The following is a 72,089-nucleotide window of genomic DNA, read 5'->3' on the forward strand; positions in this document are numbered from 1 at the left end:
AAGAAATGGAATAAGCCCTAATACCCTAAGGAGAGTAAGTCTAACCTACTACCTATAAAAGGAGAGCTGGGTTCTTTAAACCTAATCTGCCAAAGCCGTGTCCATGAGAGGAGCCCCCAATCCTCGTTACCTTGGAATGAGGTCTCTATCTCAGACTCCGCAGGGACACGAAGACTGGGTCAGCGTCAAGATGACTTTAGCATCGATATCAGCGATGGTGGCGATGCCCTCTGGTCGGAATCCCTCTGATTATCTGTCTAAAAGTGTGTTGTATTTATACAGATTTACAAGGTCCCCTGACATAAGTGTTATTCATAACAATAGATAACAGGCATGCTTGGGACGGCAATTAATATCAACAATCCCTCGAAAGTATAGAGAGGGAAAATCCCTAAGTGTGAATGCCTACTGTATGTTTGTCTTTCGTGCTTGATCTTGACGCCTTGGCGCAGTGACACTGATAATAGAACCCATAACAAGTGGCCTAACTATAAACAAGCCCGCCATTTTAAAGGAAATAAATAATTAAATGGTCTAAGACAGAGCAAGCTAAGTAGGTTAAAAGTCACTGGGTGACGGGGGCACGAGTTTACAAGCCTACGGCTAAGCTAACTCCTGTTATCCCGCTAAAACAAACTAGGATTCACCACACCCTCCCCATTGCCGTAACAGGTATGATGAAGGGAAAGAAATCCAAAAAATGCTAAAAAAGCTGCTACTGAACTAAAAAACCAATTAACAAACAGAAACTTCAATATCAACCATGACAAGTAAATCAAACGTATAATATAATTGCAAATTTTGGAACCGGGAACTGGTAAGCAAATATGATCAAATTATGTGCTATACGCAGGATCTTGAAGAATGTCATCGAAGTCACCATTCAACGATCTTAAAAAAGAGTCAACATCGTCTGATGTGAAATTGAGAGCTGGACGGACAAACGGATCCACAGAGCAAAAGTGAGCCATATTCATCGGTGTATCGACACTTGCTGCAGCGTCTTCATCCATGTTAGATTGTATAACAGATGGCTCATAGGTGGCCTCGCGGAGCAACCGTAGACTCAAGGGGCATGACCGTGTATGAACCCTCCTCGGGGACATCAGCAGTTCTTGGTCCACAGGAGATGTAGGTGCAACAGCAAGACAGACCATAGGCAGACGTTCAAAGAGACACCATATGCAGCGGAACACCGGTTGTACACACCACAGTAGAGGCCGGAATGACAATGACCAGTCAAATTCTAGTTCCACCAGCAAAGGTGTACCGAAGATCCGAACCATGCGTTCACGGCACAGCGGTGTTGACGGGAGTGGCTCCATTGCTCTGTGTCGCTGGAAAAAACAACCACTGCGAATCAGAAAAAATAGCAGTAGTAGTCCGCCAATTAAAGCCAAAATAATTGGAAAGCCACCAAACACACTGGAAAAGAGAGAATGGATGGCTGATGGGATGACTCCGAAGACAGTCTGGAAGATGGACACAAAACCAGACCCGACAGCCTTAAAGAAATGAACAATCCCAGTAGTGCTCGAAGCATTGAATATTCTGGATACCAACTCTCCAAAGTGTTTGGGGAAATCGGTATTTAAAAGGGATTGTATCTCGGCTGATGATCTCGCAATCTGGAGAGCATACGTCTCTTTTGCGGATGTCAAGGCGACCTGTTTTTGAAACAATAGCGCCTTCAGTCTCCTCAACTTGTCATAGTTCACATTAATAGTATCAATGTGGGGCCACATTTCAGATACTTGTATCTCTCGTGTGGGGGGAAACAAAACATGGCCACAACACGTAACGACCTTCGTGACTGAGATTGCGTAGGCAATTCCAGGTCGTAAGCCGCAACAGCTGTCATCGCTCAGTAGAACATAACTTCCATTGGAAAGTACATGAAACACTGAACGAATCAAGGGGACAGGAGTACCCTTCAGAAAACAGGCCAAATTCGCAACCCCCGCATTGCAAAGACCGTGAAGAGACACCTGTTTGCATATCATGGAATGACGAACAGTAGTCTCACATTCACTTCCGCTAAGAAAGACCTCTTGTTCACCGTTCAGGCATCGATACTCAAAGGGCAACTCCCACTCTTCCTTAATAAAGCTATCTCCTAGCCGTTCATATCGTCCCACTGCAAGATGTTTTAGGCAGCTTGTGAAACGAAAGGTCGAAAACTGTAAATTTATTATGCCGTGTAAGAGCCAAATAGTTTAAGGACTTTCTGCAACCGTGAAGGGCAACTTATCTAATTTCTCTACTTGAAGCAAGGTGAAACGAGCCTCCCTTTTAGCCATTGTCTCTTGTACCCTGGAAAAATTAAAAGCAGCGAACAGTTCACTTCCATTAATATATTTCCATGGAATGTGGCCACTTCTCAGTGTCTGTAATGCCCAACCCAGCTGCATGATGGAACGTAGCTGTGTTTGCCCATGATATAACCGAGCTAAATCAGTCTGAGTGATATCAATAGCAGATGACACTATGTTCGACAGAGAATAAATCCGATTCGATAGCGTGTTCATGCCATTGTCGACAACAGCCAATGTTTTTTCCAAATTTTCCTTATCAAGTTGCCTTAAACGTGCAGCAGCCTCAATTTGAGAAAGCTTCCAAATTTCATTATACATAGCATATAAAAAACGTTTTGAACGTTGTTTCTTAGGACCTAATAGGAAATCTTGTTGTCTGTGCTGTCAGAAAGAGTGTTCAAGTGTTGTTTCACCGCTGTTAAAGTGTTTGTCTGCACCCATTGCTGGCACAGCTTACCCACACTGTATGTTGTTATTATACCACTATGTTGACCCGATAGAAAGCAAGGGTCTGGCCTATGAATGGAAAAAACCCCTGACGAGTTCAAAAAACGCTTCTGACATTCATCAGTGTCGGTGGGCCATACCAACCATCCCCCAGGACAGGAAAGTGAAGAATTATAAGTACCAGCCTTAACCAATGCATCTAGCCTATCCTCCGAAATATTAAGAAAGTGTTGCCAATCTCTAAATTTTGTTGGAGTAGGGATATTGGGCGCGTTTAGATCTTTAATTTTGGCTAACCCCAGACATGATGTCTGCTCTACAGTATCATTTAAAAAAATAATTTGCACAGGAATTAAGCAAGCGCGAAACAAAGCCTCCCTACCCTGTATTTGCCAATCTTGTGTTCCCCATACACTCTTCAAATCGACAGTGTTCTTCCAATATTCGTAACCCTCAATCGATAGTCGGGAAACAAAGGGATCTGAATAAATCAGTTTCGTATCTGTTAGCAAAAGTTTCCTAAATTGCGCTGGAGGTAATTTAAAATAATACGATTCAGCATTCTTTGTATCATGCCCAGAAAAGTATGTGAATTTGTCACTGTAAAACTTTGGACTCCCCACCTGCGGTGTAGAACAGTGTTCCCATTGGGTGTAGTTAAAGAGAGTCCTATATCTAGTTGCACGGTGTAGGTAGTGATGTCCCCAATTGTTATAGCAGAACATTTCCCCATAATTCATTGAGTAATCATATACATCATCACTTCCAAAAGCGGAGTAGTCCTTCATTTCAGTCAGCATCGAATCAACTGTTTGGACATCCCATCATCAGAAACAACATTAGGTGTAATAACATCAGACATAGAAATCTTGAACACGTATGGTATTTGAATTATCTCTGTAGGCCCGTATATATCGAATGGAACCTTGTCCCATACAATTCCATCAGGAATCGGTATAGCTGTAATATTGACAGGGGACAAATCACGTCGGACCTTATGAGATGAATGGTGTGGTGTCAAAATTACATCAACAGGCTCCACAGAGGAGCGGTCAGCGATATAGTGACCATTAATAAGTAAAAAGAAAACAGTCACAAAACCAATCCAAAAAATTAACGCAATAAATGTCAAACAGAACCAGAGATGGTTCCAAGGATATTTCAAATAGTTCTCTTGAAGTCATCAATAGAATCTGCTACCTCTCGAAAGTGTGGCAGTCACAGGTGAGGATGAATCTGAAGAAAAATCATCAATGTCTACAAAATAGCCAGAGGAAGTCTCCGCAAAAACAGGACCCATCGAATTCCCATCCACTGTTGTTGGAAGTTCTTGATAGACAACGTTATTAGTGGTGGAAGTGTTCATGTAAAAAAACAGCCAAATCCTGAATCGGGGAGTTCTCTGAAGTTGTTACTGGAACCAATAAAAGTTCATTTTCTGCCCTCCCCATGGTCGAGGAAGTGTCCGGAACAGCAGCTGACATAGTTGCATAGTCAGTAGTAGCGATAGTCATCCTACTATGTAGAGGGATGTCCTGTTGGGTAGTGAGAGGGGATCGGGAACTACCCAAGGGACCTCCTGGTCTACTGTGAAGAATTGGCCACATGGTGTAATTTGATGTCATCAATGGAGACGAACCTGATTGATTTAGAACCAGATAATGGTGGAAGGATGACAGTCCTGGTGCCTTTTATTCCCAAGACCGGTACAGGCGCTCTGTATGACGGACCAAACTCTTTTTTCACAGAGATATTCTCACGAACCAGATCCCCAACGTTAGGAATCCAGCCAGTCGAAGTTTTCGCCAAGTCCCTTTTTCCCAAGGTGGCAGCACTTGTAGATGATTTATCATCACGGAATTGTTGAAGCTCCTGTAAAACAGCGAGACGTTCTTTTATGTCAAATGGTGTTTCTGCTGCCACCATACCAGGGGCATCAAGATCGGGGACATACATAGGTGTCCCAAAGAGAACCTCATATGGAGACTTACCCCCCAAGGACCGTCTTGGCAGATTATTCAGTGCTCTCTGGACCCCATATAGGTGATGTAACCAACTGCGGCCTGAACCTAAAACTCGAGCTGTTAAGGACTGCTTTAGATCGCGATTCCGCCTCTCCACGACCGAATTTCCCTCGGGATGGTATGGTGAGGAGTAATGGAGTTCAACACCCATCGTCCTCATTGTATGGTGTCCCTGAAAGCCTTAGAGGCAAATGCAGGGCCCTGGTCCGAATGGAATGCTGCAACCGCATATGTACCGATAAAGATCAGAAAATCTTTTATAACAGTCCGGGCATCAGCCGACCGCTGTGGCCATACCCACAGGAATCTAGAACAGGAATCAACAGCCACTAAAATGTATTTGTATGCACCATCAGGTTGTAAGGGACCACAATGATCCAGGTACACACAATGAAGTGGCTTGTCTGACACTAAGAGGGATGTCTGCGGAGGGCGTTTGATATTAGAACCCTTAATTTGCTGACAAATGTCACAGCAAAGGACATACTGTTTAGTCCGTCTGCAGAGACCAGGCCACCAGTATCGTTGTTGTAAAATGGTGATAGTGGCCTGTATACCAGCATGTGCAGAAGCGACACCCTCATGTGCAGCTGTAATCAGCTCCAATCTTTGGTCTTCATTTGGGATCACTCGATCACCAACATCAGGAATTGTTGCAAAAGCAACATTCTGTGCACTGATATGATAGGTATAGTTTGTAGGGTATCCTTTCGGAAGGGTCTTGCCTGCAGCCGATGCTTTAACGGCAAGCAATATTTCATTATCCAACCTCGTCCGAGAACGAGTCACTGCAGCTACAGAAGCCGTAGCTACTGTTGCTTTGGCCGCCTCATCAGCCAATGTATTACCGGCAACATGTATTCCTACACGCTGGTGCCCCAATGTATGGACTACATGGACACATGGCAGCTTATCCTTAAGATCAGCCACCCTTACCCACAACATTTTGTGTTTAATGGTGTTCCCTTTAGAATCTCTAAACTCGTTCAGTTTCCAATGATTGAGGTATTCATTGTACGACTGGACCCAGTAATATGAATCACAGACAATTAATGTCAGTGTTCCTTGCTCTGAATGTTCGAGCGCTAGAAGTAGAGCCTTAAGCTCGGCCAACTGGGCTGTGCAGTCCCCTAAGGTCTGAGTGTAGGTATTATGAGGATGGAAAACGCCGTCTTCCATTGTCCCGCACACAGCTGCGCAAGCTGCTGAGTATTGATGTTTAGTACCCACAGCCGGTTGTGCCGAACCGTCAGTATAAATGATCGTATCATAACTTTCAATTGGCAATATGTGTATGGGAGCGGGGTACTCCTGTTCATACTGGAGAAAGTCTTGTGTCTGAAGTCTTGGATCAAACACATAATCAACATCAGTGGCGGTCAGAGACGTTGCCCATTGAATCCAGCGTGGATGTAATGCTTTAGCGTTTGGAACGCTTGCTTTAGTGACAGCCTCTAAGGCCGGCACAGGGGAGACAACAATCATGCGTTTCCCCTGGGCAAGCGGTCTCTCCTTTATGACGGCCATCTGAACTGCTGTCAGAATTTTTTCAGTAGGAGCAAAACGTTTCTCTGCATTGGAGTATAAATGTGATTTGTATGCAATAGGCACTGTGTCACCCTCATTAAAGGTGACATATGTAAATCCAAGGGCACCAGCTATTACTGTGATGACCAGGTTTATTTTGTTATCACGTGTGTATAAGTGTCTAGCTTCCAGCATGTCACGTTGAATATCCCTAAGGATGTGTGTGTGTTCAATTGTCCATCGCCTGCTAGAAAAATTTGGTTGTATCAGGTCATATAGTGGTTTGATGCGTTCAGCATAATCTGGAATGTAGGTTCTGCCAAAATTAAAGAAACCCAGTAATGACTGTAATTTCTTAAGCGTGTTTGGAGGCTGTAGCTGAGCACATTTTTCTAGAAAGTGCGGGCCAGGCTCTTTCCCTCATTTGATAGTTCATATCCCAGGAACAATACACTAAGATAAGCTATCTTGCTTTTCCTAAAATTAAATTTATATCCGAAGGCAGCAAATCCCACAATTATCCGATCGACCCTCGCAATCGATCGGACGGGAATAACATGACAAGGAGAGTCCTTGTCCCAACCTACATGATTACGGTATAATGCAGGTGCCTGCGCTAAAGCCCATTCAGCAGCATAAACTTTTTTGTCAGCCTCGGGAACAAGATTGGAGAAAGAAGGCAAAATGACATCTTCCCCATGCGGGAGCTTGCGGACATGTTCAGGTGGCCAATCTCTCTCGGCCAACAGGATATCACTTGTTAGTTCATCCCAGAATATTACACTAATAATTCGTTCCACGTCTCCCTCTATCTGAATTGTTAAATCATAAACCCGATCGGGCGGGAGAACGCGGCCATCCGCCGTTTCAACTGCGATGTAATCGCTAGTTGCTGTTGCATCCAGATGATCTTTCAGACTCTGACGACATATCGTGACCTCTGCCGCGCTGTCCAACAGAGTCACTGCCCACCTCTTGTTCCTCAACAGCGTTCTCAATATTACTGGCATTTTTAATAGTCAGTGCTGCCACCTTCTTCTTTTTAAATTGTGGCTTTTGTTGAGCAGTCTTTTCTTCTTTTTTAATGGTAGACTGCGGTTAGTCTTTCTTTTCTTTCACGTATTCCGGACGTCGATCGTGACGGCCCCCTCTCTCGTTACGTCTATCCGGTGCGTCCTGAAAGGAACGAGAAGGACGTGAATCAGTATATCTGTCTGGAGTTCTAATGTTATCCCTATTTCTGAGATTATACCTCCTTTCGGAGTACTCTGGATGTGGAGAATCAGCTCTTTTATTTCTTCTGTCTTTGAAATCTTTTTGTTTGTCCCAGCGCTTCTTAGAGCCCTCTTGTGCTTGCTTTGTACCTTCCTTATGGGTAGTACTTGGTATGTCCAATTTTTTAGGCTTGGCCCCCAATCCATCCCGTCCTATACTAGTATAGGTATCTGATATTATTTTCGGTAGCTGCCTCTCCTGTTCCACATGTGGAGTTTCTCGGAGACGTTGGCGTATTGCCAGCGCTACCGCTTCCCCTTTAATATTACTTAATATTATCGAGGAGACAGCGTCAAAGTTACGCATTAATTTCATCCCTAGATCCAGGGCTGGTGCAGCCCCATGCTCATTTTGTATTTGTTTTAACACTTCCGGTAAATTGGCAAGTGTAGGGGTCCCATGTGTGGTAGTATAAACGGCAGCAAAGACTGTACCCCAAGTGGCACAATCATCCACCGAGGGAACCATCCCAAATGGAAAGCACATAGTGAGCAATCTATGTTTTTCCTGTGGCCCCGTATGGGGGAACACAGCTTCTAGCTGATTAATTTCTGAGCAATCCAGAACGGTATTTTTTCCCGTTCCGAGGGCACTTTACCCATGATGGTATGTACTGTTTGAGGATTAATCCCAGTAGCCAATTGATATCCCCCAGCGACTGGCGGTGCTGGACGCGCTGGTGTAGTGTTCAATGTTCGCATTACGAACTGAACTAGTCGTCTATATAATGCCACTAATTCATTATATAATATTCTTAAATCTACAACCGGCATATTCTGTATGCCCAGGTGAGGTGTATATGTGGCAAACATGGGCCATGTAGGCCCTTCATTACTTAAAGGACCTAGCCTCACTCGTCGTAGTACATGCGGTAGGGCGCCTTCAAACCAGTTCTGATGCTCCTGATATGTGAGCGATATTTCATGATACTGGTATGCTTCATATCGCACTGGAACGTCCCCAATGTCATATGTGTGAAATGTGTGCGTTCGTTGGTCAGCCCCAGGAAAGGCAACCCAACAGTAAAATGTTTCAGTTTGGTATGCTTCAGTTGCTTCTATAATTAAAGTAACCTCCCCGCCCTCTTCTGTAAGGCCATGCGCTAATAAATGTTGTGTAAGTGCATGTCTAGCATTTGCAGGAATGGCTATGGTATTAGCCATAGTTGTTTAGAGAAACGGAACACCAAAATAGGGGAAGTTTTTCCTTTTGTGAGTTCGAGCTCGAACAACCTACAGCCTAATTAGGGGTTACCCGTTCGGCTGAAGAGGATTCTCCCAAAGACCACGGACGTCTCTGTATAATGGTACTGAGGGTACCCGTTGTCTGTGAGACAGTGATAGTCAGGGTATCCGTAAATTAGTGCCTAAACACCATTGTTGGTGGTGCCATGTCGTAGTTTGGACTCTTGCTCTGAGCAAGACTGCTGGTCTCAGGATGACAGTACTTTCGTTTGTAGGTGACTAAGTTCCTCCTACAACTAGTTGTAACTGTTGTCCAAACCTTACCGGCTTACTAGCAGTACCTCACCAGAAACACAATAGTAAAAGGTGATTTGTAGCAGTCGCTTACGCATGGACTCAAAGTAAGATCTCTCAGGGTTGTGGTGGTTAAACGGAAATTAACCTTTTCTCACAGATTTATTATGTCTCATACAAACAAAGGCAATAACACAGATGCAGTGAAGTTATAATAGTTTTTATTCAACATAACTGCAATTTGCGATAAGTTGCATGAACTGCAATGATTAGGATAATGAATATACCAAGCAACAGTATTGTGAAGAGGAGAGTCATTGTTATAAAGACCCCCACCATTATGCAATATATGAAAGAAATATATGTATATGTAAAAGAAATGGAATAAGCCCTAATACCCTAAGGAGAGTAAGTCTAACCTCCTACCTATAAAAGGAGAGCTGGGTTCTTTAAACCTAATCTGCCAAAGCCGTGTCCATGAGAGGAGTCCCCAATCCTCGTTACCTTGGAATGAGGTCTCTATCTCAGACTCCGCAGGGACACGAAGACTGGGTCAGCGTCAAGATGACTTTAGCATCGGTATCAGCGATGGTGGCGATGCCCTCTGGTCGGAATCCCTCTGATTATCTGTCTAAAAGTGTGTTGTATTTATACAGATTTACAAGGTCCCCTGACATAAGTGTTATTCATAACAATAGATAACAGGCATGCTTGGGACGGCAATTAATATCAACAATCCCTTGAAAGTATAGAGAGGGAAAATCCCTAAGTGTGAATGCCTACTGTATGTTTGTCTTTCGTGCTTGATCTTGACGCCTTGGCGCAGTGACACTGATAATAGAACCCATAACAAGTGGCCTAACTATAAACAAGCCCGCCATTTTAAAGGAAATAAATAATTAAATGGTCTAAGACAGAGCAAGCTAAGTAGGTTAAAAGTCACTGGGTGACGGGGGCACGAGTTTACAAGCCTACGGCTAAGCTAACTCCTGTTATCCCGCTAAAACAAACTAGGATTCACCACAAAAGGCCCCGGTCAACCCGGAACCTCTCCGATGTATCCTGCTCAACGCCCAGTCCCTCTGCAAACATGCCACAGAAAACTGGAACACTGTCACCTCGCTCTCACCAGACGTAGCAGTCATCACAGAAACCTGGCAAAACCCCTCCTTGAATCCAGACATCACCACCACAACACCGACAGCTACAAGATAATACACAAAGACGACACCAACAAACACGGCGGGGACATCACCATCATATTCAAGAATACCATTTGATGCAGCACTGCCAATGACACTACCTCACCCCTCATGGATCACCTCAATATCCACCTAAAAACCAAAGCCACAACTACCTTAAGAGGCACCCTCATATACAGATGCCCAGGACCCCGACCCACTTTCTGCGACGCCATCCTCAACATCATTGCACCACTAGCCATCGACTCCAACCACTCTATTCTTCTCTGCAACTTCAGTTTCCACATCGACGATCCCAACTACGCCAACTACACCACCCTCATCGAAAACTTGAGCAACATAGGCCTCACCCAACTAGTCAACGTATCCACACACAAGGCCGGACACACTCTCTACCCCGTCTTCAGCTCCAGTGACAAGAGTCAGATTCAGCCATGTCACAGAACTCTCCTGGTCCAACCACAGCATCTTTCACTTCACCATCACCGATGCCCAACACACCACCACCAAGAACCATAGAGTCGACTACTGCAACTGGAGCAGAGTTACTGAATCACTGTGGACGCCGGCCCTCAGCTCATCAAAACCAAAGTCCTCACTGTAGGAGGCTGGCCTGGCTTGTAGTGGGCACCAATGGTACTTACACCTTGTGCCAGGTCCAGTTATCCCTTATTACTAGAGTAGTAGTGTTGTAGCAGCTTAGGCTGATAGAGTGTAGCTATAGCAGAGCAGCCAAGGCTGAACTAGGAGACATGCAAAGGTCATGCAAAACCACTTATCTCATATAGGTACTCTATCACAAGAAAGACAATACTCAGAGTTACTAAAAATAAAGGTACTTTATTTTAGTGACAATGTGCCAAAAATATCTTAGAGGATATACCCCCTTAGGAGGTAAGTAAAATACACAAAATATACACAACAAACCAAATCAGGTAAGTAAAACAGTCAGAAAGTAGTGCAAACACTGTAGAATACAATAGGATGCAATAGGCCTAGGGGCAACACAAACCATATACTATGAAAGTGGAATGCGAACTACGAATGGACCCCTAGGCAAGTGTAGTGTGTAGAGGGTCGCTGGGAGTGTAAGAAAACAACCCAAGACCCGGGAAAGTAGGAGTAAAGTACTATTATTTCCCCAGAAACACACTAAAGGCGTGATAAGGGATTGTGCAAGGACCATAACAGACTGCAAAGAACACTGAAGATGGATTCCTGGATGTGAAGACCTGCAAAGGAAGGGGACCAAGTCCAAGAGTCGCTAAAGTGTCCAGGGGAGCAGGAGCCCACTAAACCCCAGATGCAAAATGGCTGCCTCCGGATGGAAGAAGCTGAAGATTCTGCAACAACGAAAAGTGGTAGGAAGTTTTCCTTTGTGCAGAAGATGTCCCACGGCGTACTGGAGGATGCAGAGTTGTTACCTTGGCAAAATACTGCAAACACGCCTTGCTAGCTGCAAGAGTCGCAGTTGGAGAAAAAAGGTGCTGCCCAGGCCCAGGTAGGACCAGGATGTCGCCACTTGGGAGAGCAGACAGAGGGGGCCCTCAGCAATGTACGGAGCCCACGCACAAGCAGGAAGCACCAGCAGAAGTCCTTGGACACAGGTTCAAGAAGTCTGAACAAGGCAGTCATCTCAACACTGCAAAAGGAGGTCTCACGACACCGGAGATCAACTCAGGGAGCTGAGCATCGCAGGACGGAGTGCTGGGGACCTAGGCTCATCTGTGCATGCAGGATTTCTTGGAAATGTGCACAGAAGCCCTTGTAGATGCAGATCACACGGTGCATTGTCTGGGGATGGGGAGGCAAGGACTTACCTCCTCCAAAATTGGACAGTTGGACCACTCGACAGTCTGGGTCACTTGGGTCCACCACCTGTGTTCCAGGGGCCACACTCGTCAGGATGCGAGGGGTCCCAGAGTATGCTGTAGTGAAGCTGAAGTTTGGTGCCTGCTGGAGCGGGGGAAGATTCCGTCGACCCATGGGATATTTCTTCGTGGCTTCCAGTGCAGAGTGTAGGCAGGCAGCCCCCAGAGCATACACCACCAGGAAACAGTTGAGAAAGCCAGCAGGATTAGGCACTACAATGTCGCTGGTAGTCTTCTTGCTACTTTGTTGCCATTTTGCAGGCGTCCTGAAGCAGTCAGCAGTCGATCCTTCGCAGAAGTCGAAGAGAGAAGTGCAGAGGAACCCTGATTAATTCTTGCAAGTCGTTCTCTGAGGAAAAGCCCACCGGAGAGACCCTAAATAGCCCTCAGAGGAGGATTGGCCACCTAGTCAGGTATTCACCTATCAGGAGGGGTCTCTGATGTCACCTGTGGGCACTTGCCACTCAGAGACCTCCAGAGTGCCCTCACACCTCTGGAAACAAGATGGCAGAGGTCCGGGACACACTAGAGGAGCTCTGGGCACCACCCCTGGGGTGGTGATGGACAGGGGAGTGGTCACTCCACTTTTCTTTGTCCAGTTTCGCACCAGAGCAGGGACTGGGGGTTCTCTAAACCGGTGTAGACTGGCTTATGCAAGGAGGGCACCATCTGTGCCCTTCAAAGCATTTCCAGAGGCTGGGAGAGGCTACCCCTCCTCAGCCTTTAACACCTATTTCCAAAGGGAGAGGATGTAACACCTTCTCTCAGAGGGAATTCTTTGTTCTGCCTTCCTGGGACTGGGCTGCCGAGACCCCAAGAGGCAGAACCCTGTCTGTGGGTTGGCAGAAGCGGTAGCTACAGAGAAAACCCCAGAGAGCTGGTTTGGCAGTATTGGTGGTCCATAGTGGAGCCCCCAGGATGCATGGAACTGACTCCCCAAAATGTTATTTAGAATGGGGGACAATTCCATGATCTTAGACATGTTACATGGCCATATTCGGAGTTACCATTGTGAAGCTACATATAGGTATTGACCTATATGTAGTGCACCCGTGTAATGGTGTCCCAGCATTCACAAAGTTCAGGGAAATGGCCCTGAACGATGTGGGGGCACCTTTGCTAATGCAAGGGTGCCCTCACACTTAGTAACTTTGCACCTAACCTTCAGCAAGTGAAGGTTAGACATATGGGTGACTTATAAGTTACTTCAGTGCAGTGAAAATGGCTGTGAAATAACGTGTGTGTTTTTTCACTCAGGCCACAATGGCAGTCCTGTGTAAAGGTTTGTCTGAGCTCCCTATGGGTGGCAAAAGAAATGCTGCAACCCATAGGGATCTCCTGGAACCTCAATACCCTGGGTACCTAGGTATCATATACTAGGGAACTATAAGGGTGTTCCAGTATGCCAACTGAAATTAGTAAAAGTGGTCACTAGCCTATAGTGACAAATTTAAAGGCAGAGAGAGCATAATCACTGAGGTTCTGGTCAGCAGAGCCTCAGTAACACAGTTAGTCACTACACAGGTATACACATTCAGGCCACAAACTATGAGCACTGGGGTCCTGGCTAGCAGGATCCCAGTGAGACAGGCAAAAACAAACTGACATACATGTAAAAATGGGGGTAACATGCCAGACAAGATGGCTCTTTCCTACACTCATCAACCTCAACCAGGCCATTCTCCTCCTGGATCACTGAATGCACTGACTCAGTTGCCCACCAGAACCAACAAAACCTTTACAAATGCCAGCTGGTACACTCCGGTGCACAGAGCCACCAAGAACATCAGCTACAAACTTGAGAAACAAAGGCGATCTACCAGGAATCACTCCGATCGAACAGCCCACAAAGCAGCCCTCAGCAACTACCACCGACAACTCAAGGAGGCCAAGAGAGTGGCCATCACGGCCCGCATCAACTCAGTATCCAAACACACAAAAGAACATTTCTAAATAGTCAAAGAATACTCCAACCCAGCAACCACAGAGAGTACCATCCACCCCCCCCCAAGAACTGTGCAACACACTGTCAGACTACTTCCACAGCAAGATCACCACCATCTACAACAACTCCAATCTCTCAACCCACAATCTCTGACCTCAGCTCTCTCAACCCCCCAGGGCACACAACAGCACTATCTCCACGTGGGCACCTGTCACTACTCAATCCACCTCAGCCATCATGTCATCCATTCACTCCAGGGTAGCCACAACCCATTCCCTCACCACCTGTCCAACCTCGGGAATCAACCTCATCAGTACGGAACTCACCAGCATCCTCATCACCTCCATCACATCTGCAGTTTTTCCAGACAAATGGAAACATGCAGAAATCAAACTCCTCCTGAAAAAACCCTCTGCCGACCCCATCAAACTCAAGAATGACTGACCCATCTCTCTACTCTCCTACCCAGCCAAAGTACTTGAGAAGGCCATCAATCAGCAGCTCACCAGCTACCTGGAAGAACACAACCTACTGGACACCTCCCAATCAGGTGTTTGTTCCAACCACAGCACCGAGACCTCAGTCATCGCTGCCACTGACAACATCAGAGCACTATTCGACCACGGGGAAACTGCTGCCCTGGTCCTCCTCGACCATTACCCACCATACCCTCATCAACAGGCTCCACAGCATTGGAATATAAAATGACACCCTTGAATGGATCGCCTCCTTTCTGACAGGATGCACTCAGAGTGTCCGACTACCGCCTTTCACCTCCACAACAAAAAGCATCATTTGCGCATACTCCAAGGTTCATCCCTCAGACCCACTTGGTTCAATGCCTACATGACCTCCCTGACCGTCATCGTTAGATCCCACGGAATCAACATCATCTCTTACACAGACGATACTCAGCTGATCCTCTCGCTTACTGAAGACCCCTCCACCACCAGTATGAACTTTGGCTACGCCATGACCACCGTAGCCGACTGGATGAAAACTAACTGCCTGAAGCTCAACTCCAATAAGATAGATGTCCTAATCTTTAGGAAAAAACTCCTCCCTAGCTAGTGTCCAGCTGAACTCAGAATGACTTCCACACCTACAGACCACGCTCACAACCTTGCAATCATCCTTGACAGTGAGCTGACCATGAAGTGGCAGATCAGTGCAGTCGCTTCCTTCTGTTTCCACACCCTCCACATGCTCTACACACTTTTCAGATGGATCCCAGCCAACACCGGGAAAATTGTCACCCAGACCCTTGTCAACATCCGCCTTGACTACAGTAACGCTCTCTACTCCGGCCTGTCCTCCCAGCTCCTAAAGTGACTCCAGACCATACAGACGCCAGACTCATCCTAGACCTTCCCAGGCAGACCCACATCACCCCCCACTTAAGAAACCTCCACAGGCTTCCCGTCCAGAAGAGATGTCATTTCAAGCTCCTCATGCACGCCTACTAAGCCCTACATGATCAAGGACTGGACTACATCAACCACATCATCATTTCCACCAACCCACCAGACACTTGCGCTCTTCCTTTCTGGCTCTCGCACACACAAAATCTGCCACAGCCGCAGCCAAGGCCTGGAACAACCTACCTCTCCCCCTCCAAACTGTACCCTCATTAGCAGACTTCAGGAAGAGACTCAAGACCTGGCTCTTCGACAGGGATATCACACCCCAGTGCCAAGATTCCCTCAGGGATGACAGCGATGCACTCTACAAATGACTGATTGATTGATTGATTGAAAATTGCGGTGAACAAATGTTGGGGTTTAGGTGATTATTGAGCTTCGGCACCCACAGCCCTGTAGTCACCAAGGGAGCCACTAACCTTTCCACAGCAAAAAAACACAATCTGGTGTTTTACAGTTAGGACATGTAAAAACACATTGTCAGACTCCACCTAGTCTACCATCCTCTTCTCTGGACAGTTGTGTACTAGTCAACTATGACTATTGCAAACTTGTCTTTCATATTAGCATGGTTGAATGGGCCTCACATGCCCAATGCAACCCTTGGACACTGCTTGTCAGGGAATTTTAATGGAACCAAAGGGAGGGGGTGGTCTTGCATAAAAAAAGTGATATATCACTTTTCATGCAGTCCAAACAGTCCCTCACACATCTTCCCAAATCGCGATCCATAGCTGGCCACCAAAAATCCATTTGTGCCTTCCTGTTCATAACTTACATGCCAGCATGGCCCTCATGAAGCAGTGTCATCATTCTTTGTCGCCAAGAAACAGGCAAGGCCAACTAATACCTTCTCATCCAGAAGGAAGAGAAGGTTGTAGTGGGAGCCAATACCGCACTTCCCATTTGTAACCAATTAATACAGGTAAGTATACTTCATCTGCTCAATAGGTAGGAGACACCATGCTACCCAAGTAGTGTCAGAAGCATTGCGAGAGAAACACACCCACAGATATACATAACATCCTAGAGCAGAAACATGTAATTTAAATAGTAGAAGCGAGACAACATAATTCGCCCAATTCGTAAACAAAGAAGTCGTAGTCCATTAAGGAAATTAAGGGGCATATTTATACTCTGCTTGCGCCGAATGTGCGTCAAAAATGTTGATGCACATTCGGCGCAAACCCTGCCCCATATTTATACTTTGACGCCCGACCCCGCGGACGTCAAAATCCCACCATGTGCGTCATTTTTTGGAAGGGGGAACCTGCCTTGCGTTAATTATATGCAAGGTAGTCGTTCCCTTCCAAAAAATGACTTTAAGGCCTGTGTGCCTTATTTATACTCTGGCGTCATTTTGACGCACAGGAGGGGGCGGGCCTTAAAAAACAGCACCCAGTCTGATGGGCGCCGTTTTTTAACGCCTGGGTCAGGGCAGGCGTCAAGGGACCTGTGGGCTCGGAAGGAGCCCAGAGGTGCCCTCCCATGCCCCCAGGGACACCCCCTGCCACCCTTGCCCACCCCAGGAGGCCACCCAAGGATGGAGGGACCCATCCCAGTGAAGGAAAGGTGAGTTCTGGTAAGTATATATATATATATATTTTTTTAAGTGGCATAGGGGGGCCTGATTTGGCCCCCCCTACATGCCACTATGCCCAATGGCCATGCCCAGGGGACATATGTCCCCTGGGCATGGCCATTGGGCAAGGGGGCATGACTCCTGTCTTTGCTATGACAGTAGTCATGTCAATGGGGATTGTGCGTAACAAAAAAATGGCGCAAGTCAGGTGTGAGGCCTGATTTTTGCCTCAGACCTGACTTGCACCATTTTTTGACACACAACCCCCATTTTCCCATACGCCGGCGCTGCCTGGTGCGAGTAATTTTTTTTAACGCGTACCAATCCGCAGCGCCGGCTAACGTCATTCCATAAATAAGGCGTCTGCATGGCACGTTGGAATGGTGTTAGCCGGCGGTAAAAAGTATAAATATGGCCCTAAGTTGTTTAATTCACACCGAACTGGCAGTGGATACGTGTTTTATTTTTTGACATCTTTTTCAAGGCTCAGAAAAAAAACATTTAAGTCTGCATAAGCCCGACGTCAAGAAAGCGAAATGGGCAAAGTATATTATACACTGTATCATCAGAAAAACACCTCCTAGTGATCAAAGAAAGTATATTAAAGCTCGGAAATTAGAAAGTCTGTAGCCCAGTATATTAAAAGCAGCTCTCAAGTTAGAGGAGCCCTGATAAGTCCCCCGTATGTTCAGCAGCCAGTGAAAGGCAGTAATGTTACTGCGGAGCCTTTCACTGGCTGCCTTGAGAGCTACCTTTAATACATCTAAGCGTTTACATATCCATCATTTTTATCCTGTTTCACATAATCATCACCGACCTTAAACGGCCCTAGCAGATTTTTCAGGTCTTTCCTACCAGCCCCTTGCAAATGATGTTTTAAAAGAGCGAATTTCCTTTTGGCAACACTTATACCTTTGCCAGTGGCCTCTAGATATGTTTCAATGGCCTCCTTCCAATCTTCTCATAACACTGGTTTACCAGGAGTTTGGAGGAACACTGGAGGAGCGATTACATAGTCCACTGAGATGCACAAAACAATTATTACAGAATAGGATAATGAACAATGAAAAAAAATCAAATGTAATAAAGTGGTCACCCTCGTCCTTTATCAACTCTTGAATGGCAACAAGGGAGATCCACTCCAACTAGTTTATTTCCACTCACCACAACTTCGTAATGAGATTTATATCTATATCCACGACGAGTTTATATCTATACCCGGCTGTTGGAAATCTAAAGTGGTGAGACTGGGGAGGGTTAGGGAAATAATATTTAATAAAAAAAACATACTTGTCGCTGCCGCAGATGCTGACATTGCAGGCCGCATCAGTGCTCCTTTCCTCCTGGCAGTTACCAGGGCACAAAGCACAGGCTACCCACCCAATCCAGACGCTGCTCTCATGCTATACAAAGCATGAGAGAAGCACTGGTTTTGGCCTGAACAGGCTGGTCTGATGCCATTTCTCCCCCTGGCTGTGCAACACAGCTGGGTTGGAGAAATGTAAGTGCGCATGATGGTTTGGCCGCCCTAAGACAGCTGGCGAAACTGACATGCAAACTCACAGTGCCCATCACTCCTCCTCCGTGCCATGGCCCAGCCCTGCCCCACCCTAGATTCCAGAGCTGAGTTAGTCAGTGGAAAATAGAATGATAATATTGTTTTATTATCATTTTATTTTTCGCTGACTGGCTGAGCAATGGTGCGACACTCCTCCACCATAACGAAGGAGCCACTCTTGTCCCCATGACCATTAACAAGTTGAGCCTAAAGGCTACCTGGCTCCTAGTCTTGTGGATGTAATGATGATGTCTCTCTGTCTGTGACGGAGCTCCTTTTGTTCTAGCCCATTTGTTATCTCTACAATTCTACCGGTGATGGAGAAGGTAAGAGAAGACAATCTGCGTTCCTTTATCCTGTCCGATACACTGGACATGTTCTGAGTTTGCGGTCAAATGTGCGCCAAGTCCTCCTATTACTTGTCATCTCTTCTCCTCAGCGATGCAAAAATGGCTCTTCACAAATTAACGCGGCCGTAGTCGTGCTCCAGCGGCCCAGCAGACAGTTCTGCTACTCGTGCCTTCTTCAGGTATGTCCTCGGTGAGCTCAGTGATTATAACTCGTGCTTGCATACATCATGCCAAAGAGTAGCAGCAGCCAAGACATGCCAGCAAGTTATGAAGGCTTGCGCTCACCGTTGTTGACTATAGCCTTAGAGCCCACTGTAACGGGCTATACTGGCCATTAAAGGACCACTGCAGAGTTGAAGGCCCGAGCCAAAGGCGAGGGCATTTAACAAGGGAGCGGGACTTTAATGGCCGGTATAGCTCAGTTCTGAAGGCTATAAGGTTATTTGAACATTCCGCCACTAGAGGGCAGAATGTTCTAATAAGCCAAACAAAGGCCTCACGGAGACCGAGGGGATTGCCCTCGGGCTCCGTGAGACCTTTGTTCACAGCTGTTGCTGTGAACAAAGAATATTGGAATGTTGAGGCTCTGGGCTTTTACCAGCCATTAGAAGCCCAGAGCACTCCATTGTCTCCGGTGGAGCTCCCAACATTCCAATCTTCTAATAAAATTTACATTTGTTTGACTACACAACATAAGCAGATTGGTTTCTATATAAATTCAGTTCAGAGCAATAAACTTTCCTCGAAAAGGAAGGTGTAGGAAAGTATAATTCAAGTGACTGTTGAAAGGGTCATTGAAAATAAGGTGGGTTCGTAGACACTCGTTGACAGTGATGAAGATACCATTAGAGAGGTGAAAAGGGAATTTATTGAAGAGGTCATAACATCCGGCAAGAGATACTCAACCGTGCACCTTCTAGGAAGTGAATAATAAATCTCTGTCAGAGAACAACATTCAAAGATGATTTAAATTCCATTCTTTTAAGCAATATGGAACAAAGAATAGTTTCCACTAGATGAAGCATCCGTCAGCATGGAATATAGTAGTTTGTTCTTATGTTCCATGCAAATTGTAACTCTTCCATGGAAATCAGCCACAAAGTTTAGGACTTTTCTCACAGCCAACAACCTGGGGTTGATGGCCTTTGTGGACAACTAACTTAGTTCCAAACAAATAAGACTTTAAGTACAATAAGCCCCAAAAATATATCATAGCACGTCTTTTTATTCACACCTCAGTTCTAGTGTCTGAGCTGCAACCTGAGGCTAATAGCGGCTACCAGGCTCTCTCTCTCTCTCTCTCTCTCTCTCTCTCTCTCTCTCTCTCTAAAACAAAATCCAATACGTAGATCCTGAGATATGCAATTTTAAAGATTTAGTGAGAATAGTGCATAGAAACGCAAAGCGCCAGCTGTGCTTATCTTCTCACGCTGGACTTAGACAAAGTCACAAGTTCAGGCTGACCGCAATGGAGTGTGGGCTGGCTACAGGGACCTCCTTGAACCTACTGAACAGAGAACCTTAAATCCTGGTGCGTGGTCTGTGTGGTGTTGCTTTGCAAGGCTTTGCGTCATCGAGCATTGGTTCTGAGAAGCTGCGCAGTGAGGCTTTTTAGTGCTTGGCGCCGCTTTGCATTGATCCTGGGGAGCTGTGCGGTGAGGCTTAGTGAGGCTTGGCATTGCTTTGCATCGATCCTGGGGAGCTGAGTGGCAAGGCTTTTTCAGGGCTTGGTGTTGCTGTGCATCGGTTCAGATGGGCTGGCAGCTGCATGGCGAGGCTTTGCGGGGCTTTGAGCAGCCCGGCGTTGAGTCCGATGAGGCTGGCAGCAGCGCAGTGAGGCTTTTTAGTGCTTGGCGCCGCTTTGCATTGATCCTGGGGAGCTGTGCGGTGAGGCTTAGTGAGGCTTGGCATTGCTTTGCATCGATCCTGGGGAGCTGAGTGGCAAGGCTTTTTCAGGGCTTGGTGTTGCTGTGCATCGGTTCAGATGGGCTGGCAGCTGCATGGCGAGGCTTTGCGGGGCTTTGAGCAGCCCGGCGTTGAGTCCGATGAGGCTGGCAGCAGTGCAGTGAGGCTTTGCGGGGCTTCTCATCAGGTCTGATGATCACCACACAAGGTACAGCACCTTACGCCCATTTCCAAGGCAGGGCAGACTCACAGCTTGTAGAGTCCAGATGCAGATGGCTCAAGGCTTCGATATCCCAGAGACTTGGGGATAGGCGTCAACCTAACAAGCACTTGGAGATCACTTATGGTGGGAAGGCAGAGTCCTTCGAGCAGAGTCAGGGAGCAGCAAGCAGCCGGGAAACAAGCAGAAAAGCAGTCCTTCCAGAAAAGTTGTCCAGTTGAGTCCTTTAAGCAGCACAGCAGTCCTTCTGACAGAGGTTCAATTCCATATTCAGAATTGTCTGATTTGATGGGGTCAGAGACCCAATACCTATACCCAAATGTGCCTTTGAAGTGGGGGAGACTTCAAATAGTGGTTTTGAAGTGCACCAGTTCCATTTCAGCCCAGTCCTGTCTGCCAGGTTATCTGTGGGGGGTTATCAGTCCTTTGTGTGCGGTCAGGCAACTACCCTTTGAAGTGTAAGTATGAGCTCCTCCACCTTTCCTGCCCAGGGAAGACCAGTCAGTATGCAGATGCAGTTCAGTGTCCTTGATTTGTGCCTGTGTGGATGGAATGCACAAAGGAAGCTGTCACCCAGCACAGACCAGCTGTGTATTGGAGACAGGCTGTAAAGCACACAGAGCAGTAAAAAGAACGTCCCTAATTTCTAAAAGTGGCATTTCTAAAACAGTAAGGTTAAATTCGGCTCTACCAGTAAAGAGGATTTATCATCACCATTCTAAAAATATGAAACATGACAAAGCTACTCCTATCTGATCAGGAATTACAGCTTAAACGTATATTAAGGAATTCCCAACGCTAGTCTATGAGAGGTGCAGGCCACACAGTAGTGAAAAACAAAATAGGCTGTTTGTCACTACCAGGACATGCAAAACGTAAAAGTACATGTCCTACCTTTTACTTACATAGCACTATGCCCTATGGGGTACCTAGGGACCACCCTAGGGGTTACTTATATGTAATATAAGGGGAGTTTCAGGCTTGGCATGTAGTTTTAAATTTCAAGTCAACGTGGCAGTGAAACTGCACACACAGGCTCTGCAATGGTAGGCCTGATACGAGGGTTAAGGGGCTATTTATGTGAGTGCCACAATCAGTGCTGCAGACCCAATAGTAGCGTTTAATTTGCTGGCCCTGAGCACATGCAGTGCACTTTACTAGGGACTTACAAGTAAATAAACATGCCAATTGGGTATGAGCCACTGTTACCATGTTTTAGGAAGTGAGTACATGCACTTTAGCACTGGTTAGCAGTGGTAAAGTGCCCAGAGTCCTAAAGCCAACAAAATCAAGGTCAGAAAAAGAAGAGGGGGAAGGCATAAAGTTTGGGGTGACCCTTCAAAGACGGCCATTTGACAACACTGGTGGACCAGATTGTGTTAAAAATAGTGGTGATGCTATTATTGCTGTAGAGCTGCATGTTGTATTCTGCCATGAATTCGGTTCTATTTTGTTTGGTTTCTTGGAGTCTGCAGAATGACATACATCTCATAAGTTCAATTCATGTTTATTTTTGAAGATTTTGTTAAATATTGAAGAGGTGTGAAACTATTTGGGTGTGCATTTGCATATAAAGCGTATTTGACATGGTGAGCACGGCCTGTGGTTTTGGGTTGTGCTGCAGAGTCGAAAGCCCTAGTCGTTGTTTGCAAGGTAAGCGCTGCTTTTATGGTGTTCCACCATGAGTGTAGGTATTTTTAAAATGTGCGTTATGATTTACATAAACGTATCCAGAAAGTAGCAGCACAGTTTGTTGTGGTGAGGACTTGAAATATTCTTTGCTGATGGTGGGTGTGAACTCTAAGTGGTTGGTGGTAAGGTTTCTTCATGAGATCACCACCAGAAACGTGTTGGAGGAAATTTTCAAGGATGAACGTTATCCATGGAACTTTATCACTGATAATAGTACTCAGCTTATTTCACAGGAATTAAAAAAAAATTGGAATTTTGTGGCATTCTGCACTCACACATGGCGCTCTACAACACACCATCCAACAGTATTGCAGGAAGGGCCAATCGCATTGTGAAAGGAGTAAATCAGATGCCGTTGGCCAATACTGGTAAAGTTAGTTTTATGGTCAATTATTTGGTTTCGGCGTATTGCACAACTAAAAATGGTGTTACTGTAAAGGTTCCATTCGTGGTGATGAGAGGAAGGACACCTAGTACCAAGATGGTTCCAGCTTGTATGAAACAAGTAACTAGAGACGAGAATAACAATTTATCTTTAAAGGATGCAGAGGTGTTAAGTAAGGTTAAGGTGGGAAATTGGGTCAGTGTGAAATCAGGATGAGTTGAGAGAGAGTGCAGAAAATGTTGTTGGCCATGTAATATGAAGGACATGCACAGTCTTTTCGTGGCGTTGGAGAATGGTGAAAGTGGAATCACAGGAGAGGTGCCTGGTATGAAAGAGATGGAGGTAAAGATGAGCGTGGGGAAGAGTATTGTAGCAGTCACATAATGATGGAGGCCGGTGACCTTTTGGGGAGACCCAGAAAAGGAAAAGGTCAAAATATGTGTCTTCAAAGTGGAAACTGCAGGGTAACCATTAGATTAGCCCAATGTGATAGTAGAGTGATGGAAGGGCAGGACCATGTGATAGTTCATAGGCTGTGAAGGTATATAGGTTTGTTATATAGGTTTCCTACTTTTTTGTGCTCATTTTCTTGATTTATCCATGAGTTGTGTCATTTTCATATGTTCCCATTGTAAGGAGAAATTATGTGTTGTGACTTCAAATTCTAGAATATTTACTTCGTAATTCTGTTGTCATAGATTATCTGTGGTGTAGGGATTCCTTGCTTGCTGGAGAGGGAGCACCACATGTAGGACGTTCCTTTAAAAAAACAAGTTAAATTTCATGTTGGTGTGCTTCTTTACAACAGATCACTTTCAAGACATTATTGCAGATGGTCAAAATGCATCCCGCTATATTGGAAAGGACCATGACACAGCGGATTTGGTGGCACGTGCCATGGGCACTAAAGTTACGATCTGGAGGCACAATTGACTTGGAACTTCCAACTTCTCCTCTGATGTCCAAGCCAACTTAATAAACTTTCGTTTTGAAGGAGTGTGTCTGTTTGGTGACAAAGTGGACTCACCCTTAGAGTGACTAAAAACCTGCCAGGCCAATGCACGCTCCCTAGGCCTACAGCTTACACCTCCAGTCAAGGACTACTTCCTATTTCAATGCTTTCACCACTTTGGAAGAGGGCTTCCTTTTGTTTGAGACAGTATCAGCTGGCTCTTAAGCAACAGCCAAACCCCTTCATCAGGTAATACAGAAGACAGCGCTGTGGAAAAGGCAGTGGATCCACCCTCTTCCCCCTCCCCTGCATCCCTAGGAAAGCAGGTCTAGTTTTCTTCCCCAACACCACACAGGGCCTATAGAAGGGCAAGTGTCTCACTTTCTTCCGGCCTGGAAGGCCAATATTTTGGACAAGTGGGTCCTTCAAATTAGCCTTTGCTTGGGCCCCGCCCACTTCCTTCTCCTTCCCACCTCTCCACCTTCAGATCGTTTGGCCATTCTTCAGAAGAAGGTGGCAGCTCTCCTCCTCAAGGAAGCGGCGGAGTTATCACCAGAGCGATAAAAGGGCCAAGGTTGTTATGCAGGTTACTTCCTGATTCCTAAGGATGGCAGCCTACATCCAGTCCTGGACCTCAAGAACCTGAACGTCTTCCTCAAAAAGAAGAAGTTCAAGATGCTAACTCTAGCTCAAGTACTACTAGCGTTGGAGCTTGGAGACTGGATGGTGTCACTCGACCTGCAGAAAGCATACTTCTACTTCCCTATTCTGCTGTTGCACCAGAGTACTTTCAATTTTCAGTGGGTTCTACCCACTACCAGGTTGCAGTACTACATTTTGGCTTTACACTGGCACCCTCACAAAGGTAATGACTGTGGTTGCGGCCTATCTCAGACAGTTGGGCTTTCCTTTTATTCTGTACCCGGATGACTGGCTCATCAGAGCTGGAGGTAGTGTTGCACCATCTGCATTTGGCAGCATTGCTACTGTTTGGTGTGGACTTTTTAATCAGCCAGCCAAAATCTCACCTGTGGCCCTCCCAGTAACTCCAGTTCATGGGGTCTGCACTGGACATCACTTTTCTCCACACATTTTCTCCATCTCAAAGAATCAGAGACATTCAGGAAATGGTTCAATCGTTCTAGCAAAGGGCGAGAGTCCCAATCCTGAGAGACCTAAGATTCATAGGTCTGCTGGCTTCCTGAATTTTCCTAGTCATGCACATATATAGGCACATGAGGGCCCTGAAGTGGTAGCTCCACAGACAGTGGCTCAGTATGGGAGAGACCTGTCGGGCTACATCTTAATCCTCTCCCCCCTCCCCAGCACTGCAGCAGAAGTGGCATGATAGGGGAACGAGGCAAACCTGACTTGTGGGATGACCTTCACTCCAGCTCTGGCCATGTCTACAGTAGTGATGGATGCCTCAACCCTACGGTTGGGGTGCTCATCTGGTGGATCTGGAGATCAGGGGCCTCTGGTCTCCAGAAGAGTGGATTCTTCATATCAACCTGCTGAAAATGTAAGCTTAAGGTCTTTCTCCTTCCATTGTAGCTAGGTCTGTCCAGATCTGGTACATGAACAAGCAAGAGGCAGTAAGGTATCACCTCCTTTGCCTGGAAGTATTGAGCATACTGCCAAGGGGTCTGGCTCACGGGCAGTCACCTAGCGGGGTCTCTGAATTTCAAAGCCAAAAGAAATGAAAGCCTGAGCTAATGTCATCTCACCGATCACGAGTGGCGTCTTCTGCCAGAGGAAGTCCTGGACATGTTCACCCAGTGGGGGTCTCAGGTGGACTTATTTACCTCCTCAGAAAATGCTCAGTGCCAGCAGTTCCCCACCCAAAAATATAAATCGAGTGGTGCTTGGGGGATGCATTTCAGTTGTGGCAGAACTTTCAGCTATGTTAGGCATTTCCCCCATACTTGTGATTCCTCGAGTTCTCAAGAAGCTTTGGCAAGACTGGGTCCAAGTTATTCTCATTGTCCTGGATTGGCACAGAAGGATGTGTTATGTGGATCTTCAGTGCTTTTCCACGTGTCCTTTTGCTTCGCCTTCCGCTCAGGCCGGACCTACTCTCCCAGTCGGGGGGCATGGTTGTGCACCCTAATCTCTGAGACCTCAGCCTGCATGCTTGGAGATTGAGCAGGGCCAGCTGAGCTCCTTCCAGCGGCCACTGGAGGTGGCCAATGTGATCTTTTCTGCATGTCACCCCCTCCGGTGTCCGTCTACTCCAGCAGATGGACAACTTTCTTGTGTGGTGTGCAAACAATGGCATGGATTCTTTGAAGGCTAAGCAGTCACAACTGCTGCAATGTACACTCTCCATTGCTCAGATGGGTTGCACTGTTGGCACTGTAAAGGGATATTTATCTATCTTGTCTGCTTCCGTCTGTCTTCTTCTGTCTACTAGAACAGCTGTGGCTCTTTAAATATCCTTTGATGTATTTCCTCAAGGATTTAACCACTCTCTTTCTTCCAACTCCCTTTGCGGTTCCCTAATGGGATTTGAATCTGGTTCTCACCTTTTTGATGGGACTCTGTTTGAGCCCATTCACGGTTGTATCCTCCATTATTAACCTTCAAAACTATTGTTTGGGTTGCAATCACTTCTGCTGGAAGGGTCAGTGAACTGCAAGCCCTTAGCTGTCATCCTCCCTTCAGTACACAGAAAAGTTGGCATTGCGAACAAGGGTTGCTTTCCCTTCTAAGGTGGTGACCCCTTTCTATCTTGGTCAATCGTTCACCTTTCCAACCTTCTACCCTCCACATCGTCCTATGAAAGGGGAGGAATGGCCGCATCAATTGGATCCTCAGTGCGTGGTTATCTACTAGCTGGACCACACCAAGGATTTCTGATCGGACAACCAGCTTTTTGCTGGATACTGTGGTGCCAAAAAGGAAAGAAGGTACAAAAGAGGACTCTAGTTCAGTGTTTCATCCTCTGCATCAACACTTGCTATCTCTTAGCCAAGAAAGAGCCTCCTGCAGGGTTTAGAACCCATTCCACCAGGGCTAAATCAACCACTTTTGCACTTGCTCAAGAAGTCTCAATTCTGGAAGGCAGCAATGTGGGCTTGTTGAAGCCTCCTTCAGATCAGGAACAAAGCCAAAAACCAGCCAGCCCTTAGAAAATAAAGAAAGACAATTTATTTACTTGCACGGAGGCTGATGTTTTGAGAGCCCAAGTCCAAACCTTCTGAATTGTGGAACTCCAATACAATCTTTTATGCATGAAAACCACAATAGTGTTAAAATACATCATCCAAGCAGAACAACAGAAAGGTAATTTCTTCATCAAGTACATGGTGTGATGTTGATCAGGAGATGCATGGTGTTACACATATATTAGGCATCTAACCAATCACAGTAGAACAACAATTCTTGATGGCAGCATGATAAAAGATGACCACAAGTGTGACCTTCACATTTCTCAAATGGTTGGGACTTTCCAAGGCATCACCAAACCAGTTTCTTCATAATCTCTCCTCAGACCTATGTGAACATCCAAATGTCTGTCTGTTGCTGGGCGAATGAAGCAGTGCATGTCGCGTAAGGTGTGTGTTTTAAGCAAGCCCCGCATTATCAAGCTGTCTGTCAGGGTTAATTTAGTAAAGGCCATCCAGCCTTTTGCATATGTTTTTCAGGCCTGTTCATCATTGAGTATCACAGGATGAGGTCACGCCTGGAGAAATAATAAAATGGATTCTTTAGCCAGTTTCCACATTCCCTCCTCCGATAATCAATGATGAAATGGTGCTCCCAATCCTCTTGGAACTGTCTCGAACCCATCAGTGTTTGGGTCTAGAAAAATTGTGTCTGGTATGCATGCTGTTGCTATCTTGGGAATCATTACTATTGCTGTCTTGTGTCATCCTTTGTACCTCTTATTCAAACTTCAGCGGATACTTGATATATCTCTATACATGTGTTTTGTTTAGGAAATGTGGCACATGGGACATTAACATTATTATTATCTCTTCTGTGTGTGTGTAATTAGGAGCAAATATTTTCTTCCTCTACCTGCAATCTGGAAAGCAAAGTTGGGCCACTACTTAATAATCTACTTATAACGTAACCACAACCCATTCCTGCTATTATGATCCCTACACTTGTACTTGATATTATGCATTATTATCAATGACAACTCTTATTTGACATGAAATGGAACCTTGATGCTGTTCTATGTCTTTCACAGCTATAGTTGGTAAAGGTGATGTACAGTACTACTCTTCATTTTGCTAATGACTAAGCACTGTTGGATCAGGTGTGCGCAAACATTACATGACATAATATATTTTATCTTTGCATCATACTTCACTTTCTATTTAACATTTTTCTTTGTCCCTCAAAGCATATTTGCTCATCTCTGTGGTCCTTACTTTTATTGATGATTTGGGAAGGAAGTTCAAAGTCTCAATGTTCAAGGTCTCAGTGTCATTTAATGCGCCTATTATGAAGTAAGAGTGATCTGTGGAAAATCAGCAGACACCATGAGAAGTAGCACAAACAAAACCACTGGTATCCATAGCCGTTTCTTAGTGGGCATTGAAGAAAAGTCGGACATCATCTCCTTATTGAATTTCAAAAGAGAACGTCAAAATGATCAATTTCCTATACCTTATATTTTGCCAAATAGGTCACCAGTACTTGAGATGAAAAGGTATTGTACAATGGAGTCCAGGTACTGTAGAGCTGAAGGATTAGTGAAGGCTTTCAGCCAGAACTGCAGGAGATGAAAGTTGTAAAGTTGAAGTTGACAGTTGGTGAAGTTGACGATGACCCAAGTCCTTGCAGTTATACCCTTTGAAGGAGATCCTTAAATGTTGCAGTTGTAGAAGGCACCTCTCCATGGATCAGAGCCAACAGCCTGCAGGCACAGTACCAAGGAACTGCAATCAGTTGTGCCACAGTCGGTGGTACCCCTTCAGTGTGGCATCACAGGATAACTAGCACTTAATGCTCTCTTGGGTACTTTGTATAAGAACCAAACAGGGCCCGCTTACATCCTCTGTCTCTTGGAGGCATGCAACACAAGAAGCCCTTGTCGAGTGGAGACTCTACCGTGATGGTGATGGTGGGGCCGCCAGTTCCACTCATTTCTGCTGCTGCAGATGTCCATGTTTTGCTACCTTCTTGGTTTAAGAGCTGTGGATCCAGGAGGTCAGTCCCTCCCACTTCACAGGTAACCCCGGCCCAATCTCCCTGTTGGAGATCATGTCCAGGTGGTGTTGTCTAGCCAGAAAGGGCCTGCAGCACCTGGCAATGCAACATTGCTGTCAAAATGACTTATCAGATACTAACAGCTCAACACTAGACATGTGCATAGGCCAGTCAAATGGTATTTCAGTCGGTGCTCAGTTTGGCCACTTTGTCAAGGATGTCTCTCCTGACTAATGAAGCAAGTCGTAGTGCATCAATCCAGAGTAGCTCAGCAGATACACAAAACCTTATAACGGACATATCTCACTGTTTTAAGAGCGGTAACTGAATTAAATCAATCAATTCACCCCCTCCTCTTTGTGCACACCTAACCCCACAGTCTATTGTACCACCTGTCACCTGTCACTCATATCAAAAGCTCGATCATCATAATACATGTAACATACATCACTGTTAGTAGCACCATTTCTTTCAACTAATGTAGGCAGGACACTAAAATTCACGTATCATCTATCAAAGGCACAATCGTTATTATTGCAAACCATACATGTACTACATTGGAAACCTGTAATCATCGGTGTGGCTAACGTGGTGCTAACGGTAATATGCATCTAAAACATTTTTTGTCCTTGTTTTTTTTTCTAGTTTTAAATTTTTAAATCAGGAAAGGAAAACCCAGTCGAGGTATGTGGGAGGGAAGGCTCTCCACTGTGTGCACAACCACATCCTTTTGAAAGAAGAAAGATATGTGGAAACATGACATAAATCTGTACACAGAATTAAAATTTCTCTCCCTCTCGTCACTACCGCACACTTGCAACATAAACTTCTCTAATTATACTTGACAAATAATAAAAGCAATACATTTGGGAAACAAATGTTAATGGTAATAGCCAACCATCAATGTATAGTCAAGTGTATGACCAATGTATCAAGTCCTTCTCTTATATTGTAAGTGTAACACAGGACATACATTCGGAAATTACATTGTAGATCTACTGATAATATTATATTAATGTTTTGTTACTGTCCTTGTATCTAAAGTCCCATCACTGAGGCATTTAATTAGTATGAACAAATAGTTGCTATTGGATAACCCTTCTAATCACACATACTATTACCATCTTAAACGGAAATCAGCACTTCACAAAACAAATAACAATGACACTCAGTAACAGTGGAATATGCACACAAACTAGTTCACCAAACAAATGGTAACCCAAAGGTCAGGAAAAAACAAACGTTACACCTGTATACAGCCAGTATTTTTGGAACACATCATTGTATCCTATTATTCTCCTTAATAGAAGTATGACGAGAGGACGAAAGATGTTGCAGCCTCCTTCAACCCACACAATATTTGCATTGAGGCCGGAGGGGTTGGGACCTTGCAGGCATCACCGCTGTCAAAAGCCACTTCCCCTTTCTCGTACAAGCGTGATGATGTGAAATGCAGATGTTCCTTTAAGATTAAATACTGGCAGGGCGGGACACACACACCGTCTGTAGTTGTCGTGTGGCTATACTCTTTCATAGTGCAAAAACACAAAACAGGATGCTATTGATATTTGCCTCCTTTATTATCAGAAGTATATTACTAATAGCTGTACTGCAGTACTACATTGCACATCTTAAGGTAGGAAAAACTCTATTCTAATATAGGTATGTTCAATACCCAAAACCGGTATGAAACATATATAGTTGCAATCTAACAACGCATGAAGGCAATCCATGTCACTGTACATTATATATTAAGATGTACCCCCCAAAACTCACATAAATTATGAAAACATAAAATGGAACATAGACAGAAAGATTCAGAAAACACATCCTCTAGTCCATGTTCTGAAACCTAGGAAAAATGGATAGAAAAATACTCCTCCTGCAACCTATTATATTAGTCATCGATATACACACATATACATACACACTCATATATACACACATTTATATGCATATACATACATCCCTGTGCCCAGGGTGTATAAGAAAATCATACAAACCTTAAAATTAACAGTATCCAAATACTTATTAGGCATATGCTTTTCTTACAGGACAAGGAGATTGATGACACAACCTGTCCCATAGAAAAGTAGATATTTTATAAAATGCCACCCCTGACAACATATTGTTAACTGCTGCAAATGAATCCTCCGGTCCCTCAAGAACACTTAAACTTTAATTTTCTACAGTGTGTAAGCATGTTACACCCATCTCTTGTCTACTTTCAAACCTTCCCCATACTTAATCTAATGCCAAATGTTAGTGTAGTAATTGCAGTAGTGGTCACATATTTCGAACCAGTGTACCACTTTCTTATAATCCTCCCACAAAGCTCTTGGTTCAATAATGCTAAACAATGTATCCTGATCCTTCCAAAGCAGCCCTCCCATGGCTATTTTTCTGTTTAACTCTGCACATTTTAATGTATGCTGAGATCTCCAGCTCTGTGTTTGCATTGCTGAGCACCTCCTCCCACATCTTGATGTTATGGATTGTGTGATGTCAATATGTAGACATAACCCATATTAAATTGTGAACTCCCTCACACCCCTTGCCTCAACAGCTGAGTCCTCATCGGAGCTCTGCTGCCACTTAGATCAGCCTTGGCACCAATACACCCTTTTGTTTGTTCATCTTTTCTGATGCCATGAGCTACTTCCTCTTTTACTTCAGGTAAGGAATAACTGTCTAATTCTTTCATAATGTCTATTACTTCTTTTTTTCCCAATTCCTCATCCATCAAACGCCACGCTAGGGTGCAGCTTCCGCATTTCTTTTCTGCCTGCTGCTGTGCAGCCAGCTTAGAGTGTTTGGTCCCTGTTGTGGTGCCCTCAGGCTGCAGTGTATTTCCCATCCTGCCTATCAAAAAATCCTTAAACAAAATCTATGTGTTTGTTCCTGTGACAGTGCACTCGTCACAGAAAGAGAGCTTGGAAAGCCCCCATTATCTCTAATTGTTTCCTCCTCCAGTCTTCACTTCCCTTGTCTTCCCCCCACACTCTGGAGGAAAACGCTCTTCAGTTCATGGAGTTCTTTGTGTATCTTATCCTCCACATACAGAACAACGCCTCATTCAAGTGACATCTCATATACTACTAGAATGTAAGCGGCATTGTAAAGTACAACACATGTCCGCAAAGTCACAGTAACAATACTGTCAGTTTCCTTGCAATGTCAAAATATACCCCCCTTTGAAGAGGCCCTTACCACAATCGAACAGACATTCAAAACTGAACAGTATGGGAAATAATAGAAATGCTACAATGTGATAAAAGGCAACACGCAATACACAGGATTTATAAAAGAATCTAAGTACCCCTCCGGCCCCCCACCTCTTGCACCCAGGGAAATCAGCAGCACACTACCAGCGTGCTTTACCAGGTGGACCACCACCACCCCACTGGCTACAGAGCTGAAAAACAAAGTGCACAACCTGCATGAGAAGCCCCACCAGTTGGTTAAAAACAAATTTCCACCTGAAGCCCCACCCCTTGTTCCTAGGGCCCAAGCAGGTCCTTGGGAACAAGCCAGAGGCCCCCTGGGACGCAGACGTCTGGAAGACAGGAGCAGAAAAGGACCGGTCTGAGGTGGCAGCAGGGAAACCAGCAGAGCACCACCTGTCTGTAGAATCGGGCAGACGACTACCACTCCTTCTGGCAAGATCTCCCCACACCCCTAGGCCCCACCGGCTGGGCAGATGACCGTCACAGCCCCTCCGGCTGTGACCAAGGATAACCCCTCTGGTTGACCGGAAAAACATGCGCCCCAGCCCCACCGGGTGGGGACACGACTGTCACAGCCCCTCTGGCTATGACCAGGGACAACCCCTCCAGTTGCCCACAAAAACAGTTGCTCCCGCCCCTCCGGCTGGGTACAAGACTGGCACAGCCCCTCTGGCTGTGACCCGGGACAACCCCTCCGATAACCCACACAAAACACAGCCACACTGGCTGCCGATATCCCCAGAGAGTGCCACCCGCTCACCATACAAAAACAATGAAACACAACTGTGAACCCAAAAAGAAAGGTGAAAGAAATGCTATATGAAGAGGGACAGCATCATATTAACACATAATACTAAAATCCGATGAGTGGTGGAGTGCCACCAACGCAAAACCAGTAGTAGCCACCTGAACAGGGGTTGCATGACAGGCATGCCAGTGAAGACAGAGGTGAAAAAGAGTCAGAAAAAAGGGCACTGCTGAGCGGGAGGGAGAAAGCAAAAATCTGAACAAAAACAGAATCCATAAAACCAGCAGTCCCAACTCCCCCTTTTCATTTAGAGGCAGACACCAAAATAATACAGAAACAAAAGTGAGATGCGACTAAGAAGTGGCGGATGCTCACCAAAGCACTGGCTCCCCTTCCAGAGAGGGCCACAGAGCACGGGGGGAAGGACCACAGATGCAGGGGCCCCCCAAACAGCCAGGAGCCAGGCATGGGAGTACCGCCAATCAGGCACCCCATTCACCCCACCAAAGATGTTGAAGCCTCCTTCAGATCAGGGACAAAACCAAAGACCAGCCAGCCTTTACAGTATAAAGAAAGAATATTCATGTGCACGGAGGCTGATGGCTTGAGAGGCCAAGTCCAAGCAGTCTGAATTGCGGAACTCTAATACCGTCACAGGATGAGGTCAGGCCTGGAGAAATAATCAAATGGATTCTTTAGCCAGTTTCCATAGGCTTCATTGCACACCTTTGTAAAACACTACTGCCTGGATTTGGAGGAGCACAGGGAAGGACGCTTTGCCAGGTCCGTCTTGCAGAATTTCCTTGTCTAACCATCCATCAACCCTCTTCCTGGGCAGGGTATTGTTATCAAATCAGTTCTACAGGTGAAGAATCTACAGGTAAAAGAGTCCATCAGAAGAATATGCTACTCTATTTACCAGCAGATTCCTTACCGACCCGCCCACCTTCCAGTCTGATGGATGAGATATACGTAAAGTTGATAAAATCTCAAGTTCTATGTTTTGGCATTGCAATCCTTTATCGATGTCAGACTGCCTTCTTGTCTCAAAGGTTTGGAAAAAATGGAGAGAAACTGACGTCAGTGTGTCAGGGTGTTTGCTTTATGGCCTCAGTGATGCAGCAATATGTTACTTCCGACGTTGACCGGAGCCAGCGCCCCCTATCCCAACGTAACAGTCTCGAAGTTTTCTGGATCACGACTGGCATCTGGAGTTTGTTACCGCATGTCAGTACCTTTTTCCTCTAGTCCTGGTGATAAAGGAGACTTGTGGAAAATGCCATCAAGCTGCCTTTCCAAGGGCTGCCTGAAGACAGCAACAAGAAGGGGTACAAGACCATCTTTCTCTTATTATAATGACTGTGTGACCTCTGTATATAAAAAAAAATTAGAACATATTAATGCCTGCTTGTTAATGAATGGTTTGAACTATTTCATTGTCATGTTCCTCATTGAGCAACTCTACTATATTGCATTAATGAAGGAACATTCAGGCTGGTGCTGAAAATTGGTTTAATTTTTTTTCGTGTTGTCAGAAGGATACAATTTATTAATGTTTCTGTGTGGAGCAAGGGAGATAAAGCAGGGGGGATTATGATGGTGAAATAGACAAGTTGGAGTCCATTCCTGATGGACCAATACATGATATGTTGTCAAATGTGGCTAAAACACTATACCTGTGGGCAGCTTGGTAGCAAGGCTTCAGTTAGAAGGGAACGTGACTCTTCTCGCAGACTGCATTGGTTGGCATAAAGCTGAGGGAAAGAAACTGGAGCAGAAAGCCATAGAAATGGTGTAATGGCTTTTTCTGACTGTGCTCTGAAAGATGCGTTCTGAGGTTTTAGAGAGAGAGGAGATGAGCTGAGGGAGACTCTGGTGAAGCTCTCTGCATTGCAAGAGGGACAGCTAATTATGAGGGAAACAATGGAAAGTGCAATAGCAAGAGGTGATCAGATGTAAGCTAAATGTACTGCTTCAGCAGTGGGCATAACCAAGAAAAAGAGGACATACACCCCTAAGACATCATCAGTAGTGCAAGTAAGAGCTTTGGTGTGTCAAGATAAGTGGATTCCAGCTACATGGATGTGTCTGTCACCAACCGAGATGAGGCCTGGAACAGGGATGAATAAGTTGGGGTGAGGGTGGCAGAAGGAAAAGGCGTAGAGCACCAAGTGTGGGGGCAGTGGAGATGCAGTCCTAGTTCAGAATAAGATTAATGGAGAGGCAGAGGTGGTGCAAAATACATGCACTATGCAAGATTAGATCCATAGTGAATTGATAGAGATTGCTAAATTGTTCAGATTAAAGCCAGGAGAGCCCGTTTTTCCAGTAGTGTAATGCAAATAGCCGAAGGACAATGGGGATTGAAATGGCACCCCTGCCCCCTTTTCTGGGCGCAGAGGTGAAGGGAAAAGGCAAGGGTGCCAAAACCAACAGAATAGCATGAAAAAACATCCAATGGGATGCAGTGCATTTTTTTAAATGTGACCTCACGGCAACATGCCAGTATAAGTGGGGGACAAATGCAGGCCCCAGCCACTGCTTCGTGCTGGGACACCACTGGACTAAAATACCCACCTACACCCAGCAAACAAAGGATTGTCACAGCGACAAGAGGTATAAGAGGCAGCTAAATGAGCTTAAGAACTTTGGAAAGGCCACCATTGGGTTGCAGACCGGGTACTTACCTTGGTATGCCTCATGATCTGAGAGGGGAGGGGTGCACAACATGGAACTCGCAGCCCGGCCCGCCAGTTGGTGGCGCACAATGGATAATTCAAGGTAGCGAATTAGGTTCTAAAATAAAGAGATGGTGAAATACCCCTGCAAAAATTGTGAAGCTATGAGTGGGAGTGGCCGCGTGCAAAGTTAAATGGTGAGGCCACCATGAGGGGGCTTTGGCTCTGCCATATGTCAAAGATATTAATTGGACTTGGGCTGAATGGGGCGACCTGAAAGTTTATGGGCCTCCTGAGGCAGGGGATTCCCCCTGCACTGCAGGGGCCTACTTTACCCTTCGCTTATTTCATTGGTTGGTGCAACCTTGGCATAATGGGGCTGAAGGTTCATACATAATAACATCACAAAATAAAATGATAGATGGAGTGTTGAAGCTTTCCAAACACTCACCCCTGGTCACAGATCTGGGTTTAATCCATTACTATTTTGCTCGCCACGTCACCCCAGTTTGGACTCAGCCATATGCAAATCAGCCTAGACCTTGCTCCCCGTGGGAACAGTCCAGCCCAAACTGCGAAGACAGCTCCTCCCTGAGCCAGAAACAAGCATCATGGCACTAGTTTTGAGGTATCACCCTGCATCAGCTAGGCTAGCTTGTTTCCAGTGGCGCAGCAAGCAAGGGACCCATGTCTGGGCATACCCCTACCCACTTAAGTTGCACATAGCAACATCACCAAAATAAAATGATGGACGGAGTGTTGAAACTTTTCAAATACACTACTTGTCACAAATCTGTGTTTAATCCATCATTATTTTGTGATGGTTCATATCAAATACCTCTGAAACTTCTGAAGTTTGTCAATTACTTATGTCATGAAGCTTCTTGATGCAGGATTATTAGGTGCTATTGGAAAGTTAAGTCACTCCTTAATGATGTGGATGCTTCTGGGATAATCAGTGAACACAGAGTGGGGGAGACCTGTTTTTGGGTTGTGGGTCATCGAAATAAAAAAAACAGATGGTATTTTGGTGGGACATGCCAAGTGAAGCCCCTGATATGAACCACCCACACCTGATCTTGTTTGTTTTTAGGAGTATTGAATACAAGGGGGGACACAAAGATGTCAGCCACCATTTAGAAACTATTAGAGATGGTTGTTCTCTGACGAGTTATAAGTCCCTTAAACACACCCGTTTGGCACCTGAGAAATCCCAATGGGTTTTGGAGAATGACTCAGGAACTGTGCCAATTATCCTGAGTGGCCCCTTCCTTGACAACTGTAGTCCCCCACATTATAACTTTGGTGGATAAATGTAAGCAGAGAGGTGGGGAGTGGCATGCAATGATTAATTCACCAAATGTTTTTGCTATTTCCATTGATAAAGCAAATCAAGATCAGTTCCCCTTTACACGCGGAGATAGAAAATATACTTTCACCATTGTTTAAGGAGTATGTACTTGATCTTAATTTGTGCCTCAGGTTGATAGTAGGGCGAAATTACACCATTGCATAATTATGTTTCCATCTGCAGAAAATGTGAAAACTCTGGAGCACTGTAACAACTCAAGCAACCAGAAAGTGAGTGGCTGTTGTTCATGGCACTTGCGTTTTTTGTGCTACTTTGTAGCACAAAGTGCGACCTTGTGTCAAAAGTGGACCTGCGGACACATTTTGCTCTAAAATACAGCACTAAGGGCTACATGTACGTAGCATTTTGCACATCACAAACAGCGAATCGGGTTGTTTGTGACGTGCAAAACGCACTTTGGCATGTTCAAAGCCATTTTTGCGATTCGGTAAACTATTTACAGAATCGCAAATAAGGGACTGCGAGTCATGATTAGGAAGGGGTGTTCCCTTTCTAATTGCAAGTCGCAGTCCCATGTATGATTGTTTTGTGACTGCGAATGAGGTCGCAAAACAATTGCAGTTAGCACCAGTGTCACACTAGTGCTAACTCATTCGCAAACGGGAAGCGGTCCCCTTCCCCTTTGTGAATGGCAGTAAAAATATTTTTCAGAGCAGGCAGTGATCGGTAGGACCACTGCCTGCTCTGAAAAAAAGAAACAAAAACGTTTAATGTTTTGTTTTTAAAATGCATCTCATTTTCCTTTAAGGAAAACGGGCTGCATTTTTTTTTAAAACTGCTTTATTTAAAAGCAATCACAGACGTTGTGGTCTGCTGTCTCCAGCAGGCCACCATCCCTGTGAGGACGGCCATTCCCAAGGGAATCGCAAATTGTGACCTATCTCATGAATATTCATAAGGTAGGGCATTTGCGACCCCTTTGTGAATCGCTAACAGTGTCATTGACACTGTGCAACATAAGGTTTCACGACTCGCAAATCTTCGTACATGTAGCCCTTAATGACAGATCTGCATTTTGCATAGTCATGACTAGTTTTGTGTAATTTTCCTGAAATTTTATGTAATTACACAAAAGCAAATTAAGGCCCTCATTATGACATGGGCGGTAAGTACCGCTTACCGCCATGCTGACTGCCGCCAACATACCACCGCCTCAGCGGATTACCACCACCCATATTATGACCCACACATAGCAATCCATCACTATACAACCACACACACAAGTCCGCCAGTCCAAAGGTCAGTGATATACTGGCGGTAGCAAAACCCACACCATTACGCCAACAGAACTACGCCCACAGCATTTTGACCCACAAATCACCGGCACGAACATTCAATGGCGCTAAACCATTGGCCTTACATACCACTGCGATCAAAATACACACAACCTAACAAAACAACACCACATTGGACAATTTGAATAACACACACCTGACACCCATACACACACCACACCCACACCACTATAAAACACACACCCAAATTACCCACAACTCTTTGCGACTAAAAACAATTGCCACAAGAGAGATAGCAAGACCACAGCTACACACCACCATCACCTATACACCATCCACGCACCTTACATCACACACTCCAACACAGCATCCCACACACCCTCACCCACACCACTCACACTACACCCATGGCACCACAACAACACCCCAGGTTCTCAGAGGAGGAGCTAAGGGTCATGGTGGAGGAAATCATCCGGGTAGAGCCACAGCTATTCGGATCACAGGTGCAGCAGACATCCATTGCTAGGAATATGGAGCTATGGCGAAGAATCGTGGACAGGGTCAACGCCGTGAGACAACGCCCCAGAACAAGGGATGACATCACGAAGAGGTGGAACGACCTACGGGGGAAGGTGCGTTCCACAGCAGCAAGACACCGAACTGCTGTACAGAGGACTGACAGTGGACCCCCACCTCCTCCCCCACAACTAACAACATGGGAGGAGCAAGTCTTGGTAATCATGCATCCTGAGGGCCTGGCAGGAGTAGGAGGAGGACTGGACTCTGGTAAGTCAAATCTCTATTACTAGCACCATCCTACCTGCGTGTCATCACAACCCCCCACCCTTACCCTCACTCCCATCACTTCACCACCTCACACACCCCACCATCACAACCTACCCCTCCCAATACCAAGCCCTGCATGTAACACCAATGCACAGACCCCCATCACAGACCTGCATGGACACCCATCACTAAAGCATGCACACTAGAGAGAATCACCTAGCCCACAAAAATCAACTCACACAAGGCAAAGCTGACAGGGCAATAACAACTCTAGAGGGCAACACACCCATGCACAAGATGACACACAGAGAAACAATAACACTGCATTTACATCCCCACAGGTCCCCCACTCAACATCACCGGAGAGGAGGTGTCAGCAACATCAAGTCCACCCCCAGAAAAGGCCCACAGTGATGACAGCAGCTCTGGCGCCTGGATCTGGAAGACCAACCTGGCCCATCAGGGATCTCCGGACAGTAGGTAACTCAGTCACAGTCCCATACAACCACAGAACCTCCCCCCTCAGGAAACACCAGCACAGTACCCACCCAGCGGGCCCATTCCTCTGTCCCCAGGACACGTCAATCAGCAGTGTGTCCACCACTACAGGGACCTCTGGGCACACCACAAACACAGGACGGTCAGGGACCTGGGGTCAGTGGGCACACAGTTCAGGGGACAGAGGCACAGGACAACAGGGAAGCTGGGAGGACTGCTTTGTGACAGAGGGAGGACAGGCCCTGGGAACCGACTCTCCAGGAGGCACTCACCAACATCCTGGGAGCATAACACTATTCGCAGGAGACGATGAGCCAGATACTGGACAAGTTGCAAGAGACCCAGCGGCTGCAGGAGGGATAGTACCTGGGTATCAGGGAGGACTTGAAGGACATCAACACCACCCTTGTCACAATTGCAGGGGTGCTGGCAGACATGGCTAACACCATGAGGGAGGCAGTGGCACACTAGCCAAACCGATGAAAAGCCTTCCACCTCCGCTGCCGCTAGTGGACAGGAGGCCCCACCACAGGAACAACAGGCCATCAGCACCCCACCCCCTGCAGAAGGAGAACCACCCCGCAAACGGTCCCTGCAATCCAGGCAGAAGCCACAGACTATTGCCAAGACCCCCACTAGGAAATAAGACTCTCCTTATTGTCACCCCTGTGTCCCACTCTGTCACCCTGTCCACTTTGAACTGCAATTGCGCCACTTCCTATGCCCCCTTGGACAATGCACATGTAATACAAATAGACTGGACTCTATCCTGGACATTCCTCCATCATCACCCCAGCCCATTGCATATTCCTCTTTATTTATTAGCACTTACATAAACACTATTTGAATAAATACAAGTATGGAGTCTGTCAAATGATTCTACTATGTATTTGTTTAACAAGCTTTAAACACTGCAATACAACTGTACAGTAATGTATACATAGGAATGGCCTGTAGTTGGCTGCAGTCAACACACCAGCAGCGATAGTGGGGCACAAATATCTGAAAATAGAGATGCCAAAGGGTACAGTAAGTGAACATAGAAGTAAGAAAATCTGCCTGCCAGTGACAATGTCAAACACAAAACTGTCAATGTAAAGTAAATTTACAGTGTCTTACCTGTCTGTCATTGGAAGTATTGTCATAATATTGCACTTCTGTTGTCCTCATCCTCATCCTCTGCCTCCTCATCTTCACTGTCCACAGGGTCCACTGCTGCCACACTCCCATCTCCAGCCTCATCCTCCTGCAGAAAAGGCACCTGGCGATGTAAGGCAAGGTTGTGCAACATACAGCAAGCCACAATGATCTGGAACACCTTCTTGGGTGAGTAGTACAGGGATCCACCTGTTAGATGGAGGCAACAAAACCTGGTCTTCATGAGGCCGAATGTCCTTTCTATTATTATTCTTGTTCACCCATGTGCCTCATTGTAACATTCCTCAACCCTTATCCTGTGATTCCTCACAGGGGTCAGGAGCCATTAGAGGTTGGGGTAACCAGTGTCACCTGCAAATATCGAGGGACAACTGTTAGACACACACTAACCCTGAGGGCCCACACCATACCCATACACCAACACCTACTGGCTGGAAACAAGGGCTCCCCTATTAGCCACACCCAGTGCCTCTGGAGTTGAGCCATCACATATGGGATGCTGCTATTCCTCAGGATAAGGCATCATGCACAGACCCAGGATACTTTGCCTTGACATGGGAGATGCACTGGTCCGCCAGGCACACTATCTGCACATTCATGGAGTGAAAGCTCTTTCGATTTCTGAACACCTATTCATTTCTCCGGGGGGGGGAACAAATGCAATATGTGTACCATCTATTGCCCCAATAATGTTGGGGATATGTCCCATTGCATAGAAATCAGCTTTCACTATGGCCAAATCATCCACCTGGGGGAAAACGATGTAACTGCGCATGTGTTTAATCAGGGCAGACACCACTCTGGTCAGCACTATTGAGAACATTGGCTGAGACATTCCTGACGTTGTGTGAGGCGGTTGAGAACCGCCGTGCAATTCCTTATTAGAGACCATTGGGCCCTATGGGTTACAGTGGCCAATGGTGATGTACGCCGGCGGTGACGGTGCGCACCGCCACGGACATGACTGCCATTTTCTATCTGTTCAATCACTTGCTACATGACCTTCAACAGGAGAGGACTGACTCTGCAAGTGCTGCTGTGACCTTTGTTTGGAACCAACCATGGCTCGTGTCACTGGGGAAAGGGCGCCTGCCTTCTCCACTGCAGAGTTGGAGAGACTGGTGGATGGGGTCCTACCCCAGTACCGAACGCTGTATGGGCCTCCAGACCAACAGGTGAGTACACTGTGAGCACGATGCATGGGGCATGAATGCATGGAGTGCTGTGTGTGAGGACCTCGTGTAGGGGGTGAGTTGGTGGAAGGGCCCTGGGCAGCGTGCTGCATGTATGGTGGGTAATGTCTGTGCGTAAGGGGATGTGAGGGCTATGGTGGGCCATGAGTGTAACAGGCAGGACAGTCTGACTGATACCTTTTTCTATCTGTATTTCTTTGCAGGACAGCGACCATCAAAAGAAGGGTATATGGCGTGCCATCACAAGGATGTGCGGACCCTGGGGGTCTATGGCAGGCAGAGCACCCACTGTCGGAAACAGTGGGAGGACCTGCGACGCTGGGCATGGAAGACAGCGGAGGCCCAGCTGGGGATGGCTGCCCAATGAGGAAGGGGTGCCCGTTGAACCCTGACCCCCTTGATGGCCCGCATCTGGGTGGGGGATGTGGGCCTGTGGGTGTCCCTAGGCCAGGCCGGACATTGCATGGTAGGGCCCATGTTGGGCAGGGTCTGATGTCAACCTCCTCCAACCAAGCTAGTAGGCATCCACTACTGGGCAGGTGTCTGTGGGTCTCAGGTAATCTGCAATTGGTGTTAGGTATCCCTATCCGTGGGCTGGTGACTAGCATTTTGACTCTTAGTGCATTGCCTAGTGCGTAGGCCTGTTTCCTGTGTGTGTGGGTGCTGTGTACGCCAATGGCGGTGTTGTTGCCGCCATTGACCAAGGGTATCCTTTGTCTCCCCCACCTTTTATTTTGTCACCCTGTCCCTATGTGCATTAGCATCATCTGGCAGAGGAGCAGAGGCACTGGCGATGGGGAGAGCTGCATCCCACAGGGCCCAGGAGGCCAAATCCACTGACGGTGAGGGCACCAGTGGGACGGAGGGTGAGGGGAGCACCATGGCGGATACTGGAGAAGACAGTTCTGATAGTGATACCTCCTCCGATGGTAGCTCCCTGGTGGTGGCAGACACCAACTACAGGTACAGCCGCCTCCCCCGTACCAGCACTGCCCTCCCAGCAACCCCTCAAAGTGTCTCCCGTGCCCGCTCACCCAGGAGGATGGGCATCTCCTTCGCCCCAGACACCTCAGGCCCTTCCCCAGTTAGCCTTGCTGCCCTGCTATTGACCTCCTGCGATCCATCTCTGTTGGGCAGTCAACTATTGTGAATGCCATCCAGGGGCTGGCAGCCCATTTGCAACAAACAAATGCATTCCTGGAGAGCATTCACTCTGGCATGTGGCCCAACAGAGATCAATCCAGGCTCTGGCCTCCTCCCTGATGGCAGCCATTGTCCCTGTGTCTAGCTTCCAACCTCCTTTGCCCACTCCCATTCCCCTCAGCCCCAACCTATCACAAGCAAACAGGCAGACCAGCATGCACCCAGGACAACACACAGGAGTGGTTCAGGCAAACTCAAGCACCACACATCATCCCAAAGGCACTCACACAAACACCATCCAGGTGCAGACATACCAACATCCACTGTCTCCACAGTGTCCCATTCCTCCTCCTCATCCACCTCCCTCCCAGTAGCGTCTACACTCACACCTGCATGCACTACATCCTCATCCACTACCACCATCACGCCTATCACCACACGCCCCTCACTGGCAGTCACCACTCCCACATCCATGCGTACATCCACCGTGTCCGCTCCCACTGTGTCTGTACCCCCTCCTCCCAAAGTACACAAACGCAAGCACTCAAACACCCAACAGCCATCCACCTCACAACAGCATCCAGCCCGTGCACCCAAACACAGCAGACAGACACCTCCTACAACCACTTCCTCTTCCTCCACTCCCAAACCTTCACCCTCTTCCAACCCCAATGTCCCTAAGAAGCTTTTCCTCTCCACTCTTGACCTGTTCCCTACCACTCCCCCTCCCCCCACCCCCAATCCTTCTTGTCGGGCCAGGGTGGTCAAAACCCAGGTGTGCACTTCAGCCACCCAGTCCAAGGCCACAGTAGTGTCGACAGTTACTGCAGGTGGGAGAGGATCCCGGGCATCAGGCAGCAACACTGACAGGGTGCCTGCACGAGGTGCATCAAGGAAGGGCAAGGAGGCACCACCAGCTACGACAGGGAAGGGCAAGGAGGCACCACCAGCTGCAGGAGGGAAGGGCAAGGGGCCTCTACCAGCAGGCAGGAAGGACAGGAGGCCTGGTGCTGGAATTCATTCTGAGCCCCCACCACCAACCATAGTGATTCAGCCATCTGAAGCTGCAGAGGATGGGCTGGAGCCTCCCAAACCCACTGCCAGCACCACCACCAGCAGCGCCACCAGCACCACCGCCAGCAGCCCCAGTGGGCAGCCGTCTGAGGCTGTAGCGGATGGGCTGGAGCCTCCCCCCACCAATGCCATCACCGCCACCAGCACCACTGCCAGCAGCAGCAGCCCCAGTGGGCAGCCGTCCGAGGCTGCAGGGGATAGGCTGGAGCCTCCCCCCACCACTGCTAGCACCGACACCAGCCCGCCACTGCCTCCACTTAACCACTGAGCAGCCGTTACCGCTGGCGGACAGTGTGTAGTCCTGCCTCCATGGGCTGTTGTGCGCCCTGGCCCCTGCAAATCCTGTGGGTCTGACACCCAGGTGAGAGACTGCGACCTTGCACTCCCCAAGATCTGCATCAGAGGGCACAATGCCCACTCCAGAACCAATGGAAGACGCCGTTCACTCACCCCATACTTCCCAAGATGAAGCACACTGGGCACATGGCCCCCTCCAGAACCAGTGGAAGAAGCCATCCACTCACCCCATCCTTCCCAGGATGAAGCACACTAGGCACAAGGCCCCCTCCAGAACCAGTGGAGATGCTATCCACTCACCCCATCCTTCCCAGAATGAAGCACACTGGGCCCTATGCCCCCTCCAGAACCAGTGGAGACGCCATCTACTAGAGAGACTGTGATCTTGCACTCCCCAGGACCAAGCAGTGGGCAAACCACCCACTTGAGAGACTGTGGCCTTGGACTCCCCAGGACCAAGTAGTGGGCAAACCACCCACTTGAGAGACTGTGGCCTTGCACTCCCCAGGACCAAGCAGTGGACAAACCACCCACTTGAGAGACTGTGGCCTTGCACTTCCCAGGACCAAGCAGTGGGCAAACCACCCACTTGAGAGACTGTGGCCTTGCACTCCCCAAGACATTCTACAGGGCATGTAGCCCCCTCCAGGACCAGTGGTGTTGTACCATCTTCTGGCTGAGGTGCACCCCCATTCCCTGTTCCCCTGAGGTGCCTGTGTATTTTTGACCTGATGCCCTGCAGTGTTCTCTCCGTGTTGTTGCAGGAGTGAGGTGGGGCCTTGGCCTATGTGATGTGGCCCTGTGGCCCACAGACATTGAGGACTGGGCAGTGTCCCTACATTTGTAAATATGTATATACGTTTGTATTTTGATGCACTTATTCATGTTATTTTATCGTATTACACTCACTTTCTTCAAATCATTTTGTCCTTGCATTATTCCTGAGGGTTACGGGGTGGATATGTAATGTTACTGCATCTGGTTGTGTGTATGGTGTTGGGGGTGTTGCATGTGTGTGTCACTCTTTTTCCTCCCCCTCCCTCGTGTGTTAGGTGGCAGTACTCACCGTGGTCGTCTTCGCCAGCGTTGGTGTTCATAATGCAGGAAAAGGTAGACGAGCATGGGAAATATGTGCAGCTCGGGCTCCATGGGGTTGTTGTTCCCTGAGTCTCCAGAGGTGAGTCCTTTGACTTCTGTGTTCTGTTTCCGCTGTGCTTTTGATGTCAATGGTACCGCCCCAGAAAAGGTGGCCGATAGGCCTGTCGTAATAGTGTGGGCGATACATTTTCTTCCGTCTGGCTGTTGGCGGTTACCGCCGTGGTGCCTGTTGATACCGCCGTGGCGGTCGGTGTGTTAAAGTGGCTGTCAGGCGGGTTCCGGCGTGGTCAGAATTTCATATTTATTGCCGCTGGCCTGCTGGCCTGTTGGCTTTATCACCGACCGCCAGGGTTGTAATGAGGGTCTAAGTTCATTGTACACATCTCTATTTGATAGACAAGGGCTTTGATAATTTTTTACATGCCAGTACAAAAATTGTACATTACATTAAATGGCGTAACGATTAAGAGACAATAAAGAACAAGTCTCAGAAAAATATGAGAAACTGATTATTTACACAAGAGGAGATGGTCAGTCACCTCCAAGAAGGTACAAGAACACACCCAAGAAAATACATTTCTAGGTACTGTGTTTTCAGGACCGGCCACAAAGCTACCATAGAAGGTTACAGCAGCTGACTATTTCCAATACAAAAACTGATGGACAAGAGGTTATAGCATTTATAGGGTTTTTGATGTGACCTATTTTGTATTTGGGTTTGAGTTTTAAACTTTTGTACAATTTCACTAGGACAAGGCATACCTTTGAGTACTATTCAGAACAGCAGGAAGCATTCATGAGAGCCAAAGACACAATGCAGCACTACTTTGCCTTCTACCCGATCACAGAGGGGTATCCCTTTGAGTTTGAGGTACTAATAGAAGGTGATGTGACGCCTTGGGTGGAGGTTGCAGCAAAAGGAGAGAAGACAGAACAGTTTTCCTGCTAAGTTGCAAGAAAGAAGGAGTGGTGGACAAAAAAGTAGGAAGGGCACAGGATTCTTCCACTGTAAAGATAGAAGGCTGCAGAAAGCAAAGCCTGAACGTAGTTGAGTGTCTACGCTAAAGAAAAACATGCTAGGAACAGCGAACTTATAAAAAATAGTCCCTACACAAGAAATGAGTGAGTTGGAGTTCTTCCCATTCAAGGCTGCTTGGCCTTTTTTGATAATTCACCCAAGAAGAGCAGCTTAATGCCTTGTTCACAAATTGTACTGCCAAGGACCACCGGGGCAAAAGAAAATGGCAGGGAGTGAGTGGGCTTTCAACCCATTACTGAGGTAGTGCTAATGAGGGGAGGTGAAAATGCCCCGCTGGAGTAGAGACTTTTGTGTAGCCTGACAAATGGGCTGTCTCTTAACGACTGGTGAGCAGGTCCCCTACATGGTGAAACGATGGATAGAAGGTACGACTACAGGGGGAGGACTGTATGTATGGCCTTTACCCGGCAGTTTTTTCAGCATACTTTACCACGCAGGTATGTACCATGAAGGTAAGTGATTTAATGGTAAAAGTGAATTTAGGGTTTAGTGGAGGATATAGGTAAAGGGATAAAGGGAGAAAACTAATTAAGGGAGGGTTTGCCCCCCCTCAAAAAAACAAAAATATACACACACACACATACGAGCGCACACAAATATGTCTATACACGTGTACACACACATTATTAAACAATATATATATATATATATATATATATATATATATATATATATATATATATATATTTATATTTTCACACTTAAAAAAACAAAGGTTGGAATGACATTACAGTTACGTCAGTTAAAACATAACATTTTAAACTGTGAAAAAACTTTGAAATTCACCAGTTATAGTTACCTGAAAAAAACCTATAACTCTTGCCCCCGCCGTGCACAATGTTGTTATCAAATTTCAAATATTATCACTGATGACATAGAACATTTGATGAGTGATGTAATATGTAAGAATATAAGCAGTGCATGGTTAGGGTGCAATTTATAGTTTTTTTCAGTTAAACATAACTGGTGAATTTCAGTGCTTTTTAACATTTTAAATGGTATGTTTTAACTGACATTCTCACCTAACTATAACGTCACTTTAACATTTGTTTTTTCCAGTGAATTTTCTTTTTAACAGAAATAAACTTTTATTTCCAAACCTAACTATGACAAACCCCTGCCGCTCAAGGCCTGTGGCTTTCCGTGAATCGCCATTATGGCCTGCGATGTCGTAAGGCCCTGCGCCCAACCCCTCTCACGGACAGCTAAACCCCCAACGCACAGTTCTTTTTTTGGAATTATTTTCTTGATTCCGAGGGACTCTTGTAAGAGTTTCTCAGTAGCTAGTGCATGGGGCTGTGCTCCTGCAAGACTCTCTTAGGAGTGCTACCTTCCGAGACATTTCCATGGGATGGCAGATCCCTAAAAAAAAGGATTTTTTTCAAACATGACCCCAGGGTGGGTCCTTCATGGACCTCCCCCACAAGGACTTTGGAGGTAAAAATATGCCTATCCTACCACTGATACCTTCAATTTGTTTTATTTCCAGAACACAAGGACCTAGTACTTGAGTCCTGTAATGGCTGCGCCAACGTTTCTGTTTTGGCCAGCCTATCAGAGCGAGTGCTCCTGCAGAACTCAAAGGAGCCTCTTGCGAGAGTGAGACAGCCGATGAAAAAAAGGCTCTTGCAGCCAATCAGGTTGGTCTATTATTTGAAGTTGAGTGCCTGCAGGAATCTTGCAAGACTCTTGAGTATCTGACTGTTTGAACCTTAAGTTTTCAAAAACTACTGAACGGATTTGTCCCAAATCGCAAAATGCACGATTTCTGGGTAAACATCAATTCATTCAATTAATTAATATTTGTGTGGTGTGGCACTGTCACCCTTAGGTGTATCTGGGCACTGTGGATGCAATCCAGGTCTTGAGTTTCTTCCTGAAATCCACCAGGAAGGATGCTGTACGAAGATGGAGGAGTAGGTTGCTCCAGGTTTTGGCGGTAATGTAGGAGAAGGAACGACCCCTGCTGCAGGTTCAACAGATGGGGGCAGGTGTCTTGTGGGTATGTGGAAGGGAAGTTCAGTCGATGATGGATGTAGGCTGGTCCTTGATCATGCAGGACAGGTGTGTGCGAGGATCTTGAACTGGCATCTTTTTTGGATGGGGAGCCAGTGGAGGTTTCTGAGGTGGGGGTGATGTGGGTCCATTTTGGAAGGTCCAGGATGAGTTTGGTTCCAGCATTCTGTATGGTCTAGAGTTGTTTGAGAAGCTTGGTGAAGATGCCAGCATAGACAGTGTTGCTGTAGTCGAGGAGGCTGGTGACAAAAGCCTGAGTGACAGTCTTTCTGGAGTTAACTGGGATCCATCTGAAGATTCTGCAGAGCGTGCTATGGGTATTTAAGCAGGAGGAGGCAACTGCGTTGACTTCTCGTTTCATGGTCAGTTCACTGTTGAGAACGGTGCCTAGGTTGTGTGCATGGTTTGTAGGTGTGGCCACCAGCCGTGGTCTCAAATGGAGACGTTCTTCCAAAGATCAGAACTTCTGGCTTGTCGGAGATGAGTTTAATTCAGTTGTCTCTCATGCAGTTGGCCCCTGTTGGTCATAGCATTGTAGAAGTTGATTCTGGTGGTGGAGTGGTCTTTGGAGAGGATGAGTTGAGTGTCATCTGTGTAAGAAATAATGTTGAGGTGATGGGATCTGAGGATGTCTGCGAGGGGGGTCATGTAGGTGTTGAACAAGGTAGGGCTGAGGGATGATCCTTGGGGTACACAGCGTAAGATGTCCTTGGGTTCGGAGGTGAAGGGAGGCAGCCAGATGATGTGTTTGCATTCTGTGAGGCTGGAGGTGAAACATTTGAGGGCATTTTGATGAATGCCGATGTCTTAAAGTCTGTTAATGAGGGTGTGGTGGGAAACGGTGTTAAAAGCATCTGAGGGGTGGAGAAGGATCAGGGCCACCATCTTTCCGCAGTCGAGGAGGGTTCTGATATTGTCTGTGGCAGCGATCAGGGCAGTTTCAGTACTGTGGTTGGCACAGAGGGCCTCATTACAACCCTGGCGGTCTTAAGATCGCCAAGGCCGCTGTGGCTGTCGGACCGCCGCCAATGTGGTGGTCTGACAGCCAAATTACAACTGTGTCACTTGCAGCTCTCTTCCACTGGTGGGGCTGGCGGTGCTGGCGGTCCTAATCCGCCTAGGCATCGCTGCATGCAGGCTGGCAGAGGTGGGTTGTGAGGTACCTCAGGGGGGGCCTGCACTGCCCATGCACTTGTCATGGGCAGTGCAGGGGCTCCCCTGGCCAGCTCTGTAATGATTTTCACGGACTGCTTTGCCGGCGTAAATGTTGTAGGCCATTTCCCGCTGACCCAGCGGGAAACTCCTAACGGGGCCCACGGGAAGGGGACCACACTGGCGGTAACCTGACTCCGGGAGCTTGGAGGATGGCCTTTTCTGTGCGCCAAACTCATAATGACCCCCAGAATCCTTATTGGGAGGCATTAAGTAGGTTATTATATTCCAGGTATTCTGTAAGCTGTTTGTTGATGGCCTTCGCAAGTCCTTTGGCCAGGTAGGGGAGCAGTGAGATCATTCTATAATTTTTGAGTTTGCTGGGGTGGGCTGAGGGTTTCTTTAGGAGGGGTTTGACCTCTGCATTTTTCCGGCTGCTGTGGTGATGGAGGTGTTGATGATGCTGGTGAGTTCTGTACTGATAGTGTCAGTTCTGAGGTTGAAAAGCCAGTGGTCGATGGGTGCCCTGGAGTGAATGGATGACATAATGGCAATGGTGGTCTGAGAGGTGATCGAGACCAAGTGTTGATCACTCTCCCCTCCTATCCCCCTCACACCTCCTGTGGCCCAGCCCTGCCCCGCCCCTCCCTGTACACTATGCTGGCTGTGCCAGCAGATGACAAATGGAGAAAAATAAAACAATAGCAAGCTTAGTATTGGATTAGTGGTGGAGGGATGTGAACCCCTACTCAAGCAGCAGCCACAATCCCTGACAGGGTGAAACACAAGTAAACCCCAAATTATCCTGTGCTTAATCCTCTGATTACTTAACACAAAGCAGTCAGGCATAACGTAGAGGCACTGAGTAAATAAGTTATACAGCACTTCAATCAGTAATAAAGTGAAAACACAATTACAGGAAAACTCGCACACCAATTTGATGAAATAAGTTAAAATTGTATAAATTATTTGAGATCAAAATAACAAAACTCCAATCAGTAGAACCGGAGATATGAAATTTCAAAGTTTCAGATAAAGACAGTGCCTAGATGCACAAAGCGCCAACTGTGGGACAAAGTCACAAGTTCTACCCGGAGTGAGGAGACGGATACAGGGACCAGGTTAGGCCTGTTAAACAAAGTGCATTAAATCCTGGCTGCAGAGCGTTGCAAGATCCCATGTTGAGGATTGTTAGAAATTGGATCTTTGGTTGACAGTCAGGTTACCCCCTGTTCAAAGAAGGACCCTCACTCTAGTCAGGTAACTCTCAGCTAACCCCTGCTTACCCCCTTAGTAGCTTGGCAGGGCAGTAGGCTTAACTTCAGAGTGCTGGGTGTAAAGTATTTGTACCAACACACACAGTAAATTAATGAAAACACTACAAAAAGACACCACACCGGTTTAGAAAAATAGGAAATATTTATCTAAACAAAACCAGACCAAAACGACAAAAATCCACAATACACAAGTCAAGTTATCAATTAAAAAGCAAAAAGAGTCTTTATGTAGTTTAAAAAACACAATAACACTGTTAGCGTGAAAATGTACCTTGGGTGCGTCAAAAATAACCCCGCTTGGGCGAGTGTGTATCAAAAAGGGCTTGCGATGCATCGATTTCACTCACGAGCGAGACCTTGCGTCGTTTCTCCTTTCGCCAGGTCGGCGAGTCGTTTCTTCTCTCCGCAGGAGAGCAATGCGTTGATCCGGGCAGCAGTCTCAGGTCCCGGCAGGCCTTGCGTTGTTTTTACACTCCCAACGGTGTTTGCATCGGAAATCCAGCTGCGCGATGATCCGAAAACCACGCAGCGTGGGTTGTGATCTCCCAGCCTCCGTCAGCGATGCTGCGCGTCATTTCTCCAGCTCCGTGCATCGATTCTTCGGTCACGTTTCCAGCGAGCGGAGCCGGCAGCGCGTCATTTCTTCAGCCACAAATCGGAGTCGCGTCGATCTTTTCTCCGCACAGCGCTCTGTGTATGGATTTCCTCCTCTTAGGCTGCCAGCTTCTCCTTTCAGGGTCCCAGGAGCTGGATGGGCATCACAGGGCAGAGTAGCAGTCTCTCCAGAGACTCTATGCGCTGGCAGAGAGAAGTCTTTGCTGTCCCTGAGACTTCAAACAACAGGAGGCAAGCTCTGAATCAAGCCCTTTGAGAGTTCTTCTCAAGATGGAAGGCACACAAAGTCCAGTCTTTGCCCTCTTACTCTGGCAGAAGCAGCAATTGCAGGATAGCTCCACAAAGCACAGGACAGGCAGGGCAGCTTTTCTTCCTCACCTCTTCAGCTCTTCTCCAGGCAGAGGTTTCTCTTGGTTTCCAGAAGTGTTCTAAAGTCTGTGGTTTTGGGTGCCCTTCTTAAACCCAATTGCTCCTTTGAAGTAGGCCTACTTCAAAGCAAAGTCTCTTTTGAATGTGAAATCCTGCCTTGCCCAGGCCAGGCCCCAGACACTCACCAGGGGGTTGGAGACTGCATTGTGTGAGGGTAGGCACAGCCCTTTCAGGTGTAAGTGACCACTCCTCCCCTCCCTCCTAGCACAGATGGCTCATCAGGAAATGCAGAATACACGGCTCCCTTTGTGTCACTGTCTAGTGTGAGGTGCAACTAGCCCAACTGTAAAACTGACCCAGACAGGGAATCCACAAACTGGCAGAGTCACAGAAATGAAATGGGCAAGAAAATGCTCACTTTGTACAAGTGGCATTTTCAAACACACAATCTCAAAATCAACTTTAAATTGTGAGCTCAGAGACCCCAAACTCCACATGTCCATCCGCTCCCAAAGGGAATCTACAATTTAATCAGATTTGAAGGTAGCCCCCATGTTAACCTATGAGAGGGACAGGCCTTGCAACAGTGAAAAACGAACTTAGCAATATTTCACTGTTAGGACATATAAAACACGTTACTATATGTCCTACCTTAACCATACACTGCACCCTGCCCTTGGGGCTACCTCGGGCCTACCTTAGGGGTGCCTTACTTTTAAGAGAAGGGAAAGTATAGGCCTGGCACGTGGGTACACTTGCCAAGTTGAATTTACAGTTAAAACTGCACACACAGACACTGCAATGGCAGGTCTGAGACATGATTACATAGCTATTTAGGTGGGTGGCACAACCAATGCTGCATGCCCACTAGTAGCATTTGATTTACGGGCCCTGGTACCTCTAGTGCATTTACTCGGGACTTAGTAGTAAATCAAATATGCCAATCATGGATAAGCCAATTATATACACATTTTGTAAAGGAGCACTTTAGCACTAGTTAGCAGTGGTAAAGTGCCCAGAGTAACAAAAACAACAAAATCAGAGCCCAGCACACATCAACAACCTGGGGAACAGATGCAAAAAGTTAAGGGAGACCACGCCAAGGATGAAAAGTCTAACACGTGTGTCCCCCAGATGAAAGTGGGGAGCAACTCCCCAACCTCATGGGAGTTCTCATCACTAAGGTGGAAGAACCTGGACAGAACATCAGCTTTGGCGTGTTCTGTACCAGGACGGTGTTCCACCGTAAAGTCCATCCCCTGTAGGGAAATAGACCACCTCAACAGTTTTGGATTCTCAACCCTCATATGCATTAAACATCTGAGGGACCTGTGGTCGGTCTGAACTCAGAAGTGAGTCCCAAACAAGTAGGGTCATAGCTTCTTCAGTGCCCAGACCACAACACTCGCTTCACGTTCTATGGCACTCCACCTACGTTCCCTGGGTAGTAACCTCCTGCTAATGAAGGCTACAGGTTGATCTAGGCCCTCTTCATTAAGCTGTGAGAGTACTGCGCCAATACCATGCTCTGAGGCGTCTGTTTGCACAACAAACTGCTTGGAGTAGTCAAGTGCCTTCAGCACGGGTGCTGTGCACATGGCAGCCTTCAAGACATCAAAAGCGTTCTGGCAAGCCTTTGTCCAGATCACTTTCCTGGGTTGCATCTTTGAAGTCAACTCAGTTAAGGGGGTAACAATGGCACCATACCCCTTAACAAACCAACTCTAGTATCCTGTGAGACCTAAAAAGGCTCTCACTTCAGTCTGGGTCTTGGGAGGCTCCCAAGCCAGAATTGTGTCAATCTTAGGCTGTAGGGGTGCCACCTGGCCACTCCCCACCTGGTGTCCTAAGTACACCACAGAACCCTGCCCTATTTGACACTTGCTCGCCTTAATAGGGAGGCCTGCCTTCTGCAGGGCCTCTAACACTCTCCAGAGGTGTTGCAGGTGTTCTTCCCATGTGGAACTAAACATAGCAATGTCATCCAGGTAGGCGGCACTGAACTCATCCAGCCCAGCCAACACCTGGATGACCAACCTCCGAAAGGTGGCAGGGGCATTCTTCATCCCAAATGGCATCACTTTAAATTGAAAGTGTCCATCTGGGGTAGAGAATGCTAACCTCTCCTTTGCCCCCTCAGTTAAGGCAATCTGGCAGTACCCAGGTGTTAAATCAAACATGCTGAGGTACTTGGCAGCTCCCAACCGGTCAATGAGCTCATCAGCTCGGGGGATGAGGTGTGCGTCAGTCTTGCTGACCGCATTGAGTCCCCGGTAGTCCACACAGAACCTGAGTTCTGGTGTGGCAGCAAGTGCTCAATAACCCCTAGGGCAAGCATTTTGGATGCCTCATCCTTAATGCATGCCCTGACCCTGTCAGTCACCCTGTAAACCTTCTGTTTAATGGGTGTACTGTCCCCAGTGTTCACAACATGTGTGAACAAATGTGTGACTCCTAGGATCAGGGAAGTGAGTAAAACTGTCCCAACACGTGGCGACAGTCACCTTGCTGCTCGTCAGACAGGGAGGGGGAGAGGATCACTCCCTCCACTGACTCATCTTTTTCTCCTGAAAACAGGAGGTCAGGAAGAGGCTCGCTCTTCTCCTCTACCCCATCATCTGTTGCAAGGAGCATTGACAGCTCAGTCCGCTCAAAGTGTGGCTTGAGGCGGTGGACATGCAGGACCCTTAAAGGGTCCCTTGGGGACCGCAAGTCCACCAGGTAGGTGACTTCACTCTTGCGCTCCACCACCTCAAATGGCACAGTCCACTTATCCTGGAGCGCTCTAGGCTCCACTGGTGGCATCACCCACACTTTTTGGCCAGGTTGAAACTCGACCAGAGTGGCATTCTGGTCATACCAGTGTTTCATGTCCTCCTGGCTTGCTTCCAGGTTCTCCTGAGCGAGAATCCTGAATTGAGCAGTCTGGTTTCTCAAAGCCAGCATGAAACTGAATACTTCTTGGGGGGTTTACTAGGAGCCTTCTCCAAAGCTTCCTTAACCAAACTCAAAGGTCCCCTCACAGGGTGGCCATAAATCAGCTCAAAGGGACTAAACCAAAGTCCCTTTTGAGGCACCTCCCTGTAGGCGAGCAGAAAGCATGGCAAGAGGATGTCGCACTTCCGCCTCAAGGGGTCTGACAGGCCCATGATCATGCCTTTTAAGGTGCAGTTGAATCTCTCAACCAGACCATTACTGAGGGGGTGGTAAGGGATGGTGAACTTGTAGGTTACCCAACACTCCTTCCACAGAGACTTCATATACGTGGATATGAAGTTGGTACCCCTATCAGATACCACTTCCTTGGGGAACCCCATGTGGGTAAAAGCCCCCATCAAAGCACGACCCACCAGAGGGGAAGTGATTGATCTCAAAGGAATGGCTTCTGGGTACCGGGTGGCATGGTCCACCAAGACCAGGATAAACCTGTTGCCACGGCTGTCTTGAGATCTAGAGGCCCCACAATGTCAATGCCTACCCTCACAAAGGGAGTACTGACAAGAGGCAAAGGTTGGAGGGGAGCCTTACATTTCCTCCCACTCTTGCCACTTGCCTGGCAAGTCTGGCAAAACCTGCAATGTGCATCTGAGTGCCTGTGCATTAGGGGCCAGTAAAAGTGTGTGACAAGCCTCTCAAAGTTCTTGTCCTGCCCCAAATGTCCAGCTAAAGGCACATCATGAGCCAACCCCAGTAGGAAGGCCCTGAAGCACTGGAGTACCACCCGCACACGGGCTGACCCAGGCTCAGGAACCTTAGGCTTGCTATACAGGAGGTCATCCTCCCAATAGATCAGGTGTGATCCTGGCTCCTTGCCAGCCACCTGGTCTGCAGCCTGCTGTTGCAAACCCTCCAAAGTAGGGCATGTCTTCTGTGCTGAACAGAATGCTACCCTGGTGTGCCCCCCTTCCTGCTTCCACTGCGACAGCTCAGGGACCTCCCCGAGTTCAGCCACCTGTCCCCCTGTAGGCTCTGGGGCGTCACCCTCAGGCCCTGCCTCCTCCCGGACCGTGAGAACTTCTGGGGCTGGTTTCCCGCACCCCCTGCCCTTCCCCTTCTTGGCGGTCCCCTGGGCCACTGTTTCAGGCTCCAGGGGCTCTTGATTACCCTGACGGGCTGCCATTGACCAGGTGGATACCCATACCCTCCCAGGCAAACCCAACATCTCCAAGTGAGACCTGTGTTCCACCTCCTTCCAAGGGGAATCCTCCAGGTCATTGTCTAGCAAACAATCAACAGGCATGGTTGGAGTCAGAGCTACCTTCAAGGAACCTGAGCCCCCCCATTCAAAGGGAACCTGCACCACTCTGCACAGGCACTCTGAGCTGTCCACTGCAACTACTTGGTGAAGTACCCAGGGATCAATCTGCTTTTCAGACACCAGCTGACTCCTCACTGTAGTCACGCTGGCTCCTGTGTCTCTCTCAGCCTCCACCCTCTGTCCATTAATGGTCACCCACTGCCTGTACTTCTTAGTGTTTTCAGGAACTAGGGTTCTCTGGACCATCTCACTGTCCCCTAGTGAGACAAGGGTCATCTCAACTGGTTCCCACCCACCTGAAACCAACTCCTCCTCGAGCGCTACACTGGCCAAACCCTGGGAAGGCGCACCAGTGGGTGCCGGTGTACTTTTGGGGCATTTGGGCTCCTCCCCCACATGACCCACCTGGTCACATGCATAGCACTTACGTGGGGGACCACCTGCCACTGGCTTCCCTTTGGAGAACCATGGCTTCTTTTCACTGGGGGGTTGGGAATCCTTACCCTGGGAATCAGTTTGGGGCCCTTTAGAGAACTCCCCCTGTTTACTCTTACCTCCCCTTCTTCTGAGAGGGACTCTGCCCACCCTTGGCGTGGTCTCGCCCATACCTCTTTTGGACACTGGTACTCTCCCAGCGGTCCACTTCCTGCGCAAGCTTCCTGGGGTCAGTCAGCTTGCTGTCAATCAGGTGCTGGCGTAGCTCTGGAAAACATAAACTGTGCAAGTGCTCCCAAGCAATCAGATTGTAAAGCCCCTCATACATAGTTACCTTACTGCCCTTCACCCAACCATCCAGTGACCTGCAATAAGAATCAACACATTCCAACGATGTTTGGGATTCCTTCTTCTTGTAGGACCTAAACTTATCCTTATACTGCTCAGGGGCGAATCTATACCTTGTGAGTAGGGCATCCTTCATGATAGTGTAGGTGAGATTCTCAGCATCCCCTAAGGCTGTCAGTGTATCCCTCCCTTCTACCTCAAAGTGCTTCCACAGACCCGTCCCCCCCCCAATGAGCTTCAGGGACCAGATTCATGTGGAGAGCAGACTCATACCCCTTGAACCACAAGTATATGTCATCCTCCCTCTTATAATCCTTCACAATGTCTTTAGGAATGTGCACCCTCCTCTCAGGCTGCACTGTAGGATTGCTGCCACCATCTCTACTGGACTGGCTTCTATGATCCATCTCTCTCAAGCTAAGCTCATGAGCCATCGCTAACTTCTTCTCCTCAATGGCCAGCCTTCTCTGCTCCAATTGGTACTCCCTTTATGCCTGTCTGTCCTGTAACTCCTCAGGTGTAAGACCCTTAGATGAGACACTGCTACCTGCCCTGGAGACCTTCTCCCTGGACATAACAGGCCCACCAACAATACCATTGTGTATGGAACACACTTAGTCCTCCTCCTCATCTCTCTCATCCTCTGTGTGCCCTTCAGTGCTCTTGGCTATCACCCAGGCCCTCAGCGCCTTTTGCAGCTCCTCTTTCCTGGATGAGCTTTTAATGAGACAGTCAAAACTTTTACAGAACTGCTTCAACTGAGCCTTGGTATAACTCTCCAATTTCTCAAGGTCAAAGTCAGCTCCAACTGATACATCTCCAGCTTCGGACATGATGACGATTCAAAAACAAGTTCAAATTTCAAAGGCAGAAAAACACATTCCCAAATGAAGTTTCAAAGAAAGTCAATCAAGGAATCAGCGAAAAATGGAAGTAGAACAAAAAGAGTCCCAGCGAGAAAAAAAAGAATCACAAGACAAGTAGTATGTGGTCACGTAGTGGTCTGCACTCAAATAGTAGTGTACACTTAATCACTGTATGTCAAGTACAAATATAAGTCCAAATCCCAACCGCTGATCACCAACGTTAGAAATGGGGTCTTTGGTTGACAGTCAGGTTACCCCCTGTTCAAGCAAGGACCCTCACTCTAGTCAGGGTGAAAGAAAATCACTGTCTGCTAACCCCCTGTTTACCCCCTTGGTAGCTTGACAGAGCAGTAGGCTTAACTTCAGAGGGCTAGGTGTAAAGTATTTGTACCAACACACACAGTAAATTAATGAAAACACTATAAAATGACACAACACAGGTTTAGAAAAATAGGAAATATTTATCTAAACAAAACAAGACCAAAACAATAAAAATCCACAATACACAAGTCAAGTTATCAATTAAAAAGCAGAAAGAGTCTTTATGTAGTTTAAAACACACACTAAAAGTGTTAACATGAAAATGTACCTTAGGTGCGTCAAAAATAACCCCGCTCGGGTGAGGGTGCGTCAAAAAGGGCTTGGGATGCGTCAATTTCACTCACAAGCGAGACTTTGCATTGTTTCTCCTTTCGCCAGGTTGGGGCGTGTCGTTTCTTCTCTACGCAGGAGAGCGATGCATCCATCCGGTCAGCACTCTCAGGTCCGGGAAGGCCTTGCGTTGTTTTTACACACCCAGCGGTGTTTGCTCAAGAAATCCAGCTGCACGATGATCCGAAAACCACGCAGTGCGGGTTGCGATCTCCCAGCCTCCGTAAGCGATGCTGCGCGTCGTTTCTCCAGCTCCGTGCGTCAATTCTTCAGTTGCATTTCTGTCGAGAGTCGATTTTCAGCCGCGGACCCGGTGGAGCTTTGTTTCTTCAGCCGCAGATCAGAGTCGTAAAGATCTTTTACCTGCACAGCGCTCAGTGCGTGGATTTCCTCCTCTTAGGTTGCCAGCTTCTCCTTTCAGGGTCCCAGGAACTGGATGGGCACCACAGGGCAGAGTAGCAGTCTCTCCAGAGACTCCAGGTGCTGGCAGAGAGAAGTCTTTGCTGTCCCTGAGACTACAAATAACAGGAGGCAAGCTCTAAATCAAGCCCTTGGGGAGTCCAACTCAGGGTGGAAGGCACACAAAGTCCAGTCTTTGCCCTCTTACTCTGGCAGAAGCAGCAACTGCAGGATAGCTCCACAAAGCACAGTCACAGGCAGGACAGTTCTTCTTCCTCAGCTCTTCAGTTCTTCTCCAGGCAGAGGTTCCTCTTGGTTTCCAGAAGTGTTCTACAGTCTGTGGTTTTGGGTGCCCTTCTTATATCAAATTTCTCCTTTGAAGTAGGCCTACTTCAAAGCAAAGTCTCTTTTGAATGTGAAATCCTGCCTTGCCCAGGCCAGGCCCTAGACACTCACCAGGGGGTTGGAGACTGCATTGTGTGAGGGTAGGCACAGCCTTTTCAGGTGTAATGGTCCACTCCTCCTCTCCCTCCTAGCACAGATGGCTCATCAGGAAATACAGACTACACCCCAGCTCCCTTTGTGTCACTGTGCAACCAGTCCAACTGTTGAACAGACCCAGACAGGGAATCCACAAACAGGCAGAGTCACAGAAATGGTATAGGCAAGAAAATGCTCACTTTCTACAAGTGGCATTTTCAAACACACAATCTCAAAATCAACTTTACTAAAAGATGTATTTTTAAATTGTGAGCTCAGAGACCCCAAACTCCACATGTCCATCGCTCCCAAAGGGAATATACACTTTAATCAGATTTGAAGGTAGCCTCCATGTTAACCTATGAGAGGGACATGCCTTGCAACAGTGAAAAACAAATTTAGCAATATTTCACTGTTAGAACATATAAAACACATTACTAAATGTCCTACCTTAACCATACACTGCACCCTGCCCTTGGGGCTACCTCGGGCCTACCTTAGGGGTGCCTTACATGTAAGAAAAGGGAAGGTTTAAGCCTGGCAAGTGGGTACACTTGCCAAGTCGAATTTACAGTTAAAACTGCACACACAGACACCACAATGGCAGGTCTGAGACGTGATTACAGAGCTACTTACGTGGGTGGCACAACCAGTGCTGCAGGCCCACTAGTAGCATTTGATTTACAGGCCCTGGCACCTCTAGTGCACTTTACTAAGGACTTACTAGTAAATCAAATATGCCAATCATGGATAAGCCAATTACATACACATTTTGTAAAGGAGCACTTGCACTTTAGCACTGGTCAGCAGTGGTAAAGTGCCAAGAGTAACAAAAACAGCAAAATCTGAGTCCAGCACACATCAACAACCTGAGGAACAGAGGCAAAAAGTTAAGGGAGACCACGCCAAGGATGAAAAGTCTAACAAGGATGCAACATGCAGCAGTAGTTCCGAGGAACGACAAGACTGTGATGTGAGGTCCTGCGTTATCATTGAGGATGCCATCGAAGAGGGCCTTGCAATGTGAAGTCCTGCTTCGAAAATGCATCACACACTGGTGGTTCCGAGGAAGATGGTTGGATGCGATGGGGAGTCCTGTATCATAGTTGAGGATGCTGTTGATGATGGACTTGAGATGCAAAGGCCTATGTCAGGGATGTGTCTCACAGCGGTGGTTCGGAAGGCTAGCTGTGAGGAGATGCATTGTGCTGCATCGGCTCTGTCCACAGGACCACAGATGGGTTGGCAGAGCACCTTCACTTCTAAGGATGCAAAACTGGGGTAGCACCAATTTGGTGGGGGTAGAACTCACAGCAGACAGAGTCTAAGTGCTGGGTTCAAAGTGGTTGGAGCCTTTGGTGTCCCTGTGATCAGGAGGCCAGAAAACTAGCCCTTGGAATCACCATGGTGGTCCTGCATTCCAGAGAACTAGCCCTTGAAATCACCATGGTGGTCCTGAATTCAAGATGCAGGTCCAGTCCTTCACCCAGGCAGCAGGACACCAGAGGTGCAGTCATTCTTGTAGAGCAGCATAGCAGTTCTTCTGAGTCTTCCACAGTTCCAGAGCGTTACTGAAAAGTTGGCCTGAGGATCCCATATTTATATCTGGTGCCTACTTTGAAGTAGAAGAAGGTTTCAGAGGTTTCCAACCCCAGAGGTGTTTGGAATTTCCGGCCTCCGTGCACTGGGGTCACAATACAATAGTGTCAAACCCTTTGTGAGTGTGCTCAGGCAGAGCCTTTGTGATATGTAAGTGAGGTAGGTAACAGATTATAGGAGGCTGGCCCTCTATGTAGTGTGCAAAACTAGGCACACTGTGTAGGGGGTCCAAGCAACCACACGTTGGTTTACAGAGGTAAAAACTAGATCACCTAATGCTCTAATTTTTATGGTAGCTTGGTCGAGCAGTTAGGCCAATCTTGGAGACATGCAAAGCATTTGTTGTACTCACAGTATCAATCATGCAACTCACACATTCAAAGGAATAACTCGAGACCAATTTATAACAATACTTCAGATTTTTATATAATTTTTAAGACCAAGATTATCAAAATTGGTTAAGTACTTTTGAAGATATGGATTTTTTAAGTTTAATAAAAATAGTCTTTTTGTGCGTAATTACGCACCATAGGAATCAATGGAAAGTCACCTTTATAAATACATATAAAATTGTACAGTTGAGTTACTAAGTTCTTCTTTTGCAGGTTGGTCGAGGTTGTCAGTGGGCACAATGTGCCAGCTGGAGAAGTTTGGGTGGCTCCCGGTCCTGGTGGGAGCAGCGATTGAAAGTCTAGTGAGCTAGTGCAGGGCCACTGCGAGGGACCACTAGGAAAAGCACTGTACAGGTACGTTTACAGGTGGTTCCTTAGGGTCCCTTTGGAGTGTCAAGGTTGCAAGGGGTGAGGAATCCTTAGGGTACAGCAGGTTCGTCATTGCAGGGCACAGGTTCGGCCGGGTTGACCAGGATTCCTCCTGGTCCTTTTTAAGCCCTGGGCGGGCTGGTTTGCTTGTTTTCCGACATCAGCTGACCAGCATCCAGGGTATTGGTACAGTTCGGCCACTGGAGGGCTCAGTGCTACCAAACTTGGCACACTTACAGGGTTTTTCTGGTGGTCATTTGTGTTTTATCGGGTCTGGCTGTGACTTTCGATTCAGGAGTTAGCAGCCAGTCAGTGATGTGACCCTCACTGGGTTGTTCATTTCTTCCTTGTTGCAGAGTGGTACCTTCACTCTGGAAGGAGTTCTTGGATGATTGGTAAAGCCTAGAGTTCTTCTGGGTTTCTTGAGGTCAGTCCAGTTCTCCAGCAGCTCCTCAGCTGTGATTGTTGGGTCATGGGTGCAGCAGGCATAGTTGGGCGCCTTTTCTTTGTGAGCAGGTCCACAGTTCTCCTGCCTTGGATCTTCATTGTGCTCATCTTCTTTGTGTCCTTTGAATTGTATTATGTTGTCTAGGGATGTCCCCTTAATACTGAATTTAGTGAATGTTTTAGGGGGAACCTGGTAGTGTCCAATGGGACACTTACCTTTGGATGGCCTACACCCACTATAGTGACCACTTCCTGTGGAAAGGATCAATTCCCTAACCCTAATATGCTATTTTCCTTCCATCTAAGATGGAGGAAAATTAAATGGAGTGTCCTCCTCACAGGCACCACATTAGGGGTGGTGCATGCCGGATGGGGCCACTCCCCTTACTCTTTGTGCGCTTTCCCACCTTTGCTCCCGCCAAAAGTGGGAGATTGCAAAGGGGCTGAGTTTCAAAGGCGATAAGCCCCTTAAAGCTCGCCACCAGAGCAGTGCACATTCTTGAGGGAGGGGGTGTTAGCACCTCCACCCAGGAAGGGCATTATTTTGAAAACCAGATAAACAGGGCTCTCCCCCAAGGTTTGTAGGTTGGGTGTCTGGAGGTAGCAAGCTGGATAGAACCAGTCAGCAACCATGCCAGGGTTAGTTAGCTTTTGCAGGGGCACCTCTATGGTGACCCCGGGGTACATTTAGGGATAAATCAAATACTAGTACCAATTTGAATTTATCATTCTGAGTTATTTAATACTAAACAACCAAGGGTTCAGAGTGATCATCATGTAGCTGTGAAGCTCTTGTTGACCAGCGTCCAGCACATGCATTAAAATGGCTGCTCTGTCCACTCACTATATCCTAGGTTTGGCAAGGACACAATGGGGGCATATTGCTCATGCAGCTATGCCCACACATAAAATATGGTGCACCTTCCTTAGGACTGAAAGGCCTGCCAGAGGGGTGTCTTACCCAAAGCAATTGCAGTGTATGGTGGATAGGGCACTCAGGCAGTGTGCCATGTAGAGTTTGTGTTTTAGGTTTGCACCATGACACTCAGTCTGCAATAGTAGTTCTGGGTGCATCGGATGCATGGCCCTAGAGGGTGGCACAATCAGTGCTGCTGCCCTCATGGGCCTACCCATAGTACCCCATGCCCGGGGCACCTGCATACTAGGGACTTACTGTGGAGCTAGGAGTGTATCCAATTGTGCTAATGCATCACAACAGTTCTAGGGAAAGAGATCTGGCCCAGGGAACCTGGTTAGCACTGGCCCTGGGCACTACAATTTCTAGGCTACATCAAACATCAGGCAAAAAGTGGGGGCTAACCATGTCAAAAAGAGGCCTTTTCTCAGACAGATCCCCTCCCCCTCCATCAAGTAAGAGATGGCCTGTCCTGCCAACACCTATGCTCATTTGTCTCACTGTATGGGATCAATATACAAAGACCAGCTAATCCTAGTCATGAAACAGATTGAAGACACCAAACGGTTAAGACAAGAAAATTCTAACTTTCTAAAATTGGCATTTTCAGATGTGTGCCTTAAATTCAGACTTAAGCATAAAATAGAGTTTTAAATTACAATTCTTGACACACCAAATCACTAATTAACTGTAATACGTTAACCCCCGTTATCCTATCAGAGAGGCAGGCCTTGCAATAGTGAAGAACGAATTTAAGAGTTTTTCACTACCAGGACATGTAAAACTTAAAAGTACATGTCTAACTCTGTAAATAGACTGCATCCCTGTCCTATGGCTGTTTAGGGCATACCCTAGGGGTTATTTATATGTATGGAAAAGGAAGGTTTAGACCTGGTTTATTTTGCCAGGGCAAAATGGCAGTGTAACATTGCACACACAGGATGCAATGGCAAGCCTAAGACTTGTTTAAAGGGCTACTTAGGTGGGGGGCACAATGAGTGCTGCAGGCCCGCCAGTAGCATTCAATTTACAGGTCCTGGGAACATGCAGTACCACTTTAATACAAACTTACAAGTAAATTAACAATGTCATTTAGGTGTAGGCAAATGCTACAATGTCTAAAGGAGATAGCACAAGCACTTTAGCACTGGTTAGCAGTGCTAAAGTGGGAATAGTTGTAAAGCCAGCAAAAACGAAATCTGCAAAAATACAGGAGGCTGGAAGGCAAAAAAAAGTTGGGGGAAAACAACACCAAGGATATCAAGTCCAAGACTGTAGTTCCAAATTACTGATTATGGTGGACTGATATAATTTCAAACCTTATTTCTAGAGCACACTTCTGGCTTTCAGACCCCAATCCTAGACTAAACACTAAAAGATAACCTGTGGTAGCTTGGCACATAGTAGTCAGGCTTATCTAAAGAGGCAATGTGTAAAGTATTTGTGTAACACACCCTCACAGTAACACAATGACAACACCACAAAAATACTCCACACTCATTTAGAAAAGATAGATTATTATAATCTGAACAAATCAAGGCCAAAACAACAAAGATCCAAAAAGTAGAACTTGAGATATGAATTTTTAAAGGTCAACTATAAAATAGCTCTTAGAAGTCAAAAGTGCCAACCGCACCTTCTGCTTATGCTGGATTGGGTCAAATCAAATCAAATCAAATCAAATCATTAGCATTTATAAAGCGCGCTACTCACCCGTGCGGGTCTCAAGGCGCTAGGGACAAAGGGGGTGGTTATCGCTGCTCGAACAGCCAGGTCTTTAGGAGTCTCCGGAAAGCGGAGTGGTCCTGGGTGGTCCTGAGGCTGGTGGGGAGGGAGTTCCAGGTCTTGGCCGCCAGGAAGGAGAAAGATCTCCCACCCGCCGTAGAGCGTCGGATGCGAGGGACGGCGGCGAGTGCGAGGCCAGAGGAGCGGAGGGGGCGGGTGGGGACGTAGAAGTTGAGCCGTCTGTTGAGGTATTCCGGTCCCTTGTCGTGGAGGGCTTTGTGTGCGTGGGTGAGAAGTCGGAAGGTGATCCTTTTGCTGACTGGGAGCCAATGCAGGTGTCTCAGGTGTGCGGAGATGTGGCTGTTGCGGGGTACGTCGAGGATGAGGCGGGCTGAGGTGTTTTGAATGCGTTGCAGGCGATTTTGGAGTTTGGCGGTGGTCCCAGCGTAGAGGGTGTTGCCGTAGTCCAGGCGGCTCGTGACGAGGGCGTGGGTCACGGTTTTTCTGGTGTCGGCGGGGATCCAGCGGAAGATCTTGCGGAGCATGCGGAGGGTGAGGAAGCAGGCGGAGGACACGGCGTTGACTTGCTTGGTCATGGTGAGAAGGGGGTCCAAGATGAAGCCGAGGTTGCGGGCGTGGTCTGCGGGGGTCGGTGCGGTGCCGAGGGCCGTGGGCCACCAGGAGTCGTCCCAGGCGGACGGGGTGTTGCCGAGGATGAGGACTTCAGTTTTTTCAGAGTTCAGCTTTAGGCGGCTGAGCCTCATCCAATCTGCGACGTCCTTCATACCCTCTTGTAGGTTGGTCTTGGCGCTGGCGGGGTCCTTGGTGAGGGAGAGTATAAGTTGGGTGTCGTCGGCGTAGGAGGTGATGATGATGTCGTGCTTGCGTACGATGTTAGCGAGGGGGCTCATGTAGACATTGAAGAGTGTCGGGCTGAGTGATGAGCCTTGAGGTACGCCGCAGATGATCTCAGTGGGTTCTGAGCGAAACGGAGGGAGGTAGACTCTTTGGGAGCGGTTTACGAGGAAGGAGGCGATCCAGTCCAGGGCCTGGTCTTGGATCCCGGTGGAGCGGAGGCGGGTGATTAGGGTACGGTGACAGACGGTGTCAAAGGCAGCCGAGAGGTCAAGAAGAATGAGGGCGACTGTTTCACCGTTGTCCATCAGGGTTCTGATGTCGTCTGTGACTGAGATGAGGGCGGTTTCAGTGCTGTGGTTGGTTCGGAATCCGGTCTGTGAGGGGTCGAGCAGGTTGTTGTCTTCCAGGAAGGTGGTCAGCTGTTTGTTGACGGTCTTCTCTAATACTTTGGCTGGGAAAGGCAGAAGGGAGATGGGGCGGAAGTTTTTCAGGTCGCTCGGGTCAGCCGTAGGTTTCTTTAGTAGGGCGTTGACTTCGGCGTGTTTCCAGCATTCGGGGAAGGTAGCAGAAGAAAAAGAAGAGTTGATGACGGTCTGGAGGTGCGGGGCGATGATGTTGTCGGCTTTGTTAAAGATGAAGTGCGGGCAGGGGTCCGAAGGGGCGCCGGAGTGGATAGAGTTCATGATGGATTTGGTTTCTTCCGTGCTGATGTGGGTCCAGTTGTTGAGGGTGATGGTCGGGGATGTGGGTTCGGTGGTGTTAGGTTGGGTCTGGTGTCCGAAGCTGTCGTGGAGGTCGCTGATCTTGCGATGGAAGAAAGTGGCGAGGGATTCGCATAGATCCTGTGAGGGCGTGACGGCGTTGGCGTTGGCGCTGGGGTTGGAGAACTCCTTGACGATGCTGAAGAGTTCTCTGCTGTTGTGGCTGTTTTTGTCCAGTCTGTCGGTGAAAAAATTCCTTTTGGCAGTGCGGATCAGGTGGTGGTGTTTGCGGGTAGCGTTCTTGAGGGCGGTCATGTTGTCAGCGGTGCGGTCCTTGCGCCAGGCTTTCTCAAGTGCGCGACAAGTTTTCTTTGATTCTTTGAGGGTGTCAGAGAACCAGAGGGGTTTCTTGGTGTTGTTCTGTCGCTGCGAGCGTTTGAGGGGAACAAGGTTGTCTGCGCAGTTGGAGATCCAGTTTGTGAGGTTGAGGGCTGCGACGTTGGGGTCGGTGGTGAGGGTGGGTTGGTTGGTGGCGAGTGCGGCGAACAGTTGCTCTTCAGGGATCTTGTTCCACTGTCGGCGAGGGATGGGTTGAGTGCGGAGGTGGCGGGTCTCGCGTCGGAATGTGAAGTGGACGCAGCTGTGGTCGGTCCAATGAAGGGCGGAGGCGTGGCTGAAGAAGACGTGTTTGCTGGCGGAGAAGATAGGGTCGAGTGTGTGTCCGGCGATGTGGGTGGCAGTGTTCACCAGTTGTTTGAGGCCGAGGTTGGCGAGGTTGTCGAGCAGGGTGGTGGTGTTGGGGTCGTTGTTTTGTTCCAGATGGAAGTTGAGGTCGCCTAGGAGGATGTAGTCCGGTGAGGCGAGGGCGTGCGGGGAGATGAAGTCGGCGATGGTGTCGCTGAAAGGGGCGCGAGGTCCGGGAGGACGGTAGACGAGGGATCCTCTGAGGGTGGTCCTCGGGTCGGTGCGAATCTGAAAATGCAGGTGTTCAGCGGCAAGAGGGGAGTCTTCAGTGGAGGTGGTGACGCTGATGGAGTCTTTGAAGACGATGGCGATGCCTCCTCCTACTTGGTTGGTGCGGTCTTTCCTGGAGATCTTGTAGCCTTCGGGGATGGCGGTGGCGATGTCTGGAGCAGAGGAGGCGTTCATCCAGGTCTCCGTGATGAAGGCGACGTCCGGTGCTGTGGAGTCTAGGAGGTCCCAGAGTTCAACGGCGTGTTTGTGAACGGAGCGAGCGTTGACTAGGATGCACTTGAGGTGGTTGATGGCGCGTGGGCTTGTGGTCGTAGTTGTTGCGTGGTGGAAGATGCGTTTGCAGGAGTTGCAGGCGAAGGGTCCATGGGTGCGTTTGGGGTGAGCTTGGAAGCAGGTGTTGGAGCGTCCTGGGTTGAGGGCATGGAGGGTGGTGGGGTCATAGCGGATCATCGGGGCTTGGGAGCGCTGGGGACCAGGGGTCATGGCGCTGGGCGCGGGCCAGGCGCAGACGGGCGCAGACGGGCTTGCCTCTGGTGCGCCTCCGGCGCGCCAGCGGCGCACCCGCTGCACGCGCCCGCTCAACAAAGTCAAGAAAGTCAAGGCAATCACGATGGAACGTGGGTTGGATATAGTCAAGGTAAGTCCAGCTGAAGTTTTACCTTCTCAATTGGTGCCAGGAGTCTGTTCGCGGGCACGAAGATCCGCCGAGCATCGCCGACAGACAGGCTAGAGCGTTGCAGTTGCAAGGGGTGATGCTGCTGTGAGAAGACACAAAATTGCGCCTGCTTGCGATGATCCTTTGTGTGAGTAGCGCAGTTCTGGTGTGAACTGGTCCATTTGCGAAGAGCCCAAAAGCTTGATTTAAAGAGCAAAAAGAGCAGAAAGACCACTTCCAAGGGCTCAGGTCTGAAGAAGCGCCTCTTGGGGGTCAGGAGCTGATAGACGACGTATCCAGGAGTTGTAGCAGGTGAGTTGCAAGACGTCTTTTCTGTCCCTGGGGAAACAGGAGGCAAGCCAGCAAGTCCTTGGAGTCACTTCGGTTTCAAGTGAGATGGTCCAAGTCCTTGTCCTCAGCAGGGCAAAGATCATCAAGTAGCAGGGGCAGCTCAGCAAAGCAGTGAAGCAGTTCCTCGGAGCAGTCAGTTAAGCAGAGTGGCAATCCTTGTAGCACAGCAGTCCTTACTCCAGCAGAATTCTTCTTAGGTCGAGTAGTGTACTATCTTGGTAGGGTCAGAGCCCCAGTGCTTATATTCAATGTGCCTTTGAAATGAGGGTGACTTCAAGGAAGCTCCTTGAAGTGCACAGGTCCCACTTTCATCCTAGCCCTGGCTCCAGATTGTTAGTAGTAGGTAATCAGCCCTTAGTGTAGAACAAAGGACCCTGCCTATTGAAGTGTGTCAGCTCGTCCTCCCTCTTCCTTTTTGAGGAAGGGCTATCAGAATGCAGATAAGTTCTCTGTCACACCCTTCCTTCCTGTGTTTGTGGCAGTCTAGAGGGAAAGCAGAAAGTGTAGCTGTCACCTACCCTAGACGTGTATTGGAGACAGGCTGCAAGGCACACAGAGCAGTAACAGCAGAGAAATGCCCACTTTCTAAAAGTGGCATTTCTAAAATGGCAATGATAAATCCAACTTTACCAGTAAAGAGGATTTACCATTACCATGCCAATTATATGAAACATGACAATGCTACTCCTTTCTGATCAGTAATTACAGCTTAAAAGTATATTAAGGAATTCTTAATGCTGGCCTATGAGAGGAGTAGGTCTCACAGTGGTGACACACGACTTTGGGAGGTTTTCACCACTAGGACATGGAAAACTTAAAAGTACATGTTGTGTCTTTTACCTACATAATACCCTGCCCTACGGGCTACCGGGAGCCTACCTTAGCGGTGATATATATGTAATAAAAGGGGAGTTTAATGCTTGGCAAGAGGTTTTAAATGCCAAGTCCAAGCAGCAGTGAAACTGCATACACAGACTCTGCCGTGGCAGGCCTGAGACAGGTTTGAAAGGCTATTGACTTGGGTGGCACAATCAGTGCTGCAGGTCCACTAGTAGCACTCAATTTACAAGCCCTGGGCATATAGTATACCACTTTACAAGGAACTTACACATAAATTAAATATGCCAAACAAGTGTAAACCAATGTTACAATGTTTAGAGAAGAGAGCACATGCACTTTAGCACTGGTTAGCAGTGGTAAAGTGCTCAGAGTGCCAAGGCCAACAAAAAGATACAACAAAAGGTGGAGGGTAAAAAGGCAAAATGTTTGGGGGTGACCCTGCAAAAAGGGCCATTTGCAATATGACCCCCTCCAGCCTAAAGCCTGGGTAGACTGATCAATACCTTAATGGACTTCCCTGCTTAGGGCAATAGGACATGGACAATGGTCCACTACTGCAGGGGACTTGCCAGCTCTACGCCTGTCTGAACCCAGTTGGATCAGTCTAGGCTCTCTGGGGTCACTAAGCTAACCCAGGGGGAATCCTTCTCCGTACCTGGGAACCCCATCTGTGCAGCACCTAGCCTTAACTTGCTCTCAGATGCATCCCGGTGGGCAGACAGTACCACCATGGCCAACAAAGTGATGTGGCCCACTACACTCCTTGGGTCTGACTTCTGTCCCCAACCCAAGGAAAACTCTGTCCACAAGGACAACAACCAACAGAGGCCACTGACAGCTGTAAGTGTCAAGAGCCAGGCCCCCTGGCTATCCAGTGGTCTCTGTCCTCTGTTGTTTGTCAGAGTGCGGGGAGTAGTCCCAGATGCCTTTCATCCTTTTTCATATCCACCTCCCACTAGTTCAGGGATGGTATCCTGCAACTGGTCCTCCAACCTAGGGTCTGTACCCTTGGCTGGACAGGAGTCAGGGGTGAGTCCTTCCTCCCCCTGCCTCTACATCTGGGGTGCTGAGCCCTCTGCTGGAGAGTGGTACCCCCAGAGAACTGACCAGTCAGGGCGCCTGTGGCGGACACTCCTCCAAGGTCTCCTGACACTGGGGGCAACTCATTCCCCATAATACAGTCAATGGACATCTGGGGACTAACTGTGACCCTTCTCTAGGTCACCTGCCCACCCCACTCTAGCGACACCAGGGCCATAGAGTGGAAAAGGTTGTGCCCATGGTCTGGAGTCACCCTACACACCTCACCAGAGTATTGCTCTGGGGAGACTAACTCTTCCACAATCATAGTCCTGCTGGCCCCAGTATCCCTCAGAGCAGTTGCTGGGACCCCATTCACTCCCACCTGGTGGAAGCAACAACTCCCACCTTCAAGGATCACCAACTCACCCTCTGAGTCTATCTCCCTGCTAAGGGAGATCATGGCATGTTCTATGACCTGCCCCTGGGGAAAACTTAACTCTTATGCCACATTGGCTACCCCTGTAGAGTTTTCACCGGTGAATGGCTTCCTTGGACAGAGTCCCCCTGCTTGTGTCCTAGTTGGGAAAACTCAAAGCAGCAAGGTTGAAAATGGGGTGCCCTGGGCCACTGCCCACCAGAACCTCCCTCCTTCTTCTTGGAAAGGACTTGAGATCCCTCTCCTTTCCCCTTACCCTGAGACCTGCCTGGGTCTTTCTTGACCTCTCCCTCACTTTCTTCATGGGAATCTGAACCACCCTTCTTGGGATCACTCCCAGGTACCTTTATGGACACTCTGGTGCTGACCCACGTCTGCCACCTCAGCAAGCTTCTTGAGGTCAGAAGGTTTACTATCTGCCATGTGTTGGCACAGCTCCAGAAAACAAGTATCAAGAATGTGCTCCTTCAAAAATAAGTTGTACAGCACTGCATAATCACTTACTTTGTTGCACAAACACAAGTCCTATCCCACCGCTGCTACCAATGTTAGAAATTGGGTTTCTGGTTGTCAGAGTATGCACCCTGTGCAAGCAGGAACCACAATCCGAGTCAGGGTAAATCAGATGGATTCACACTAAAAGGTAACCTGTGCTCACCCTCTAGTAGCTTGGTACAGAGCAGTCAGGCTTATCTATAGAGGTAATGTGTAAAGTATTTGTGCAACAAATCCACACAGTAACACAATGAAAACACCACAGAAATACTTCACACAGGTTTGGAAATATAGATTATCATATTCTGAACAAAACAAGACCCAAATTGCATAAATCAAATAAGAAGAACTTGAGATATGAATTTGTAAATGTTAACTATAAAATAACACTTAGAAGTCAAAAGTGCCTACTGCGGCTATCTGGTCACGCTGGACTGGGTCAAATCCACAAAGTCAAGCCAACCACAATGGAGCCCGGGTTGGATACAGTTCCAGGTAAGTCCTGCTGAAGTTTCACCTTCTCAGTTGGTGCCAAGAGCCCTAAGTCCCATACCTTAGGGGTGCCATGTGTAAAAATTGAAGT

Source organism: Pleurodeles waltl, chromosome 7 (genome assembly GCF_031143425.1).
Source record: "Pleurodeles waltl isolate 20211129_DDA chromosome 7, aPleWal1.hap1.20221129, whole genome shotgun sequence".
Classification (NCBI taxonomy): Eukaryota; Metazoa; Chordata; class Amphibia; order Caudata; family Salamandridae; genus Pleurodeles; species Pleurodeles waltl.